The sequence below is a fragment of the Cynocephalus volans genome, chromosome 7 (genome assembly GCF_027409185.1).
Source record: "Cynocephalus volans isolate mCynVol1 chromosome 7, mCynVol1.pri, whole genome shotgun sequence".
Lineage (NCBI taxonomy): Eukaryota > Metazoa > Chordata > Mammalia > Dermoptera > Cynocephalidae > Cynocephalus > Cynocephalus volans.
Genome location: NC_084466.1, coordinates 119,774,260 through 119,827,078, shown reverse-complemented (window position 1 = coordinate 119,827,078; position 52,819 = coordinate 119,774,260). Strand labels below are relative to the sequence as shown.

At 41.3% G+C, this 52,819-nt stretch overlaps 2 protein-coding genes and 1 pseudogene across 2 annotated transcripts; all 3 read right to left on the bottom strand.

Annotated features, from left to right (window-relative positions):
* Positions 1 to 1,185: 1,185 nt before the first annotated feature.
* On the bottom strand, positions 1,186 to 6,802 carry LOC134381748 (interferon-induced protein with tetratricopeptide repeats 1B-like; annotated as a pseudogene).
* A 6,969-nt stretch (positions 6,803 to 13,771) lies between these two features.
* Positions 13,772 to 24,605, bottom strand: LOC134382507 (interferon-induced protein with tetratricopeptide repeats 1-like). Its single transcript, XM_063103103.1, has 2 exons — positions 24,480 to 24,605; positions 13,772 to 16,187 (listed from the first exon to the last, which is right to left on the bottom strand). The coding sequence occupies exons 1-2, from the start codon at positions 24,482 to 24,484 to the stop codon at positions 14,831 to 14,833; spliced, it is 1,362 nt and encodes a 453-aa protein (XP_062959173.1). The 5' UTR covers positions 24,485 to 24,605; the 3' UTR covers positions 13,772 to 14,830.
* Positions 24,606 to 37,304: 12,699 nt separating this feature from the next.
* On the bottom strand, positions 37,305 to 38,567 carry LOC134381747 (interferon-induced protein with tetratricopeptide repeats 1-like). The gene has a single exon (XM_063101587.1). It carries the CDS (start codon positions 38,550 to 38,552, stop codon positions 37,305 to 37,307), a length of 1,248 nt encoding a protein of 415 aa, XP_062957657.1. The 5' UTR covers positions 38,553 to 38,567.
* Positions 38,568 to 52,819: the final 14,252 nt, after the last annotated feature.

The window sequence follows — 52,819 nt, the reverse complement described above, 5'->3', positions numbered from 1 at the left end:
GGGCATGGTTCTGAGGGCTTTGAAAGAGGAGGAGAGTCTGTTGCTCTTTCTACTTCCACCATGTTCCAATGTGAGACCCCTGGGTTGCTGTCACCACCACGAGACAGACTTTGGACGGCCCAGCCTCAGAAAGTGTCAGCAATACATTTTGTTTTCTTATACATCACCCACTTCCAAGTATTTTGTTAGAAGCAACAGAAACAGACTAATCCAGTAGGTTTATATTCCCACAGTTTCCTCTGCTTTAGGCCATCTAGTGCTGCATAAATTGTTCTGCATTTTTCAATTTCCACCCAAACATAAAAGATACATCTCTTTTTATTTACATCTCCAATGAAATACACTCAAAGAATTTGTCATCTTAGCAGATGTTACTGAATATTTTGGGGTAGGGAGCAAAAGGGGATTAAATCACACACCACCCAGTAAGGACTTAAAAACTGCACTAGAGTATTTATTTCATTTTCACCTTGTGTATCCCTACGAGATTTTTTCTCTTACTTTGTCTTTCCCCAACACATTTTAAGTTTCCTGAGGTGTGAATTAACGTCCAGCAATGTGTTTGGAGCACACAGATCTCTTGAGATTGCCAGAAGATGAACAAATGCAAACAAAAGGTTGGATTTATTATAAGGAGGTCATTGGCTTGACTCACTGACCAGCCCATCTTGGCTGCGGAAGGGCCTTGGGAAATGGAAACTCGGGCTGGAATGCTGTAATAAACTCCTGAAATCTCGTCCTTCTTTCTAACGCACATCTTTGCTCATTTGCTTTGCTCTTAGATCTTGTAGCAGGTCAGTGCCCCTGGGCACATGAAAAAGAAGCCTTCCTTGTTTGTCTCTTCTGCTTGGGACTTCTAGACCGAGAATGGAAGCCATTCATTTCATTTTCAAGATCACACGGAAAACAATTCTTGTTGGTCTAGCAGGTGAGAGATGCCCCAAACAGCATTAATCAACCTTGGCCTATGAGTGCAGGGATGTGTTGTTGAAAAAAGGATGCTCCTGTCATAGACACATGGATAGAAGGGGAAAGAAAGAGGGGAGTCAGTCAGGCAGCAGAGTATGTGTTGTGTCAAACTATTGTGTATTTCCCCATGTTACAGATTTTTGAAGGCAACAATTGGGAAAGATTGATGACCTATTTAGTTATGAATATGTTAAATGAGTAATGGTGACCTCTGTTTCAAAACATAGAATTGAGGTCAGCAGCCAGAGTCAGATCCCTCTCATAGCACGTGAAGGCTTCACTCACTTCGCCTTTCAATTTGTGGACAAGCCCAAGGAGGCTGAGACTTTCCACAACACGTACATTCCAGTGAACACGTCTTATAGCCAATTTTTCTAAAGCATTGAGAAGTTTCTCCCTGTAATAGGGCATTTTTTCTATTTTTAGACCTTTTAAGTAAAAGGTGAATGCTGTATCTTCAGACTTTATGTGAAATTGTTGGAAACGGCCGTATCAGTAATGAATCACTTGTTGCAGGTGATCCTCAGTGATCTTCATGCATAACAATTTCTGAAAAGTGTCCTCAGCGTCTCTGTGGTGGCCTATTTGTGCATACATTTCAGCAAGGTCAGCATCAGCCGATTCAGATGAGGCTTTTAGTTTCAAAGTATTTTGAAATTCATTTATAGCTAATCGAACCAATCTGTCCACTTCTTCTCTATCCTGCCCTCTAGACTACCTGTTTGCAGCTTTCTTTATTTGGATCATCTTGTCCTTGTAGCAAAGCCCCATCTGGTGATGCACAAAAGTAGAGGTGGGTGTTGCCCACAAGGCCGTATTTAAAAACTGAAGAGCTGTATCTAGAGAGCCTTTTCTTCAGTAAAACGTGGATGCATATTGAAAGACATAAGTCTGTGAGGACTTGTCGGTCAGAGCTTCTTTAATGAACTCTTCTCCTTCAGCTTCTTGTCCTACTTCCTGAGGCTTCAGTGCAAGGAGAACCTCAATATAGGCATCTTCTGGATTTAGCCTGCCGGCCTGTCTTAGAAGGTGCAGAGTTGATGTGTTAAAACCATCCGATCGATGAGCAGTAATTGCATACCCAGTGCTGAATTCAGCATTTTTAGGGTCTGCTTCCAGAGCCTTTTCAAAGCAGTCCTTGGCCTGTTCGCAATTCCTTTTACCCCACTTCAGCAAAGCCCATCCTTCCTCATGGTCCATCTCAGGACACTCTATTCAATAGCAGAAGTGACTTGCCAACGTCTCGCAAGTGCTCTCCACCTTGCCCAGTTAAGTCTGGTCTTGCCAGTCTTCCCAGGTGGTAGCACACCCAGGCATAGTTGCCCCAGGTCACCAGACTTCTCATGTCTGATTGGTTGTCATGATCTCACTGGATTAAGTCTTCGGCTTCTTTCAAGCTCTCCAAGGCTTTCTGATTATGGCCTTTCTGGTGCTTCTTACAGGCCAGCAGGTTGTGTATTCCCACACTGTACTTGGTGTCTAGGAAGAATCTCATCCAAGACCCTGTTTTCTAAATCAGGCGTTGCTGTGATTTCAATTAACAACTTCCATGTAAAGTGACATCTCAACTGAGCCAGGCTATCTTCAGTGAGATTTCCATCAGATTCCTCACAGTAAAAGAAGACAGCAATTATTTCTATTTTTAGTAGTATTCAGTCTACTGGAAATGAAGCCAGCACTTCAAATAGTCAAATATTCTCCGTCCCAATGTCCCTGCCTCTGTTAGCTCTTGCCTCTCTGGCTCCTGTGCTTATGCCATTAGGAGAGATTGCAGGTTGACACAAATACCCGGAGGAAATGCTGAACCCTTCATGGTGCCAGCAGGTAGGTATTGGAAGTCTACAAGTCAACTCAAAAGAGATTTTGTCTGCTAATGTCAAAATAATTTCAGCACCACCTTCAACACTGCAAAACCCTTCTGTCCTGCTCCCTCCCAGCTTTGTAATACACCACTAATGCTGTCTGAACAAATGCGGAACAGAGGGTTCACAGAAGGGTGAATTCCTTACTCATCTTTCCCTTATTCCCAACACGTAAACACATTTTCGTTTTCTCTCCTCCCAGACAGGGTTCTGAGTGAAATTTGAGAGCCAAATATGGTTTCAAATGATGAATTTCATGAATGCTTGAGCTAGGTTGGAAAATGTGGTAGGGCATCCTACCTCCTTCACCTCTATGAAATTACTGAGCCAATCCCAAACAGAGAGGTTGAAAAATGGGTGGAACCACCTCGCAATGGCAGACTTACTGCATGGGGACAGAAGTAGGGGGATGAGTGAACATTGCATGGGGCTAGATGTGTCTATGTGAGGAAGTGGCAAGTCTCACTTTTGTAATTCACTGAACCTAATGTCACGTAATGTTGCAGCCTAGTGGCGGGCAGTTACTCTAAATCTCAAAAAGTGAAGTGATCACTCAGCTACGCATGGAGAAGACAGAATAGTAAGTTTGAAGGGGACCAGAAGTTTTCTTTCCAATATTTTACTGTTTTATAAAGTGCAGCTGAAGTTCTAGTCTTCCTCTAAGAACATAAGGGGGCCAAAAGAAATTTGTCTCTAATAGTGAAAAAAAAGTGGCCCTCACATCCTATGTAAGTATATTTGCCTCTGCGTTCTCAACTAATTGTCTTACATTTTATACCTGACATGTTTTCTACCCTTTAGTCCCAAGAAAGACTCCGGAGGGGACCTTTATAAATTTCCTTTGATGCTATATTTGACAACGTATAGCACAAAGCAAGTTTCATATAAATCCCATTATCCTGACTCAAAATATTTAACCATAACCTCATCACAAAAAAGACTATAGAACATTCCCTTTTGAAAATAAAGGGAAAGGGAAAATTCGCAAAAGATGAATAACTGTCAAGTGAGGTAGAGGATACTCAGGCTTACCGAGTATCTTACTATTTATTGAATCTGAGAATACAGCTCCTGGCTCCATAGAGTCCTCTCATTTCCGTCAACATCTCCACCTCATAAACTCCCCATAGATCTTGGATTTTTCTTGAGTGCATCCCTGCATACACTCCCAAGCCATCCTCTGCAGGCCTGAGTCTATGGAAGATGCCATCCTGACACTGAGTTTGTTCTTGCTTTACGGCAGGACTGCTTGGTTGACTGCTGAGGTCAGGAGCTCCAGAAACCTTTCTTTTTACCACCCAACCGTGGTCCGGAAATATTGTCTAATGAAACTTGTGCACGTGCCTGTGTGGATGTGGGTGCGGGTTTGAATGTGATGGTTGTGAACATGGGGTGAGATCAGGAGTGAATAAAATCAGTATTCCTCACTGAAAATAGCCTCCACTTCTAAAGGAGATGGAATCAGGAAGAGCTTCTGACCCAAATGCTCCACTTTGCCTACTGCAGTCCGTGGTATGATGAGAGCAGACACTGCCCAGGGAAAATCATCCGCACAGACTGCCATTGCTCTAGAGCTGCTAGAATATTTGTGGATGATCCATTCCAGGCTTTCTAACTTTGTAGCATAATCTCAGGCACCTCAGCTGCTGATCCAGCCGTCAGTAGAAAGAGTCCCTCCTTCTGAGTGATCTAATCAGGGCCAGGGTGACCTGCATTGATAGGTGCATCGATAGGTGATATTCCAGATTTGAGCCCTCACCAAGATTGCAAAACTTCCAGCGCACACTTGGAACAGCCTTACAGGGCTGTCCTGCCAACTTGCCAGAGGAGAATTATTGTTCTTTCTTATAGGTAGTTGTTCATCAACATGCGTCATCTTTTCTTTCCTCTTGGTCCTGGGAAGAGTATGAGATAGAATGCCATCAGAGAGGTGTCCTTACTCTCTAAAAGAGGAATGCTAAGAACCTAAAGTCCTCCTGTTACCTAGTAAGCACACAGAGAGTGCTGTCATTAGCAGTGTATGTATTATTATCCAATTACGAGTATGTGTATGTGTGTGGTGACTTAACCCCTCTGTGCATATGGCAGGTGGGCAATTGTAACCACAAGTAGCCTTCCCTGTGTGTAGATCCTCTTCCCTTCAGCTGCTTGTATTTTTGATCAACGCGCATAAATGGAAAGAAGAGCTCACCCTGCTCCTCTGTCTCTGTACCACTGGGATCAGGAGTATCTCAACATGGGTTTTCTTCATTCTGGAATAGTCCAGAGCCCCCTTAGGCCACCCCGACCAGGGGACTCTAGAAACACAGGCACAGGCCATTGCAAAACCTCTCGGGTAGCCTAGCTGCCAAGGCTGGGGAGAGGGTGAGCCTGCTTTCTGTCAGCTCCACAGCTGTGGACAAAGCTCACATCATTGTATGGCCACGGGCCCATTATATTAAAAAGAGAGACTGGATCCTCTTGGGGTAAACTCCTTTGTAATCCCTCACTTACAATTTCTTCTCAAGACAGGTATAGGTGTTTACTGGAGGAGAGATCCTAGAAGCGGGGCCCCTTTTACTGAAAACTCTTCCTCTCCCACTCAATGGGACATCCAGTGGGAGAACTGTATCATGTCAGAATGCTTTTCAGTAGAAAATATTTTCTGTATTTCACCAGTTCTAACCAAACCAGCAAGAAAGGAATACCTATTTTTTAGAACCAACACTTCACAACCGCAATAAGATTTCCCATCTTCTAACATCTAGTATAGTGGTTTTTCAAACTTTAGCATGCAACGTGATCACCTGGAAGACTTACAACACACAGATGGATGGGCCCCACTCTGATGTTTCTGAGTAGGCAGGTCTAAGGTGGGGCCTGTGCATGTGCATTGCTAACACGTTTTCGGATGATGCTGATGCTGCGGGTCAGGGTACCACACTTTGAGAACAGTTGATTCGGTGAAAAGCAAATTTTTTAGTAGTCACCATTTCAGTTTCACAGTAATCCCAAAACTTTGACTTGGTATCAGTAAGAACAGAAAAAAAGACTTTTAGAACATAGCTTCTTCTCCTTCCCATTTTAAAGCCTGAAAATATCTAAATGCTCTTTCCCTGACTGCTCCCCATGTCAGCCTCCCCTCTAGGCGCAAGCCTCTGTCGTGAACACTCAATAAGTACCCTTTGGATAATTCTCACTGCATTAGAAAGTGCTACTGAAATGACATCTCCTTTGGAATTAAGATCCCTTTCTTCTTCCTTCGCTTAAGAGCACTGCTGCTCTTATAAAGCAAACTCAGTAAGAAGACAGTTAGAAAACTCACCTCTGTGCATATATTTTCATCTTGCTTATTTGGATCAACTTTCCTGCCTTCTTCACTATGCTCTGTGCTCGGGGAAGCTGAGTTTATGGACTTCATTACCTGGACCTCTCTGAGTTTTCACTTTCTTTTGGGTTTAGCCCACCGGAAGGCAACAGTCAGAAATCAGAGTGCAGGAGGAGGTGAGGCTGGTGGTGTTAATGCCTAAGCTCCCACCGTGCTCACTTGGCAGTGGTTGAGTTTTTCACCAAAAGCCTTTAGAGAAGCCCCTCCCCTACAGCCACAGGTAGAGGTCTCTGCAGGTCTGGGGACCACTCTCTCCTCTTGCCCCGGTAGGCCTAGGGGTGTCATGTTACCACCATTGTTAGCCCTCCCCCAGCTCCTATTTAGTATCATCTGCTGTTGATTTTCCTGAACTTAGCCCACAGCCTCTTAAATAGCCCCTCTAGTACACTCTCCTCCATTACCTGCTTGAGGGTGCCTATCAGAGTCAGAACCGTGAGTGAGACAGCTCCCCTAGGAGAAGGAAATGGTCCATAAGGACAGGTTTGGAATTTCAAAGTGCACAGAAATAAGGTTGGGAAAGCAGAGAAAGCCTTTACCTCATGGTGCTTTGAGGCAGCAGGTGCTCTGTTGTGGTTTGGTCCAGGCTGGGAGGCTCCTCTGGCATTTGTCCGCAGAGTTCTAGGGCTTTTCAGAAAAGCATATGCTTATATAGTAGAGGTATCGCCAGGCAATTTTCATTCCTTTCAGGCCCAGTGAAATTGGCTGTGTTCCATCTTGGTGAAAATGAAACTTGGAGAGAGGGAGAACTGTTTCTGCTTTGATAATGAATATGTGCTCCGTTTTGGCAGCTAACATGATGTTTGTGAGAAGCAGTTTTGATATGCATGTTTACTGTTGGGGTCAATGCGGCCTAAGAGATAGATGATAACGGGACCTTCTGACGACATTCAGATGTTGTGGAAAGACCAGTGGAGAACAGGGATGTATATTTTTGTGGAAAAATTCAGACACTGTTGTCAAACTGGTTACTGTCAAACGCACCCAGCCAGGTGGTTCCACGGACATCTGCAATGGAAGCTCCTAGGACCAGGGTCAGTGGTTGATGCCCAAAGGAACCCCATAGAGAGCCACTGACAATCTGTGGAAGAATAAGGTTGCAGGTGAGGCTGCAGTTGGCTAGGTCTTCCTCTGTGGGGTTGCGGTAGGCAGAATGGTTCCCTCCGGAGTTTGAGGCATTGGTGTGTAAGGATAAGTGCATGTTGTTTACATCCTCTGGCAGCATTTGTATTACTGCCAAGCAAGACCATAGTGGAGCCTACACAGATGTACTGACAATTTGATGATTATTACTGTTCACCATCAGGGGTTCAGACAATGGTGTTTGAACTGGTCAGTAGAGGAATGTGTGCACCTAGTCAGAGAATGTGATGGGGCCACTGGGGTCTCTAGTACTCTATGATGTGTGGCTGTCAAAGTGTAAATCGAGGGCTGGCAGGTTAGCTCAGGTGGTTAGAGTGTGGTGATATAACACGTAGGCCAAGTGTTCGGATCCCCATATCAGTCAGCTGCCAAAAAATAAGATAAAATCCAATCAAAATGCACATAATTCGTCTGAATTGTTCTCATGTTCCTGCTGTTCCTACTATTTTTTAGACCACCTATACGAAGCCAAAACCAGGAGAGAGTCAGTCAAATCACATTGACATGTTTAATGACTTTCTGTGAGATCCAGGCTGGTGTAACTCTCCACACGACTAGCAGGAGAAAAGGACCATTTGGAAAACTCTGATATCCTCTTGTGAAGTGTCACAGAGTCATCATGTAAGTGTCTTTATCTTGGTTATGCAGGGAGTAGTGCAGCGAGAGAAGCTAAAGGACAAAGAACAATTTCCCTTTCAGTGAGTGTTCCATGGCAGGGTTATTAACTTCATTGTTGTCTATTCATAATTATCTGGTGAAACTGTAGCCCAGCTGTGCTCTTTCTTCCTTCTCCTGGGCCCTTAACTAGACTATCTTTCCCAAAATCCCTTGTGTTAAGATGTGGTCATATACCTGAGTTGTGGCTAATGGAAAATGGGCAAACATCGTGTGTGCCATTTCGAGGCTTAGGCCATGAAACGCCCATGCATGGTCTTCCATGGTCTATCTTCTTTTGTGTGAACACCTGGAAGCAACATATGAAATATGGTATAGTCAAAAGATGGAGGGAGTCTTAGTCCCTGGATCACTGGATGAAAGACAGCCACTTGCCAATCAGGAAAATGAGAAGTAAATCTCTATGTTGCTTGCCAAGTGATATTGCAGGTTTTTTGTATGATAACAGTTTGCATTACCATAACTAATAGAGATGACAAGAAAAAATTAAAATTGTATATACTTTCCCAAATCTCAGATTAGCATCATCTGTTCCAATTCAGACTCTTTACTTTTGTTGAAGTAGACAATACTTTAGTTCTTTAATTATAAAGAGGGAGAATTGCTAAGACACTAAGAGAAAGAGACTTGTCAGAAATATTTTCTACGAGCTTTTAATCCCTGTGGGCCAAAACGCTCGTATAGTTTAGATATTAGATATTCCTTTGACTGATCCAGTGTTCTTTCTGATGGAGATAAGTGGCTCACTTTGTCTTGAACCACTGGCTGGTCTTGCTTCACTGTAATTGGTGATGGATGATAGAGTGACTACAGCTCGAGCTGGGCATCCTCAGTGACAATCCCTTTCAGCCAAAGACCACCAGGTATACACCTGTAGTTGAGCAAGATGGGTCCATCAATCATTGCAGTGAAAGAGAACATACACCATGGGGAACGGTGGGGTGTCTCAGTAAGAGGGCGATGGAAAGGATTTATCAGATTTGAGCTTGTGCTAGGTGATTATGGGGAGGGTTTAAGAAGGAGGGCTTTGCTTGGGATTGGATGCTGCCAGGAAGCAGGAATGATTCTATGATTGCATATCTTGAATTGTATCTGGAAAGGGGGAAGACTAGAGGGAGACTAAAGGTGTAATTTGTAAAGAAGCAGCAGTCACTCACAGGAGCCAAGCGAAGAGTCTGTTTGTTTATTTTGGGACCCAATTGGACAGTATTCATATTTTTGTCTGTGCTCAGACATGATTACAGAGTGGCCTTGAATTTGGTCTTGATCCATCCTGAACACAGGATGGCACTGTGTGATGTTGATGTTCTGCAAAATTGTTTGTGTGCCACAGAACAGCAGGCCAACTCCCAGATGTCGCGACTGCTCTTCACTTTCTTGTCAGGGAACTACCGTATTACCATTCCAGCAGACAGAGGGGTGTCCTGGCCTTTGTAAGGCCAAAGATTACAGACAAGACGGATTACCCAGAAAAGGAACATCAGACAGCCTTCTGCACATTCACAGATCATGTATGCAGTATCTCTTAGGAAACGGGTAGGCTTGAGAAGAGGTATAGTAAAAAATCGCCCTTTGTGGAAATTAAAAACCTCTTTCCACATCTCATTCAGGGTGGATTTTAGGCATCTTGAGATAAACCACACTGGCCCGTTAGCATGAGAGAAGTTCCTAGAAGCCTGTGCTGGCTCTCTTGACATCTCATCAGCACAGGATATTGTTTAAATCCATGTGTTCTTCCCCAAAGCCACCAAATCTCAAGATTACCTAAATAAAGAGAATGCCAATCCCATTCCCTAAGTATACTCTATGGATAGAGGTAGGTAGTAAGATTCCTTAAGGATAATAAGAGCACAGGAATGAAGGGTGGAACCAGCCAGGGTAAGAAAGAAAAGGGAACTAGGCCCAGGCAGTCCTGCTGTGGAAGCCCACGTCTGCCTGCAGGGAAGAGAGGCTGTTAGGCAAACATCTGGGGATGAACAAAGCCAGGCCATTAGAAAGAAACTCCTAGACGTGTGGGTGACATGACCATCTGATGGTGGAAACTCGCTCACACACGTATACCACCTCACCTATTTTAGAGCTGTGTGCTCTGAGTACAAGTTGGTAAGCTCCATGACAGAACAACAAGGGGACATTTACCCTTTAGTTTTCCTTCCCTCCTTCCCATCTTGGACAAAGCGAGAGCTACTAAGACATTCTACTTTCACTTGCCTTTGTGCACAAAAGATAGTGTTGCTCAGTGGCCACCTGGTGGCAGACTGCCTGGGGTCATGACTGGGCTTTGCTGTTTATGTGATGTGTGATCCTGGGCTAGTTGGTTCATATGTCTAAGCTACCTGTAAAATCGGGATAGGAATAAGAGATGGAACAGGACATTGCAAGGAAAGCATGTCTCATTTAAGAGCATTCAGTAGTTGTGAGTGTTGCTTTCACAGTGTGGGACAAGTCCATCCGTGTGGGCAGTCTGTGCTGACCATGAGCTGAGCCATTCCCCATTTCAGGTTTTTCCAGTGGGCACTGAGAGGGAGGGGCCTCATGTCACATCTGACTGTGCAGCAGCTGAGATAAGGGTGTTCTCTTCTGAGCTTCAGGCCCGGGCATTCTTGATATTCCCCCACCTTTGGGCTCAGGTCAGGGAGCCCTGTATACCCTAAGCACAGAGCCTGGCAGCCTCTCTTGGGCAGCAGGCATCCATCCCCTCCCTAGCAGGGATAAACCTGTGCAGGGGGAGGAGAGATGTTGGAAAGGGAATCACTTGCTCTCAGCTCTTTGTATCAGATGGTGGACTCCTAGCAGGCTGATTCAGTTTGCAAGTGCCGATATTTTCTTCAAGGCACTAGCCCTAACCCAGCTCTGAAAGAGAGGGATAGAAACATAAGCAAACACTGAAATGAACATTAGAAGACCTGCTTACACTGATACCAGTATGATTCTAGAATTTTCATGGACAGAATTATTGCTTTGTAACAGAGTGTCAGAGAAACAGAGGAAGCATTTATCACGTGGTCACTATGGATTTGGCAGCCGTCCTGGTTCTGTGGGCATCTGGCTCAGCTGATTAGCCATGCAGAATCTTGCCCAGTGTGTCCTTGGCATAAACAGACACATGAACCACACAGGACAGAGCAGCATTAAGGAGAAGAAACAGCCATCACAGCATATAAGAGTGTGTGCGTGTGTGTGTATGTTTATGTGTGTGATTACAAATAGAAAAAAAGCAATGGAAACTAGAAAGTGAAACTCATTTCTAATGGGCAGATTCCTACTTACAGAAATGAAACTTCAGCTCTGCATTATGAGTCTACTATCAGGATTCTAGGACCAGTTCTGTGTTTGATTGACTCAGTAAATGAACTTGATTTCACTTAAACTCTCGGTTGCCTCATGAGTTTTATAATAAGGTTGGCCCCAAACTCTAGCTGCAAACTAGAAAGTTCCCTGGGAATCTTCAAAAAATACTGATGCCTGAGCCAATCTCCAGTCGAATAAATTAGAATCTCTGGAAGTGAGGCCCAGGCATCATTATGAGGAGTTGTGTTTTTAAAAATAAATCCCAAAGTGATTTTTGTACATGGTTTAAAACCACTGAGCTAGATCTCTGCTATTCAGAGTATGGTCTGTGGAGCAGCATCATCATCAATTCATATTTAGAAATGCAGAATCTCAGGCCATTCCACAGACACACTGAATTAGAATCTGCCTTTCAACATGTCCAGGTGATCTGCTGGTACACTAAAGTTGGAGAGATACTTTCCCAGATGATCCTTGTATCACTTTCAGGTCTAAATGCTATGGATCATAGACTCATTCCCAGTCACTGTGCATCTTTCTATGAGGCTGTCATTCAGAATCTTCACTGTTCTGTGTCTTGGGTTTCCCATGTGCATCTTAATAATCCACACAGTTCCAAAAAGGAATGTAGATCAAATGGTATTGATCACTACAGACAGTGTCTGATGTTTTATTCTGAGACTACTCATATTTGCAAACATGTGCCAATCACATCCACAGGGAAAATACTCAGCTACCAAGAACTTCTCTTCTCTGAAAGGCCCAGTAATTTTCACTGCTCTGAAAGGCCCAGTAATTTTCTTGACAGCTATCTTTGGCCCATCATGATTTCCTTTCCTAGCTGACTCCTATGTATTCCAGTTCTAACTGCATTTTCATGGTCTCATTTTACATTTCAAGCATTCATTCACCTGGAATTGTCTATGTAACTCTTTGAGAACATTTACACAATTGAACTAGGCTCAAGATAATACGTAGATCTGTAATGTCTATGGGAAATATCCTCAGGTTTCTTGGGGACAAATTGTTTTTAGATTTGTCTGAAATATCCTGGGACTTGGAGAGTCCATGTCTATAAGGGAATGAGAAGAGGAGAAGGTATTTTCTAGTTGTAATTGCAATTTTGGATCCTAAATTGGGCCAGAAAAACAAGTTGCAGTACCTATATCCTTCCCATGGATCTGGGAGCCCATAGATGTTTAAGGAAGTGGTGGTCCAAACACATTGTGGGCACACCCAAGGCTGTCTTTGTTGCAGTGAGTTCCATATCCATTTCAAAAATCAGAAGACTTTGTGTGATCATTAGTAACATGCCCTGTTCTCTGTTGAGACTCTTCTCAAGTGACTTGCCATCTAGCAGGAGAGACAGATTCATCAGCACTTAGTCTGATTTCAACAAAAGCAGTACCCAGTGATTGCTTTGCAAACACAGAGAAAGGGATATTTACCTCTTTCTGAGGTTCATAAAAAACTTCTTGGACTAACTCTTGTTCTTTAACGTGAAATGTTGGCAGAATCATAGTCCTGTTAGTTCCTCTACTCAGAGAATATTCCCAGGACTGTCTACTCTGAGAGCAGGCGTAGCCCGGGAGGGGCTCTGTGGCCACTCCTGCAGTGTACAATAGTGCTGGCTGCACACCCTATGGGGAAGGCTCAGGCGCAGGACCACCAAACTGTTCTTATATATCAAGTCATGATAATTCTGCAAAAGCCAATGAGAGGGAATGTTTGACTATGAAATTGCCAGCTGACTACAAAATTGGTACTCTGGAAACCAGACGTTTTATGCGATAGGGGCCCCAGAATGTGCTATGCATCTTTACTGTCTTATCAAGAATGAATTTGTTTTAGGTGTCTTGTCAGTTGCATCTGTGAAGGTCGTCAGTTATTGACTGCCCTGTAGGTGAGATCTAGCCCCTTACTTTTCCAGGGACCACCTGAGGACAGATTAGACTCAGAGAGCCTGAGGTATGGAGCTTGATTATACCCTTTTCCTGTGTATGAGTTGGCTGATCAGGTACCTGTGCTGGTGCATATATATGTGTTTAAAGAGCCTCTACACCTACCACTATAAAATATTGTACAGTAGCACCATACTCTCCCAGCATACGCATTTGTCCAAACATGTTGGAAGGTTCAAGAAATTCCCTTGAGCTACAACGGTTCCTTTGGACGTAGAAAAGCCTTGTGTCGAGTTCCTAATTCAGTTGCTTAGCAGGTGAGATTAGGTGCTGCCTTTACTCTCTCGTTTAGCAAACATCCTTAGTCCCAGTTCATCCAGAATCTCCCTCAGGCATCCTTAGTGGTGCCCCCCAGTGGGCCTCACCTGCCCTTCTAGAATTGGGCAATAAGGGGCAACATTGCGTTAGTTTCAATATATGTCCTTTAGTAATACAGACCCATGACACACAGGATAAAGCAGCCTTCAGGAAGAAAAAAACAGCTGACCAAATGTGTATAAGTTTATTAGTACGAAAAAACAATGGAAACTGGACAAGGAAATGTATTCTCGCTGAACAGGTTCCTACTTGAACCAGATTCCAGGATAAGTTCTGTAACTGACATACTAACCGGGTGATGTTAATAAGACCATTGATGTACATGAGCCTCAGTTCTTCAAGGGTTAAATAAGAGGCTTTGTCTAGACTGATGATTCTCAATCCAATGATTCTCAGTTTATTTTTTCAAATAAAGTTTTAATTCACCTGGAAGCATCTGTATACATTTTAGAGAGAATTTCCTCGCCCACGCTAGGTGTAAGATAATGCATAGCCTGATGTCTCAAAGCATATGGGTATTTTTCAGATTTCTCCCAAGCACATGGGACTTCAGGAGGAGTTGTCCACCAAAGGGAGTTCAGAGGGTTGCAACTGCAGCTAGCATCCTAACTTAGATGGGCTAAAAAGAACACGGCTCAGCACACATATTATTCTCATAAGGCTGAGCTCTTATCAGCTCAGAGTCTGGTGCCAGTTGGTCTAGGAAAATCTGTGAGCAAACTTTACTCTTCTCATGTAACGTATTTTGCCCCATTTTCCTGCCTTTTGGAAGCCCAAAACTCCTGTGTGTGTGTGTTTAGTGTCACTTCTAAGAGCTATGGCTGTTTGTTAATACTAAGACAGAGTTCCAAGCCACTGGCACGAGAGAGAGAGACTTTTGAACTGAGCCTCTCCTGCCTTATGGTTAAAACATGCATTAAAATTAAAAATTCTTCTTTTCTCTTGTTAGAAATCTGTTTTGTTAGAGAGGTGTCCCAGCTAAGAATTTATGAAGGTTGAGAAAAGAAATTATTTGTGTTTTTCTCCCCTTCAGAAGGATGCTGTACATTAGCCAAAAAGGGGAGTTGAGGCGACTGTGCTATGTGCCACCCAACTCTTTTGTGATCTATCCTGTCATACCTTCTTGAAGACACTAATGAGGAAAGATCTGTATGATGGTAGATTTAGATATGTTAACATTTAATATTTCTAAAGACAGGCCTCAGGCCAGCATCCAGGTGCAGGGTCTCTCCTAGGACATCAGAGCTTCACTCTCTTCCCTCTTTCAATCTGTGCACGAGCGCAAGGAGATTTAAACTCTCCACATCAGATTTATTCTGATGAACTCTGTTAACTGACTTCTCTAAAGCACGGAGAATTTTTTGTCTAGCATTTGACTGTGGTTCTATGTATAGTGCTTTTAAATAGTAGGTAATTGCCTCATTGTCAGATTGCTTGTGACATTGCAGAAAGTAGCCGTAACGATAATGGACCTCCTGCAATAGGCTCTTATTACCATCATGCAGGGTGAGTGCTTTCCGGTACGTGTCCTCAACCTTTTGCTGTTCACCCTGCTCTGTATACATGTTGGCTAAATCCATATACGCTATTGTAAATGTGGGCTTTTTCTGTATAGCATGTTCAAAATGAAATATGGCTAATCTCATCATTCTGTCTGCATTTTCTTCATCCTCTCTGCTACGTGGCAACTTTGTAGCTTCCTTCATTTCGATCATTTGTTGTCTGTAGCAACACCCTATCTGGTGATGCAGGTAGACGGAGTCGGGTGTTGCCTGCAAGGCTGTTTTTAAGAGCTGAAGAGCTTTATCCAGAGAGCCTTTTTTTCGGTAAAACTTGGCTGCATATCGAAAGACATAAGTCTGTGAGGACTTGTTGGTCAGAGCTTCTTCAATGTACTTTTCTCCTTCAGCTTCTTGTCCTACTTCCTGAAGCTTCAGTGCAAGGAGAACCTTAATATATGCATCTTCTGGACTTAGCCTGATGGCCTGCCTTAGGGGGTGCAAAGAACACCCCTCCGTGCCTTTTATTGCTGCATTAAAGCCATCTAGGCGATAAGTGGCAATTGCATACCCGGTGCTGAATTCAGCGTTTTCAGGGTCTGCTTCCAGAGCTTTTTCAAAGCAGGCCTTGGCCCGTTCGTAATTCTGTCCTCCACACTTCAGCAAGGCCCATCCTTCCTCACAGTCCATCTCAGGACACTCCATTCTATAGCGGAAAGGACTTGCCAACTTCTCGCAAGTGCTCTCCACCTTATCCAGGTAAGTCTGGGCTCCTGCCAGTCTTCCCAGGTGGTAGCACACCCAGGCATAGTTGGCCCAGGTCACCAGACTTCTCATTTCCGATTGGTTGGCATGATCTCGCTGGATTAATTCTTCGGCTTCTTTCAAGCTCTCCAAGGCTTTCTCATTCTGGCCTTTCAGGTGCTTCACATAGGCCAGCATGTTGTGTATTCCCACATTGTACTTGGTGTCTAGGAACTCAATCTCTTCCAAGACCCTGTTTTCTAAATCAGGTATTGCACTCTCTTCAATTAGCAGCCCCCAGGTAAAGTGACATCTCAGTTCCTTCAGCCTATCTTCGACCTGATGATCATCAGCATTCTTACTGTAAATGCAAAAGCAGTTTTTATTTGTTAGATGAAGGACAGCCAAAAGAAAAAGCCAGATAAAACCCCTTGTACTTTCGTTTTTATTCTTGAAAGGAACACACTTTGTTTTAGTTTCTTTACATTACCTGGATGTTAAGATACGCACGGACTGTGATTGCAGTTTGCTTGGCCCCATTCTCTGACTGGCACTTTCTAGTCAAATCACCATGCTGTGCTTCAGAGTCCCATTTATAAAATGGAGATGACAATAGTACTTATCACACTGGGCTTGGAGAGGATTAATTAACCCATATAGATAAAGCAGTTAGAGCATGTTATGTGCTACATAAGAGTTTTCTATTTTACTATTTATATAAATAGGCTGAGACCAGTTAAAAATGCAGAGCCTTAGGAAGCATTGTTGACTTGAAGACCCTCTTCTGCTTATATGCAATAAATTAAGACCACCTAAGAAAGATTTGAACAAAGTTTTTTTTTCTCACTTGTTATTTGGAAATAATTATAGATTCATAGAAATTTGCAAAGACAATACAAAGATCCAGTGTATCCTTCATCCATTTTCTCCCTATGATTATATCTTACATAACTATAGTACAATATCAAAATTAGGAAATTGACATTGGTACAACAATGTGTATATAATTCTATGTAATTTGTTCACATGAGTGTACCTATGGAACCATCACCTCCATCGATATAGAGAACTACTCTACCACCACCACATCTTCCTCATGCTATTCCTTTATAATTATACCTGTCACCTCCTCACCGGCACCCCGCAAACATCCCTAGTCCTTGGAAAACACTAATTCGTTTTTCATCTCGGTAATTTTGTCATTTCAAGAATGTCATATAAATGGAGAATGTCAAACAAAAGGAGAGTTCAATACATGAAAGTCCACTAATGTAATATACCACATGAACAGAAAGAAGGGAGAAAAATCTCATGATCATTTCAATTGATACAGAAAAAATATCTGACCAAATTCAATACTTTTTATTTATAAAACAATCAGCAGACTAGCAATAGAAGGAAACTACCTCTACACAATGCGGGTCATATACAAATAACACACATATGTTAACATTTAGCTAGCATCACACTCATTGTGAAAGACTGAAAGCTTTTCTTCAAAGATTAAGAACAAGGTAAGTATGCCCACTCTCACCACTGGAAATCCTAGTCAGAACAATTAGATAAGAAAGAGAAATAAAAGATATCCACACTGAAAGGAATAAGTTAAATGATCTCCATTCACAAATGACATGATCTTATTATGTGTAGAAAACCCTAAAGATTCCACACAAAAACTGTTAGAATTTTGATAAGTAAATTCAGCAAAGTTGCATGACTCAAAATTAACATGTAACAATTAGTTGTGTTTCTATACACTAATGATAAACAATCCAAAAAGGAAACTAAGAAAACAATACCATTTACAATAGCATCAAAAAGAATAAAATATTTAGGAATAAATCTAACCAAAGAGGCAAAAGACTTGTACATGAAATAGTACAAAACATTGCTGAAAGAAATTAAAGAAGACACAAATAAATGGAAAGACATCCTGTGTTCATGGTTTGGAAGACTTAATATTGTTAAGATGTCAGTACTACCCAAGGTGATCTATAGATTTAATCCAATCCTTATCAAAATTACTTTTGTGCAGAAATAAAAAAATTCATCCTAAAATTCACGTAGAATCTAAGGATTCCCAAATAGCTGAAACATCTTGGAAAAGAAGAACAAAGTTGGATGTCTCACATGTCTTTATTCCAAAACTTCGATGAAGCTACACTAATGAAAACACTGTGGTACTGGCACAAAGACAGACACAGAGACCAATGCAATAGAATAGAAGAGCCCAGAAATAAACCCTCACACATATGGTTGTATTAGTGAGCTCAGGCTGCCGTAAAATACCGTAGACTTAAGCAACAGAAATTAATTTTCTCACAGTTCTGGAAGATAGAGGTCCCAGATCAAGGTGATGGCCAATTTGATTCCTGGTGAGGACCCTCTCCCTGGCTTGCAGGTGGCCACCTTCTTGCAGCATCGTCACATGGCCTTTCCTTGTCCTTTTGTGGCTGGCTTATTTCACCTAGCGTAATGACGTCAAGGTTTATCCATGTTGTAGCATGTGTCAGAATGTCCTTTCTTTTTAAGGCTGAATAATATGCATACGTACACACATGCACACACACACACACAAACACATATAATATCTTATACAACTATAGTATAATATCAAAATTGGGAAATATATATCACATTTTCATTTTGTTTTTTTTATCCATTGATGGACACTTAAGTTGCTTCTATCTTTTGGCTATTGTGAATAATGCTAATATGAACATAGGTATATAAGTCTCTGTTTGAGACATGGAGAGATCTCTGGTGTCTCTTTTTATTCTTACAAGGACACCAGCCCGATAGGCTCCACCTCTTAAGGCTCCACCCATTAAGGTTCCACCCTTATGACTTCACTTGGCCTTTATTATCTTCTTTTAGGCCCTCTCTCCAAATACAATCATGTTGGGAGTTAAGGCTTCAACATCTGAATTTGGGGTCAGGGAGACATAATTTAGTTCATAACAATGGTGAAATGATTTTTGACAAGAGTGCCAAGACTATTTAATGGAGAAAGGACAGTCTTTTCAACAAATGGTGTGAGGAACCTGGATATCCAGATGCACAAAGATGAAGTTAGACCATTACCTTACACTGTACACAATCATGAACACAAAATGGATCAAAGGCCTAAATGTAAGACTGAAAACTATAAATTTATAGAAGAAAACATAAGAGAAAATCTTTATGACATTGGATTTGGCAATGTTTTCTTGCATACCATACCAAAATCACAGGCAACAACTGTGAAAATAGATAAGTTGGACCTCAACAAAATTAAAAACTTTGGTGCGTCAAAGGAGATTATCAACAGAATGATAAGACAATTCACAGAAAGAGAGAAAATATTTGCAAATCATGTATCTGATAAGGGATTAATATCCAGAATATATAAAGAATTCCTACAACTCAGCAACAAAAATCCAAACATCTGATTTAAAAATGGGCCAAGGACTTGAATAGATACACAAATGACCAATAAGCACATCAAAGAATGCTGAACATCACTAATCATTAGGGAAATACAATTCTAGACAACAGTGTTATGCCACTTCATGCCCATTAGGATGGCTATTAAAAAAATGACAGAAACTAAGTATTGGTGAGGATGTGGAGAAATTGGCATTGTTGTGCACTGTGGGTTTGAATGTAAAATGGGACAGCTGCTGTAGAAAATGCTATGAAAATTCCTCAACAAATTAACCTTAGAATTACCACGTGATCTAGCAATTCTACTTTTGGGAGTTAGTACATACCCTAAAGAAGTGAAAGCAGGAACTCAAACAGACACTTATATATCCATGTTCATATCAGCATTATTCAGAAGAGCCAAAAGATGGAAGCAACCCAAATGTTCATCAATGGATGAATGGATAAACAAAATGTGGTATATATATACAATCGAATATTATTCAGCCTTAAAAATAAAGGATATTTTGACACATGCTACAACATGGACAAAGCTCAAAGACAATATGCTAAGGGAAATAAGCCAGTCACAAAAGGACTGATACTGTATGATTCCATTGATAAGAGGTACCTAGAGTAGTCAAAGTCATAGAGACAGAAAGTGGAAAGGTGATTACTAGGGGCTGTCGGGGAGATGGGAATCAGGTGTTAGTGTTCAGTGGGTACAGAGTTTCTATTTGAGAAAATGAAAAAGTTGTGGAGGTATATGGTGATGATCATTACACGATAAAGTGAGTGTTCTGAATGTGATAGAATTGCACAAAAAAAAGGTTAATATGATAAATTTATATTATGCATATTTTACCTTAATAAAACATTTTGAAACATATTTATGTGAAGGGTGCTCTAAATAAGGTGAATAGAAAAATAAAAAGAATGTGGGAAATATGTGTAATAGAGATGGAGAAGGTTCTGATTCTGAAAATTTTGCAGATCAGTAATGGTTCAACAGAACAACAGAAATCTATATGAATAGGTAATTTGTGGGAGAGCAAATACAAATAGCCAGTAAATATGAAAAAAGATGCTCTAAGTCCCTAGCCACTCGGGAAATGCAATTTAAAGAAACAGTGGTTTATGACTTTATTCCACTCAGATTGGCAACTGTTTAAATGGATGAGGATACAAATTCTGCAACCATGAATCGTTATGGCTTTTATGAAGATCAATCTGATAATAGTCATTAAAGTACACGTTTTATTCAACAAAGTAATTCCACTTCTTAGAATCTGTGAGGGATCTTCAAAAATTTCATAGAAAAATTTGTGTTATCTTTTAATTTTATTTTTCCAAAAGCTTTTTGAAGTACCTTTGTATTTCCCAGATTAAAAACACCAGGACTTAAGGATGTATGTTCAAGAATGTTCATTACAACATTGTATTCATTAGCAACAAAATGGAAATATCAATAGGGAATAGTTAAACAAATTTTGCTATATCAGCACCACAGAATTCTATGCAGCTAGTGGACTGCATGAATTAGATCCAAACCAGTAAGAGTTTGAAGGACTTTCATAATATATACTTAATTGAGAAAAGTGAGCTGCAGAGACACATCCAAAACATTATTTTTTATTGCGGAAAGACCCGAGCCCTTAGGTCTATGTTTGTTTGTGATATACAAGTATTGAGAAAGGTATGTAAGCACCTTATAGCTCAACAACAAAAAGACAAGCAACCCAGTTAAAAAAATGGGCAAACAAATTGAGTATTCCTTTCTCCAAAGAAGAAGAGTCAGGGAGGACCAACAAACACATAAAAATAAGTTCAACATCATTAGTGGTCAGAAGAATGCAAATCAAACCATGATGAGGTACCATTTCTCTCCCACTAAGTCGGCTATAGCAACAATTAAAAAAAGGAAAAGAACAAGTGAACAAGTGTCGGCAAGGGTATGGAGAAATTGGAATCCTAATACATTGCTGGTGGGAATGTAAAACGGTGCAACTGCTGTGGAAAACAGTTTGGAGGTCCCTTTGCAAGTTAAATGGAAAACTACCATATGACCCGCTGCTGGGTATATATTTCTGGGTGTACCGCACAGCTGGGTATATACTCAAAATAATTTAAAACAGCTGTTTAAACAAAAACTTGTACACAGATGTTCATTGTTGCACTATTCACAATAGCCAAAAGGTGGAAACAACTCCAATTTTCATCAACTGATGAAGGACAAACAACATGTCGTATATTCATAAGACAGCATATTCTTCAGCCATGAAACGTATGGAGTTCTGATACATGCTACAACATGGATTAATCTTGACAGCATTATGCTAAATGAAAGAAACCAGACACAAAAGGCCACTGTCATAGTTCTCTCTCTCTCTCTGTTTTTTTTTTTCATTTTTCCTAATTTGGTCTAAAGATCTCTGTCATGAAATTTGCTACAAACTCTAGCCCTGCTCTCGTGGGGCTCCAGGGGAGGTGATCATGGATGTTTACATTGTGCCTTCCATAGGATACTTCTTTTTCCTGGTGGATGGCTAATGCCTAAGGGTCTGTTTGACCCATTACCAGGTGTGTCTCTCTTAGGAAACTTTTTTGTACTGGTGAATGCCCTTGTGGCTCTTGTCTGCCCTGTGTTTAGTTTATTCCTACCAAGATAGCCACTTTCTAGGAGAGCCCTGACCTGGAAAGAAGTTAGATTTGGGTGTGTACTGGTCAGATGAGACACAGAGGAAGCAACTGAAAACACACATGAAATAACACGGGCAGTTTGTGACTTATAGACCCCAAAGAGCAGAGGGCAGCATCCCTTCCAGGGCCAATGGGAAAGAGAAAGCTGTTGGGGAAACACATGCTGATGGAGTTTGGATGTGTTGTCCCCTCCAAAACTCATGTGGAAATTTGATCCCCCATGTGGCAGTGCTGGAAACTGATGGAGTCATGGGGGCGGATCCCTCATGAATGGATTAATGCTCTCCCTAGGGGAGGGGGGATTAATGAGTGAGTTCTCGCTCTATCAGTTCCTGCGAGAGCTCGTTCCTTAAAAAGACCCTGGCACCTCCTCTCTCTCTCTCTCTCTCTTGCTTCCTCTCACCATGTGATCTGCTTGTTCCCGCCAGCTGCCTGCCACTCTCCGCCATGAGCAGAAGTAGCCTGAGGCCCGTGCCAGATGCAGCTGTCCCAGAATCGTTAGCTAAATAAACCTCTTTTCCTTATAAATCACACAGTCTCAGGTGTTTCTGTTATAGCAAAACAAACACAACACATGCCCAATCAGCAGGTGGGGAACAAGAGAAAAAGAGGAAGCTGTGGGACCAAGCCTGTATTGGGGTCCAGGGCACTACATTAGTGGGTTTTCTGTGAAGAGTTCTAGTTGGTGGGTTTATAGCAAGTGGGTCACTGCAGCATATCTGCCCAGTCCATGCAGGGTGTGGGGGTCAGTGGGGCAAGTCACGTAGTCATATCTAGCTATCTCCTAGGAAGGTGGTCAACCAGGAGATGGTGGTATCTGGATCAACTACATTGAGGAACTGGGAGGAGGGGGAAGAGAACTAGACACTGTGTCATGGTTGACTAAGCCTTGCTTCTGGTGTGACAATGTTAAACCTAGATTCAAAATAGATGCTGAGGCAACATAAAATCATTAGAATTCACTAAGCCACATACTGTATGTTTCCAGTGACATGAAATCTCCAAAACAGGTAAATCCGTAGAGGCAGAAAGCAGATGAATGTTTGATGAGAAGGGAGAGTAGGGAGTCACTGCTTGATGGGTGTGGGGTTTCTCTTCATAGTGGTAAAAATATTCTTGAACTAGATAGTGGTGATGGTTGAACAACATTGTGAAAATCCTAAATCCCACTAAACTGCCTACTTTAAGATAGTTAAAATGGTAAATTTTATCACGATAAAAAATCATATCCCTAACCTGAATAGAATATTGTTCCTAGTGCATGTTGAAATAAACATAGAAGCTAATTAGTATGCCATCTGAAATGATCTCATAAACCCCTCTGCCACCCTTTGGGAAACGTTGGTTTAAGGTTTCATAAACTATCATTGAATTTAGACACTCTGGTTCATATCTCAGCTCTACCACTTATTGTCTGTAGGATCTTAACATTTTTTAATCTAAGACTCCTTATTGCAAAATCAGGATAATACAAGATTCCCTGTTCCATAGGTTTCTTTTGAGAATTAAATGTAATAATTTACATACTAGTTCTAGAAGCCAGGCTGGCATTTAGTAAGTATCCCGGAAGTGATAGCTACTTCTATAACATTTGTTGTTGTTGTTATTACTTTAATTATCAGTGATAACTCTACCTGTTTCTAGAGGAGGGTTGATTACAGGCCTGTAATTGTGTAGTGTCTAGAACTTTTGCCCCTTCAAAATTTTGCCCACTGGAGCACTGAGGAAAAATTTTCAAGTCAATATTAATTAATAGTTTTTATAATTTGCTGATATTAGGGATTATTTGAAGGAAGTTTCAGAGAGAACAATATAGAAATTCCCACATTAAGCCCCTTAAGTAAGGAAAATGTGGATGTTCCCAAGCATAGAACTCCAGCCAAGACCCAGGGGAAGGCGGAGGTCAAGGATCTGCTGACAGCCTGGATTCCCCAGAGAAGGGGTCGTCTGCTAACTTCAAATCCAGTCAGACTGAGAAGGCCTGACACAGGAGCCCAGCAACACAGAAAGTGAGACCAGACACCTACAGAGGAAGGCTGTAAGCTTTTCCTACTACCGCCGCGCAATATTTCCCCCAGGACATCTGAGAAGCCCCTGACTGTGGCTTACACAGCCCTGTGGGACCTGCTTAGTCTCCCTGGTGAGGAGTCAACAGAAAGCCCTGTCTCTACCCAGACAAGCTGTTCATTGTTTCCCCGGGTCATACAGAAGTGAATCTGGGGGTAAAGAATAACCAAGTTTGGGATCATTTTCTCCCTTCCTGCAAGACTCTTTTCCCATTTTCCTTCTCTTCTTTGGGCTGTAGCATGAGGTGAGCTTCCTCAGGCTGATGCTAACAAAAATTAAAAGGCCTGCATTTATAAAACAGTTTATGTGTGTTTGAATGTTCACGTGCGTGCACACACACACCTTCAGTCCATAAGCAGATACTCACATAGAAAACTTAGGAAATTTGACCTCACTGAGACCAAACCTGTTGCCATAGTATTTAATTAACATTTTTTCCAAAACTTTAGACATAATGGCAGAGAGGCAGAGAAACCCTTACCTCATAGTTGCTGTAAATTAGGCAGCAGTTCTGTAGTGTTTTGTTTAGCCAGATGGGCTCCTCTGAGATCTGGCCAGTCTGTCTTGTGGATTTTCAGATGAGTTTCAGCTCCAGAAGAGGTCTATGCAAGGGAGCTAAAGAGCAAGTGATGATGTTAGCTATGAGTGTGTCTTTCCAATTGGAATTTGGAAGCCAAAGTGGAAACTGAAATCGGAAAGTGAAACTAACTGGCAGAGTTCCTGCTTGAGGAAAAAGAAACTTAAAACAGTGATTGCTTTCCTTGTTTTGTTTTGGAAACTAGTTGAGAGGAGGCTGGTGAAATCGGTTTTCTTCTTGTGCTAATTTCTCTTTCCTGGCCTTGTAGAAACTTGGGAGCTAGGAGATGCTAGTTAGTACAGAGTCCCCTGAACCTAGAGTAGGGAGACCTGTAAAAATTGACTGTGTGAACTTGCAAATTTCATAGCCTCCTCCCCGCAGGGATTGTTCATTTGATGGTATAAAATTTTGAAGTCTCCGAATGGGATTCTTAATCTAAATTTGCTGCCATTCACTGCGAGGTCGTGTCTTACTAATTATTCTATGCCTTTGCATATCCTTCTCGAGAATGGGCAATGGCAGAAAGCGCCTTTAACGTCTTCCCAATTCATAGGAAGAGTGAAAATGTATGCGGTAGCATCTTGAGTTTTCAAAATGAAACATGTTAGGCCTAATGAAAAAAAATCTTTTTAATTTTCAACAGTCTCTATTCTAGCCATCTAAGGTGTACTGTTTCATCAGAAATGATTCTCGTAGCTGTGCAAGATTATCCTAGCTATGCTCATTCTTCTTGGTGCCATGTCAGCTTGGCTAAGCCTCCCTTAACCTGGCTCATGCAATGTTCTGTGTTTGCAGTAAGAGATTAAAAGTAAAGCTGTGCTGGGCTCATTTATCAGTGAAAACTAGATTCTACAACTAACGCTTTACATATTTCCTTTGTCATGTATCTATTCATCTATTCGTTCCGCTATCCATCCATCAATTTATCATATTATTTGTTGTTGCACAAAAAAAGCAATCAGCACAATTAATTGATAAAGCATTTCAGTATGCAGATGCAGATTGCTTTTTGGAATATGAATTTGGTTTTATAATTAGGTATAATATTTACATGGTTTCAAAAACAATACAGAGAAGTCTAGCTTCTATTGCTTTTTCATAGATTCCCATTACAGAATTTTATGATCTTTTCATTCTTTTCTTTTGACGATAAGCAGATAGATATGTCTTTTATATGCATTCCCATTTCCCTCTGTTCTTCCCTGGTCCATACTGAGTGTAGGAGCCAGTGACACGAGCAGCAACTACAAGATGCTCAGTCAACCATTCCATGATTGTTTATCGAGTACCTCCTCTGCTTGCAGGTCTGGGAGATTCGATGTTGTTTAAAATAGATTGTTTTAGGACTTGCCTTATGCTCACCCAAATACACAGGCCCACATCCCCTCCCCGCCCACCTCCAATTTTAGGTAGACTCAGTTGCTAGATAAACAAATTTTAGTAGTGGAAATGTTTCAGCGTTAATTAATGAGTGCAATGAAACCTAATTTCCTGACGACTTACCAACTAGGTGAGAATTATATTTGTGATGAATTTAGCCAAGATGATTATAAATCTCCCATTACTTCTTTTTGCCAAGACCTGCCAGTGGCTAAGGAGCAATAGTTGTTTAGAAACTACTACAGAACGGAGCCAAACCAAAAAGCTGGGAGTTATGTAGTGTGATAAGTACAGCAACATTGTCTGTGTGTTTTCTAATCAGTAGAGATGTGTCCTCAGATTTCTCATTTAGATTTATTCCAGGAGCAAACACAAATCTCCCCTACAAGTGGCTCTACAGCGATCACAGCTCAGGAATTCAAAGAGGGGCCAGATGAGCCCAAGAGTCCCATGTTTACAGGGAAAAGACAATATAAGTATTCCCATTTCAGTAGTTTCCTCTGGTTAAATTTGATGAATCTGTTTTTTTGTTTAGTATCAACAAAACTGAAAAGGTTGTGACTTGTGTGTTCCCTAAGTGTCATCTGAATGACCCATCCAGTCCCCGAGCCCAATCCCCCGGCATTGGCCAATCCTAATTTTCAGGGATCAAGGTAACAGAAGGCAACCTTCCAATTCCATAGCCTGCAGGAGTAAATTGTTCTCCAGTATCTTAAAAAATTCTTGGTAGTTGTAGTAGATTGGATTATGTCATCCCCAAAGTCCCTGAAGGTTGAATTGTGTCCTCCAAGTTTTATGTATGAGAAACTTAGCCACCACTGTGACTGTGTAGAGGGTGGGGAATCCTATTATGGTAATTGAAAGGTGGAGCCTTGAAAAGATGATTGGACTGTAGGACCGTGCAGTCGTGAATGGATTAAAAATGATGATCAGGGGCATGGTTCTGAGGGCTTTGAAAGAGGAGGAGAGTCTGTTGCTCTTTCTACTTCCACCATGTTCCAATGTGAGACCCCTGGGTTGCTGTCACCACCACGAGACAGACTTTGGACGGCCCAGCCTCAGAAAGTGTCAGCAATACATTTTGTTTTCTTATACATCACCCACTTCCAAGTATTTTGTTAGAAGCAACAGAAACAGACTAATCCAGTAGGTTTATATTCCCACAGTTTCCTCTGCTTTAGGCCATCTAGTGCTGCATAAATTGTTCTGCATTTTTCAATTTCCACCCAAACATAAAAGATACATCTCTTTTTATTTACATCTCCAATGAAATACACTCAAAGAATTTGTCATCTTAGCAGATGTTACTGAATATTTTGGGGTAGGGAGCAAAAGGGGATTAAATCACACACCACCCAGTAAGGACTTAAAAACTGCACTAGAGTATTTATTTCATTTTCACCTTGTGTATCCCTACGAGATTTTTTCTCTTACTTTGTCTTTCCCCAACACATTTTAAGTTTCCTGAGGTGTGAATTAACGTCCAGCAATGTGTTTGGAGCACACAGATCTCTTGAGATTGCCAGAAGATGAACAAATGCAAACAAAAGGTTGGATTTATTATAAGGAGGTCATTGGCTTGACTCACTGACCAGCCCATCTTGGCTGCGGAAGGGCCTTGGGAAATGGAAACTCGGGCTGGAATGCTGTAATAAACTCCTGAAATCTCGTCCTTCTTTCTAACGCACATCTTTGCTCATTTGCTTTGCTCTTAGATCTTGTAGCAGGTCAGTGCCCCTGGGCACATGAAAAAGAAGCCTTCCTTGTTTGTCTCTTCTGCTTGGGACTTCTAGACCGAGAATGGAAGCCATTCATTTCATTTTCAAGATCACACGGAAAACAATTCTTGTTGGTCTAGCAGGTGAGAGATGCCCCAAACAGCATTAATCAACCTTGGCCTATGAGTGCAGGGATGTGTTGTTGAAAAAAGGATGCTCCTGTCATAGACACATGGATAGAAGGGGAAAGAAAGAGGGGAGTCAGTCAGGCAGCAGAGTATGTGTTGTGTCAAACTATTGTGTATTTCCCCATGTTACAGATTTTTGAAGGCAACAATTGGGAAAGATTGATGACCTATTTAGTTATGAATATGTTAAATGAGTAATGGTGACCTCTGTTTCAAAACATAGAATTGAGGTCAGCAGCCAGAGTCAGATCCCTCTCATAGCACGTGAAGGCTTCACTCACTTCGCCTTTCAATTTGTGGACAAGCCCAAGGAGGCTGAGACTTTCCACAACACGTACATTCCAGTGAACACGTCTTATAGCCAATTTTTCTAAAGCATTGAGAAGTTTCTCCCTGTAATAGGGCATTTTTTCTATTTTTAGACCTTTTAAGTAAAAGGTGAATGCTGTATCTTCAGACTTTATGTGAAATTGTTGGAAACGGCCGTATCAGTAATGAATCACTTGTTGCAGGTGATCCTCAGTGATCTTCATGCATAACAATTTCTGAAAAGTGTCCTCAGCGTCTCTGTGGTGGCCTATTTGTGCATACATTTCAGCAAGGTCAGCATCAGCCGATTCAGATGAGGCTTTTAGTTTCAAAGTATTTTGAAATTCATTTATAGCTAATCGAACCAATCTGTCCACTTCTTCTCTATCCTGCCCTCTAGACTACCTGTTTGCAGCTTTCTTTATTTGGATCATCTTGTCCTTGTAGCAAAGCCCCATCTGGTGATGCACAAAAGTAGAGGTGGGTGTTGCCCACAAGGCCGTATTTAAAAACTGAAGAGCTGTATCTAGAGAGCCTTTTCTTCAGTAAAACGTGGATGCATATTGAAAGACATAAGTCTGTGAGGACTTGTCGGTCAGAGCTTCTTTAATGAACTCTTCTCCTTCAGCTTCTTGTCCTACTTCCTGAGGCTTCAGTGCAAGGAGAACCTCAATATAGGCATCTTCTGGATTTAGCCTGCCGGCCTGTCTTAGAAGGTGCAGGGTTGACGTGTTAAAACCATCCGATCGATGAGCAGTAATTGCATACCCAGTGCTGAATTCAGCATTCTTAGGGTCTGCTTCCAGAGCCTTTTCAAAGCAGTCCTTGGCCTGTTCGCAATTCCTTTTACCCCACTTCAGCAAAGCCCATCCTTCCTCATGGTCCATCTCAGGACACTCTATTCAATAGCAGAAGTGACTTGCCAACGTCTCGCAAGTGCTCTCCACCTTGCCCAGTTAAGTCTGGTCTTGCCAGTCTTCCCAGGTGGTAGCACACCCAGGCATAGTTGCCCCAGGTCACCAGACTTCTCATGTCTGATTGGTTGTCATGATCTCACTGGATTAAGTCTTCGGCTTCTTTCAAGCTCTCCAAGCTTTCTCATTCTGGCCTTTCTGGTGCTTCTTACAGGCCAGCAGGTTGTGTATTCCCACACTGTACTTGTTGTCTAGGGACAATCTCATCCAAGACCCTGTTTTCTAAATCAGGCGTTGCAGTGATTTCAATTAACAACTTCATGTAAAGTGACATCTCAACTGAGCCAGGCTATCTTCAGTGAGATTTCCATCAGATTCCTCACAGTAAAAGAAGACAGCAATTATTTCTATTTTTAGTAGTATTCAGTCTACTGGAAATGAAGCCAGCACTTCAAATAGTCAAATATTCTCCGTCCCAATGTCCCTGCCTCTGTTAGCTCTTGCCTCTCTGGCTCCTGTGCTTATGCCATTAGGACAGATCTCAGGTTGACACAAATACCCGGAGGAAATGCTGAACCCTTCATGGTGCCAGCAGGTAGGTATTGGAAGTCTACAAGTCAACTCAAAAGAGATTTTGTCTGCTAATGTCAAAATAATTTCAGCACCACCTTCAACACTGCAAAACCCTTCTCTCCTGCTCCCTCCCAGCTTTGTAATACACCACTAATGCTGTCTGAACAAATGCGGAACAGAGGGTTCACAGAAGGGTGAATTCCTTACTCATCTTTCCCTTATTCCCAACACGTAAACACATTTTCGTTTTCTCTCCTCCCAGACAGGGTTCTGAGTGAAATTTGAGAGCCAAATATGGTTTCAAATGATGAATTTCATGAATGCTTGAGCTAGGTTGGAAAATGTGGTAGGGCATCCTACCTCCTTCACCTCTATGAATTTACTGAGCCAATCCCAAACAGAGAGGTTGAAAAATGGGTGGAACCACCTCGCAATGGCAGACTTACTGCATGGGGACAGAAGTAGGGGGATGAGTGAACATTGCATGGGGCTAGATGTGTCTATGTGAGGAAGTGGCAAGTCTCACTTTTGTAATTCACTGAACCTAATGTCACGTAATGTTGCAGCCTAGTGGCGGGCAGTTACTCTAAATCTCAAAAAGTGAAGTGATCACTCAGCTACGCATGGAGAAGACAGAATAGTAAGTTTGAAGGGGACCAGAAGTTTTCTTTCCAATATTTTACTGTTTTATAAAGTGCAGCTGAAGTTCTAGTCTTCCTCTAAGAACATAAGGGGGCCAAAAGAAATTTGTCTCTAATAGTGAAAAAAAAGTGGCCCTCACATCCTATGTAAGTATATTTGCCTCTGCGTTCTCAACTAATTGTCTTACATTTTATACCTGACATGTTTTCTACCCTTTAGTCCCAAGAAAGACTCCGGAGGGGACCTTTATAAATTTCCTTTGATGCTATATTTGACAATGTATAGCAGAAAGCAAGTTTCATATAATTCCCATCATCCTGACTCAAAATATTTAACCATAACCTCATCACAAAAAAGACTATAGAACATTCCCTTTTGAAAATAAAGGGAAAGGGAAAATTCGCAAAAGGTGAATAACTGTCAAGTGAGGTAGAGGATACTTAGGCTTACAGAGTATCTTACTATTTATTGCCTCTGAGAATACAGCTCCTGGCTCCATAGAGTCCTCCCATTTCCGTCAACATCTCCACCTCATAAACTCCCCATAGATCTTGGATTTTTCTTGAGTGCATCCCTGCATGCACTCCCAAGCCATCCTCCGCAGGCCTGAGTCTATGGAAGATGCCATCCTGACACTGAGTTTGTTCTTGCTTTACGGCAGGACTGCTTGGTTGACTGCTGAGGTCAGGAGCTCCAGAAACCTTTCTTTTTACCACCCAACCGTGGTCCGGAAATATTGTCTAATGAAACTTGTGCACGTGCCTGTGTGGATGTGGGTGCGGGTTTGAATGTGATGGTTGTGAACATGGGGTGAGATCAGGAGTGAATAAAATCAGTATTCCTCACTGAAAATACCCTCCACTTCTAAAGGAGATGGAATCAGGAAGAGCTTCTGACCCAAATGCTCCACTTTGCCTACTGTAGTCCGTGGTATGATGAGAGCAGACACTGCCCGGGGAAAATCATCCGCACAGACTGCCATTGCTCTAGAGCTGCTAGAATATTTGTGGATGATCCATTCCAGGCTTTCTAACTTTGTAGCATAATCTCAGGCACCTCAGCTGCTGATCCAGCCATCAGTAGAAAGAGTCCCTCCTTCTGAGTGATCTAATCAGGGCCAGGGTGACCTGCATTGATAGGTGCATCGATAGGTGATATTCCAGATTTGAGCCCTCACCAAGATTGCAAAACTTCCAGCGCACACTTGGAACAGCCTTACAGGGCTGCCCTGCCAACCTGCCAGAGGAGAATTATTGTTCTTTCTTATAGGTAGTTGTTCATCAACATGCGTCATCTTTTCTTTCCTCTTGGTCCTGGGAAGACGATGAGGTGTAATGCCATCAGAGAGGTGTCCTTACTCTCTAAAAGAGGAATGCTAAGAACCTAAAGTCCTGTTACCTAGTAAGCACACAGAGAGTACTGTCATTAGCAGTGTACATATTATTATCCAATTACGAGTATGTGTATGTGTGTGGTGACTTAACCCCTCTGTGCATATGGCAGGTGGGCAATTGTAACCACAAGTAGCCTTCCCTGTGTGTAGATCCTCTTCCCTTCAGCTGCTTGTATTTTTGATCAACGCGCATAAATGGAAAGAAGAGCTCACCCTGCTCCTCTGTCTCTGTATCACTGGGATCAGGAGTATCTCGACATGGGTTTTCTTCATTCTGGAATAGTCCAGAGCCCCCTTAGGCCATCCCGACCAGGGGACTCTAGAAACACAGGCACAGGCCATTGCAAAACCTCTCGGGTAGCCTAGCTGCCAAGGCTGGGGAGAGGGTGAGCCTGCTTTCTGTCAGCTCCACAGCTGTGGACAAAGCTCACATCATTGTATGGCCACGGGCCCATTACATTAAAAAGAGAGACTGGATACTCTTGTGGCAAACTCCTTTGCAATCCCTCACTTACAATTTCTTCTCAAGACAGGTATAGGTGTTTACTGGAGGAGAGATCCTAGAAGCGGGGCCCCTTTTACTGAAAACTCTTCCTCTCCCACTCAATGGGACATCCAGTGGGAGAACTGTATCATGTCAGAATGCTTTTCAGTAGAAAATATTTTCTGTATTTCACCAGTTCTAACCAAACCAGCAAAGAAAGGAATACCTATATTTTAGAACCAACACTTCAAAACCGCAATAAGATTTCCCATCTTCTAACATCTAGTATAGTGGTTTTTCAAACTTTAGCATGCAACGTGATCACCTGGAAGACTTACAACACACAGATGGATGGGCCCCACTCTGATGTTTCTGAGTAGGCAGGTCTAAGGTGGGGCCTGTGCATGTGTATTGCTAACACGTTCTCAGCTGATGCTGATGCTGCGGGTTAGGGTACCACACTTTGGTGAAAGGCAAATTGTTTAGTAGTCACAATTTCAGTTTCACAGTAATCCCAAAACTTTAACTTGGTATCAGTAAGACCAGAAAAAAGACGGTTTTTGAACATAGCTTCTTCTCCTTCCCATGTAAAAGCCTGAAAGGATCTAAATGCTCTTTCCCTGACTGGTCCCCATGTCAGCCTCCCGTCTAGGCCCAGGCCTCTGTTCCCGTGAACACTCAATAAGTATCCTTTGGATAATTCTCACTGCATTAGAAAGTGCTACACAAATGATATCTCCTTTGGAATTAAGATCGCTTACTTCTTCCTTCCCTTAAGAGTACTGCTGCTCTTATTAAGCAAACTCAGTAACAAGACAGTTAGAAAACTCACCTCTGTGCATATATTTTCATCTTGCCCATTTGGATCAACTTTCCTGCCTTCTTCACTATGCTCTGTGCTCGGGGAAGCTGAGTTTATGGACTTCATTAACTGGACCTCTCTGATTTTTGAATTTCTTTTGGGTTTAGCCCACCAGAAGGCAACAGTCAGAAATCAGAGTGCAGGAGGAGGTGAAGCTGGTGGTGTTAATGCCTAAGCTCCCACCGTGCTCACTTGGCAGTGGTTGAGTTTTTCACCAAAAGCCTTTAGAGAAGCCCCTCCCCTACAGCCACAGGTAGAGGTCTCTGCAGGTCTGGGGACCGCTCTCTCCTCTTGCCCTGTAGGCCTAGGGGTGTCATGTTACCACCATTGTTAGTCCTCGGCCTGCTCCTATTTAGGAACATCTGCTGTTGATTTTCCTGAACTTTGCCCACAGCCTCTTAAATAGCCCCTCTAGTACACTCTCCTCCATTACCTGCTTGAGGGTGCCTATTAGAGTCGGAACCGTGAGTGAGACAGCTCCCCTAGGAGAAGGAAATGGTCCATAAGGACAGGTTTGGAATTTCAAAGTGCACAGAAATAAGGTTGGGAAAGCAGAGAAAGCCTTTACCTCATGGTGCTTTGAGGCAGCAGGTGCTCTGTTGTGGTTTGGTCCATGCTGGGAGGCTCCTCTGGCATTTGTCCGCAGAGTTCTAGGGCTTTTCAGAAAAGCATATGCTTATACAGAAGAGGTATCCCCAGGCAATTTTTCATTCCTTTCAGGCCCAGTGAAATTGGCAGTGTTCCATCTTGGTGAAAATGAAACTTGGAGAGAGGGAGAACTGTTTCTGCTTTGATTATGAATATGTGCTCAGTTTTGGCAGCTAACACGATGTTTGTGAGAAGCAGTTTTGATATGCACGTTTACTGTTGGGGTCAATGTGGCCTAGGAGATAGAGGATAACGGGATCTTCTGATGACATTCAGACGTTGTGGAAAGACCAGTGGAGAACAGGGATCTATATTTCTGTGGAACAAGTCAGACTCTTTTGTCAAACTGGTTACTGTCACACGTTCCCAGCCAGGTGGTTCCACGGACATCTGCAATGGAAGCTCCTAGGACCAGGGTCAGTGGTTGATGCCCAAAGGAACCCCGTAGAGAGCCACTGACAATCTGTGGAAGAATAAGGTTGCAGGTGAGGCTGCAGTTGGCTAGGTCTTCCTCTGTGGGGTTGCGGTAGGCAGAATGGTTCCCTCCGGAGTTTGAGGCATTGGTGTGTAAGGATAAGTGCATGTTGTTTACATCCTCTGGCAGCATTTGTATTACTGCCAAGCGAGACCATAGTGGAGCCTACTCAAATGTACTGACAATTTGATGATCATTACTGTTCACCATCAGGGGTTCAGACAATGGTGTTTGAACTGGTCAGTAGAGGAACGTGTGCACGTAGTCAGAGAATGTGATGGGGCCACTGGGGTCTCTAGTACTTTATGATGTGTGGCTGTTAAAGTCAAAATCGAGGGCTGGCTGGTGAGCTCAGGTGGTTAGAGTGTGGAGTTATAACACGTAGGCCAAGGGTTCGGATCCCCATATCAGTCAGCTGCCAAAAAATAAGATAAAATCGAATCAAAGTTCACATAATTCTTCTGAATTGTTCTCATGTTCCTGCTCTTCCTACTATTTTTTAGACCACCTATACGAAGCCAAAACCAGCAGAGAGTCAGTCAAAACCCATTGACATGTTTAATGACTTTCTGTGAGATCCAGGCTGGTGTAACTCTCCACACGACTAGCAGGAGAAAAGGACCATTTGGAAAACTCTGATATCCTCTTGTGAAGTGTTACAGAGTCATCCTGTAAGTGTCTTTTTCCTGGTTATGCAGGGAGTAGTGCAGCGAGATAAGCTAAAGGACATAGAACAATTTCCCTTTCAGTGAGTGTTCCATGGCAGGGTTATTAACTTCATTGTCTATTCATAATTATCTGGAAAAACTGTAGCCCAGCTGTGCTGTTTCTTCCTTCTCCCGGGCCCTTAACTAGACTATCTTTCCCAAAATCCCTTGTGTTAAGATGTGGTCATATACCTGAGTTGTGGCTAATGGAAAATGGGCAAACATCGTGTGTGCCATTTCCAGGCATAGGCCATGAAACGCCCATGCATGGTCTTCCATGGTCTATCTTCTTTTGTGTGAACACCTGGAAGCAACATATGAAATATGGTATAGTCAAAAGATGGAGGGAGTCTTAGTCCTTGGATCACTGGATGAAAGACAGCCACTTGCCAATCAGGAAAATGAGAAGTAAATCTCTATGTTGCTTGCCAAGTGATATTGCAGGTTTTTTGTATGATAACAGTTTGCATTACCATAACTAATAGAGATGACAAGAAAAAATTAAAATTGTATATACTTTCCCAAATCTCAGATTAGCATCATCTGTTCCAATTCAGACTCTTTACTTTTGTTGAAGTAGACAATACTTTAGTTCTTTAATTATAAAGAGGGAGAATTGCTAAGACACTAAGAGAAAGAGACTTGTCCGAAATATTTTCCATGAGCTTTTAATCCCTGTGGGCCAAAATGCTCATATAGTTTAGATATTAGATATTCCTTTGACTGATCCAGTGTTCTTTCTGATATAGATAAGTGGCTCACTTTGTCTTGAACCACTGGCTGGTCTTGCTTCACTGTAATTGGTGATGGATGATAGAGTGACTACAGCTCGAGCTGGGCATCCTCAGTGACAATCCCTTTCAGCCAAAGACCACCAGGAATACACCTGTAGTTGAGCAAGATGGGTCCATCCCTCATTGCAGTGAAAGAGAACATACACCATGGGGAACGGTGGGGTGTCTCAGTAAGAGGGCGATGGAAAGGATTTATCAGATTTGAGCTTGTGCTAGGTGATTATGGGGAGGGTTTAAGAAGCAGGGCTTTGCTTGGGATTGAATGCTGCCAGGAAGCAGGAATGATTCTATGATTGCATATCTTGAATTGTATCTGGAAAGGGGGAAGACTAGACGGAGACTAAAGGTGTAATTTGTAAAGAAGCAGCAGTCACTCACAGGAGCCAAGCGAAGGGGCTGTTTGTTTATTTTGGGACCCAATTGGACAGTATTCATATTTTTGTCTGTGCTCAGACATGATTACAGAGTGGCCTTGTATTTGGTCTTGATCCATCCTGAACACAGGATGGCACTGTGTGATGTTGATGTTCTGCAAAATTGTTTGTGTGCCACAGAACAGCAGGCCAACTCCCAGATGTCGCGACTGCTCTTCACTTTCTTGTCAGGGAACTACCGTATTACCATTCCAGCAGACAGAGGGGTGTCCTGGCCTTTGTAAGGCCAAAGATTACAGACAAGGCGGATTACCCAGAAAAGGAACATCAGACAGCCTTTTGCACATTCACAGATCATGTATGCAGTATCTCTTAGGAAAAGGGTAGGCTTGAGAAAAGGTATAGTATAAAATCGCCCTTTGTGGAAATTAAAAACCTCTTCCACAACTCATTCAGGGTGGATTTTAGGCATCTTGAGATAAACCACACTGGGCCGTTACCAAGAGAGAAGTTCCTAGAAGCCTGTGCTGGCTCTCTTGACATCTCATCAGCACAGGATATTGTTTAAATCCATGTGTTCTTCCCCAAAGCCACCAAATCTCAAGATTACCTAAATAAAGAGAATGCCAATCCCATTCCCTATGTATACTCTACAGATAGAGGTAGGTAGTAAGATTCCTTAAGGATAATAAGAGCACAGGAATGAAGGGTGGAACCAGCCAGGGTAAGAAAGAAAAGGGAACTAGGCCCAGGCAGGCCTGCTGTGGAAGCCCACATCTGCCTGCAGGGAAGAGAGACTGTTAGGCAACCATCTGGGGATGAGCAAAGCCAGGCCATTAGAAACAACCTCCTAGACATGTGGGTGACAGGACCACCTGATGGTGGGAACTCCCTCACACACGTACACCACCTCACCTATTTTAGAGCTGTGTGCTCTGAGTACAAGATGGTAAAGCTCCATAACAGAACAACAATCCTTATTCTGTCTATGGGTTCAAGGGGACATTTTCCCTTGAGTTTTCCTTCCCTCCTTCCCATCTTGGACAAAGCGAGAGCTAGTAAGACATTCTCCTTTCACTTGCCTTTGTGCACAAAAGATAGTGTTGCTCAGTGGCCACCTGGTGGTAGACTGCCTGGGGTCAAGACTGGGCTTTGCTGTTTATGTGATGTGTGATCCTGGGCTAGTTGGTTCATATGTCTAAGCTACCTGTAAAATCGGGATAGGAATAAGAGATGGAACAGGACATTGCAAGGAAAGCATTTCTCATTTAAGAGCATTCAGTAGTTGTGAGTGTTGCTTTCACAGTGTGGGACAAGTCCCTCCGCGTGGGCAGTCTGTGCTGACCATGAGTGAGAATTTTTTGTCTAGCATTTGACTGTGGTTCTATGTATAGTGCTTTTAAATAGTAGGTAATTGCCTCATTGTCAGATTGCTTGTGACATTGCAGAAAGTAGCCGTAACGATAATGGACCTCCTGCAATAGGCTCTTATTACCATCATGCAGGGTGAGTGCTTTCCTGTACGTGTCCTCAACCTTTTGCTGTTCACCTTGCTCTGTATACATGTTGGCTAAATCCATATACGCTATTGTAAATGTGGGCTTTTTCTGTATAGCAAGTTCAAAATGAAATATGGCTAATCTCATAATTCTGTCTGCATTTTCTTCATCCTCTCTGCTACGTGGCAACTTTGTAGCTTCCTTCATTTCGATCATTTGTTGTCTGTAGCAACACCCTATCTGGTGATGTAGGAAGACGGAGTCGGGTGTTGCCTGCAAGGCTGTTTTTAAGAGCTGAAGAGCTTTATCCAGAGAGCCTTTTTTTCGGTAAAACTTGGCTGCATATCGAAAGACATAAGTCTGTGAGGACTTGTTGGTCAGAGCTTCCTCAATGTACTTTTCTCCTTCAGCTTCTTGTCCTACTTCCTGAAGCTTCAGTGCAAGGAGAACCTTAATATATGCATCTTCTGGACTTAGCCTGATCGCCTGCCTTAGGGGGTGCAAAGAAAACTCCTCCGTGCCTTTTATTGCTGCATTAAAGCCATCCAGGCGATAGGTGGCAATTGCATACCCGGTGCTGAATTCAGCGTTTTCAGGGTCTGCTTCCAGAGCTTTTTCAAAGCAGGCCTTGGCCCGTTCATAATACTGTCCTCCACACTTCAGCAAGGCCCATCCTTCCTCACAGTCCATCTCAGGACACTCCATTCTATAGCGGAAGGGACTTGCCAACCTCTCGCAAGTGCTCTCCACCTTATCCAGGTAAGTCTGGGCTCCTGCCAGTCTTCCCAGGTGGTAGCACACCCAGGCATAGTTGCCCCAGGTCACCAGACTTCTCATGTCCGATTGGTTGGCATGATCTCGCTGGATTAAGTCTTCAGCTTCTTTCAAGCTCTCCAAGGCTTTCTCATTCTGGCCTTTCAGGTGCTTCACATAGGCCAGCATGTTGTGTATTCCCACATTGTACTTGGTGTCTAGGAACTCAATCTCTTCCAAGACCCTGTTTTCTAAATCAGTCATTGCACCGTCTTCAATTAGCAGCCCCCAGGTAAAGTGACATCTCAATTCCTTCAGCCTGTCTTCGACCTGATGATCATCAGCGTTCTTACTGTAAACGTAAAAGCAGTTTTTATTTGTTAGATGAAGAACAGCCAAAAGAAAAACCCAGATAAAACCCCTTGTACTTTCGTTTTTATTCTTGAAGGAACACACTTCCTTTTATTTTCTTTACATTACCTGGATTTTTAAGATACGCATGGACTGTGATTGCAGTTTGCTTGGCCCCATTCTCTGACTCTGGCACTTTCTAGCCAAATCACCATGCTGTGCTTCAGAGTCCCATTTATAAAATGGAGATGACAATATTACTTATCACACTGGGCTTGGAGAGGATTAATAAGCCCATATATATAAAGCCGTTAGAGCATGTTGTGTGCTACATAAGAGTTTTCTATTTTACTATAAATATAAATAGGCTGAGATCAGTTAAAAATGCAGAGCCTTCGGAAGCACTGTTGACTTGAAGACCCTCGTCTGCATATATGCAATAAATTAAGACCACCTAAGAAAGATAATATTTGAACAAAGTTTTTTTTTCTCACTTGTTATTTGGAAATAATTATAGATTCACAGAAATTTGCAAAGACAATGCAGAGATCCAGTGTATCCTTCATCCATTTTCCCCCTATGATCATATTTTACATAGCTATAGTACAATATCAAAATTAGGAAATTGACATTGGTACAACAATGTGTATATAATTCTATGTAATTTGTTCACATGAGTATACCTATGGAACCATCACCTCCATCGATATAGAGAACTACTCTACCACCACATGTTCCTCATGCTATTCCTTTATAATTATACCTGTCACCTCCTCACTGGCACCCCGCAAATATTCCTAGTCCTTGGAAAACTCTATTTCGTTTTCCATCTCTGTAATTTTGTCATTTCAAGAATGTCATATAAATGGAGAATGTCAAACAAAAGGAGAATTCAATACATGAAAATCAACTAATGTAATATACCACGTGAACAGAATGAAGGGAGAAAAATCTCACGATTATTTCAATTGATACAGAAAATATATCTGACCAAATTCAATACTTTAATTATAAAACAATCAACAGACTAGCAATAGAACAAAACTACCTCTACACAATGCATGTCATATATAAAAAACACACATATGAAAGTACAGCTAGCATCACACAAATTGTGAAAGACTGAAACTTTTCTTCAAAGATTAAGAACAAGGTAAGTATGCCCACTCTCACCACTGGAAGTCCTAGTCAGAACAATTAGATAAGAAAGAGAAATAGAAGATGTCCACACTGAAAGGAGTAAGTTAAATGATCTCCATTCACAAATGACATGATCTTATTATGTGCAGAAAAACCTAAAGATTCCACACAAAAACTGTTAGAATTTTGATAAGTAAGTTCAGCAAAGTTGCATGACTCAAAATTAACATGTAACAATTAGTTGTGTTTCTGTACACTAATGAAAACAATCCAAAAAGGAAACTAAGAAAACAATACCATTTACAATAGCATCAAAAAGAATAAAATATTTAGGAATAAATCTAACCAAAGAGGCAAAAGACTTGTACATGAAATAGTACAAAACATTGCTGAAAGAAATTAAAGAAGACACAAATAAATGGAAAGACATCCTGTGTCCATGGTTTGGAAGACTTAATATTGTTAAGATGTCAGTACTACCCAAGGTGATCTATAGATTTAATCCAATCCTTATCAAAATTACTTTTGTGCAGAAATAAAAAAATTCATCCTAAAATTCACATAGAATCTAAGGATTCCCAAATAGCTGAAACATCTTGGAAAAGAAGAACAAAGTTGGATGTCTCACATGTCTTTATTCCAAAACTTCGACGAAGCTACAGTAATGACAACACTGTGGTACTGGCACAAAGACAGACACAGAGACCAATGCAATAGAATAGAAGAGCCCAGAAATAAACCATCACACATATGGTTGTATCAGTCAGCTCAGGCTGCCATAAAATACCGTAGACTTAAGCAACAGAAATTAATTTTCTCACAGTTCTGGAAGATAGAGGTCCCAGATCAAGGAGATGGCCAATTTGATTCCTGGTGAGGACCCTCTCCCTGGCTTGCAGGTGGCCACCTTCTTGCAGCATCCTCACATGGCCTTTCCTTGTCCTTTTGTGGCTGGCTTATTTCACCTAGCATAATGTCTTCAAGGTTTATCCATGTTGTGGCATGTGTCAGAATGTCCTTTCTTTTTAAGGCTGAATAATATGCATACGTACACACACAAACACATATAATATCTTATACATCTATAGTATAATATCAAAATTGGGAAATGTATATTACATTTTCATTTTGTTTCTTTATGCATTGATGGACACTTAAGTTGCTTCTATCTTTTGGCTATTGTGAATAATGTTGATATGAACTTACGCATATGTAAGTCTCTGTTTGAGACATGGAAAGATATCTGGTGTCTCTCTTTTTTTTTTTTTTTTAATTTTATTTTGTCGATATACATTGTGGCTGATTATTGCTCCCCATCACCAAAACCTCCCTCCCTTCCCCCCTCTCCCCCCCAACAATGTCCTTTCTGTTTGCTTGTCGTATCAACTTCAAATAATTGTAGTTATTATATCTTCTTCACCCCCCCCCGGTTTGTGTGTGTGTGTGTGTGTGTGTGTGTGTGTGTGTGTGTGTGTGTGTGTGTGTGTGTGTGTGTGAATTTATATATTAATTTTTAGCTCCCACCAATAAGTGAGAACATGTGGTATTTCTCTTTCTGTGCCTGACTTGTTTCACTTAATATAATTCTCTCAAGGTCCATCCATGTTGTTGCAAATGGCAGTATTTCATTCTTTTTTATAGCTGAGTAGTATTCCATTGTGTAGATGTACCACATTTTCCGTATCCACTCATCCGATGATGGGCATTTGGGCTGGTTCCAACTCTTGGCTATTGTAAAGAGTGCTGCGATAAACATTGGGAAACAGGTATACCTTCGACTTGATGATTTCCATTCCTCTGGGTATATTCCCAACAGTGGGATAGCTGGGTCGTATGGTAGATCTATCCGCAATTGTTTGAGGAACCTCCATACCATTTTCCATAGAGGCTGCACCATTTTGCAGTCCCACCAACAATGTATGAGAGTTCCTTTTTCTCCGCAGCCTCACCAGCATTTATCGTTCATAGTCTTTTGGATTTTAGCCATCCTAACTGGGGTTAGATGGTATCTCAATGTGGTTTTGATTTCCATTTCCCGGATGCTGAGTGATGTTGAGCACTTTTTCATATGTCTGTTAGCCATTTGTATATCTTCCTTAGAGAAATGCCTACTTAGCTCTTTTGCCCATTTTTTAATTGGGTTGCTTGTTTTCTTCTTGTACAGTTGTTTGAGTTCCTTATATATTCTGGATATTAATCCTTTGTCAGATATATATTTTGCAAATATTTTCTCCCACTCTGTTGGTTGTCTTTTAACTCTTTTAATTGTTTCTTTTGCTGTGCAGAAGCTTTTTAGTTTGATATAATCCCATTTGTTTCTTTTTCCTTTGGTTGCCCGTGCTTTTGGGGTCGTATTCATGAAGTCTGTGCCCAGTCCTATTTCCTGAAGTGTTTCTCCTATGTTTTCTTTAAGAAGTTTTATTGTTTCAGGGTGTATATTTAAATCCTTAATCCATTTTGAGTTGATTTTAGTATATGGCGAGAGGTATGGATCTAGTTTCATTCTCCTGCATATGGATATCCAGTTATCCCAGCAGTCTGGTGTCTCTTTTTATTCTAACAAGGACACCAGCCCAATGGGCTTCACTTCTTAAGGCTCGACCCATTAAGGTTCCACCCTTATGACTTCACTTGGCCTTTATTACATTCTTTTAGGCTCTCTCTCCAAATACAATCTCCAAATACAATGTTGGGAGTTAAGGCTTCAACATCTGAATTTGGGGTCAGGGAGACAAAATTTAGTTTAAAACAATGGTGAATGATTTTTGACAAGAGTGCCAAGACTATTTAATGGAGAAAGAGCAGTCTTTTAAACAAATGGTGTGAGGAACCTGGATATCCAGATGCACAAAGATGAAGTTAAACCATTACCTTACACTGCACACAATCATTAACACAAAATGGATCAAAGGCCTAAATGTAAGACCGAAAACTATAAATTTTTAGAAGAAAACATAAGAGAAAATCTTTATGACATTGGTTTTGGCAATGTTTTCTTGCATATCATACCCAAATCACAGGCAACAACTGTAAAAATAGACAAGTTGGACCTCAACAAAATTAAAAACTTTTGTGCGTCATAGGAGATTATCAGCAGAATGATAAGACAACTCACAGAATGAGAGAAAATATTTGCAAATCATGTATCTGATAAGGGATTAATATCTAGAATATATAAAGAATTCCTACAACTCAGCAACAAAAAACCAAACATCTGATCTAAAAATGGGCCAAGCACTTGAATAGATACACAAATGGCCACTAAGCACATCAAAAGATGCTTAACATCACTAATCATTAGGGAAACACAATCCTAGACTACAATGTTATGCCACTTCATGCCCATTAGGATGGCTATTAAAAAAAGTGACAGAAACTAAGTATTGGCGAGGATGTGGAGAAATTGGAATCCTTGTGCACTGTGGGTGTGAATGTAAAATGGGACAGCTGCTGTAGAAAATGCTATGAATCCTCAACAATTAACCTTAGAATTACCACATGATCTAGCAATTCTACTTTAGGAAACCAGTATGTACCCAAAAGAAGTGAAAGCAGGAACTCAAACAGACACTTATATATCCATGTTCATATCAGCATTATTCACAAGAGCCAAAAGATGGAAGCAACCCAAAGGTTCATCAACGGATGAATGGATAAACAAAATATGGTATATACATACAATCGAATATTATTCAGCCTTAAAAATAAAGGATGTTTTGACACATGCTACAACATGGACAAAGTTCAAAGACATTATGCTAAGGGAAATAAGCCAGTGACAAAAGGACTGATACTGTATGATTCCCTTGAGAAGAGGTACCTAGAGTAGTCAAAGTCATAGAGACAGAAAGTGGAATGGTGATTATTAGGGGCTGTCGGGGAGATGGGAATCAGGTGTTAGTGTTCAGTGGGTACAGAGTTTCTATTTGAGAAAATGAAAAAGTTGTGGAGGTATATGGTGATGATCGTTACACGATAAAGTGAGTGTTCTGAATGTCATAGAACTGCACACATAAAAATGGTTAATATGATAAATTTATATTATGCATATTTTACCTTAATAAAACATTTTAAAGCTTATTTATGTGAAGGGTGCTCTAAAAAAGGTGAATAGAAAAATAAAAAGAATGTGGGAATATGTGTAATAGAGATGGAGAAGGTTCTGATTCTGTAACTTTTGCAGATCAGTAATAGTTCAAAAGAACAACAGAAATCTATATGAATAGGTAATTTGTGGAAGAGCAAATAGAAATAGCCAGTAAATATGAAAAAAGATGCTCTAAGTCCCTAGCCAGTAGGGAAATGCAAATTAAAGAAACAGTGGTTTAGTTTTGCCAAACAGATTGGCAAATGTTTAAACGGATGAGGATACAAATTCTGCAACCATGAATCGTTATGGCTTTTATGAAGATCAATCTGATAATAGTCATTAAAATACACGTTTTATTCAACAAAGTAATTCCACTTTTTAGAATCTATGAGGGATCTTCAAAAATTTCATAGAAAAATTTGTGTTATCTTTTAATTTTATTTTTCCAAAAGCTTTTTGAAGTACGTTTGTATTTCCCAGATTAAAAACACCAGTACTTAAGGATATAAGTTCAAGAATGTTCATTACAACATTGTTTTCATTAGCAACAAAATGGAAATGTCAATAGGGAATAGTTAAATAAATTTTGGTATATCAGCACCACAGAATACTATGCAGCTAGGGGACTGCATGAATTAGATCCAAACCAGTAAGAGTTTGAAGGACTTTCATAATATATACTTAATTGAGAAAAGAGAGCTGCAGAGACACATCCAAAACATTATTTTTTATTGCGGAAAGACCCGAGCCCTTAGGTCTATGTTTGTTTGTGATATACAAGTATTGAGAAATGTATGTAAGCACCTTATAGGTCAACAACAAAAAGACAAGCAACCCAGTTTAAAAAATGGGCAAACAACTTGAGTATACCTTTCTCCAAAGAAAAAGAGTCAGGGAGGACCAACAAACACATAAAAATAAATTCAACATCATTAGTGGTCAGAAAAATGCAATTCAAACCATGATGAGGTACCATTTCTCTGCCACTAAGTCGGCTATAGCAACAATTAAAAAAAGGAAAAGAACAAGTGAACAAGTGTCAGCAAGGGTATGGAGAAATTGGAATCCTAATACATTGCTGGTGGGAATGTAAAACGGTGCAACTGCTGTGGAAAACAGTTTGGAGGTCCCTTTGCAAGTTAAATGGAAAAGTACCATATGACCCACTGCTTGGTATATATTTCTGGGTGTACTGCACAGCTGGGTATATACTCAAAATAATTTAAAACAGCTGTTTAAACAAAAACTTGTACACAGATGTTCATTGTTGCACTATTCACAATAGCCAAAAGGTGGAAACAACTCCAATTTTCATCAACTGATGAAGGACAAACAACATGTCGTATATTCATAAGATAGCATATTCTTCAGCCATGAAACGTATGGAGTTCTGATACATGCTACAACATGGATTAATCTTGACAGCATTATGCTAAATGAAAGAAACCAGACCCAAAAGGCCACTGTCATAGTTCTCTCTCTCTCTCTCTCTCTCTGTTTTGTTTTTGTTTTTCTTCATTTGGTCTAAAGATCACTGTCATGAAAGTGCCTACAAACTCTAGCCCTGCTCTCGTGGGGCTCCAGGGGAGGTGATCATGGATATTTACATTGTGCCTTCCATAGGATACTTCTTTATCCTGGTGGATGGCTAATGCCTAAGGGTCTGTCTGACCCATTACCAGGTGTGTCTCTCTTAGGAAACTTATTTATACTGGTGAATGCCCTTGTGGCTCTTGTCTGCCCTGTGTTTAGTTTATTCCTACCAAGATAGCCACTTTCTACGAGAGCCCTGACCTGGAAAGAAGTTAGATTTGGGTGTGTACTGGTCAGATGAGACACAGAGGAAGCAACTGAAAACACACATGAAATAACATGGGCAGTTTATGACTTATAGACCCCAAAGAGAAGAGGGCAGCATCCCTTCCAGGGCCAATGGAAAAGAGAAAGCTGTTGGGGAAACACATGCTGATGGAGTTTGGATGTGTTGTCCCCTCCAAAACTCATGTGGAAATTTGATCCCCCATGTGGCAGTGCTGGAAACTGATGGAGTCATGGGGGCGGATCCCTCATGAATGGATTAATGCTCTCCCTGGGGGAGAGGGGATTAATGAGTGAGTTCTCGCTCTATCAGTTCCTGCGAGAGCTCGTTCCTTAAAAAGACCCTGGCACCTCCTCTCTCTCTCTCTCTCTTGCTTCCTCTCACCATGTGATCTGCTTGTTCCCGCCAGCTGCCTGCTACTTTCCGCCATGAAGAGAAGCAGCCTGAGGCCCGTGCCAGATGCAGCTGTCCCAGAATCGTTAGCCAAATAAATCTCTTTTCCTTATGAATCACGCAGTCTCAGGTGTTTCTGTTATAGCTACCCAAAGGGACTAAACGACATGCTCAATCAACAAGTGGGGAGCAAGGGAAAAAGAGGAAGCTGTGGGACCAAGCCTGTATTGGGGTCCGGGGCACTACATTAGTGGGTTTTCTGTGAAGAGTTTTAGTTGGTGGGTTTATAGCAAGTGGGTCACTGCAGCATATCTGCCCAGTCCATGCAGGGTGCGGGGGTCAGTGGGGCAAGTCACGTAGTCATATCTAGCTATCTCATAAGAAGGTGGTCAACCAGGAGATGGTGGTATCTGGATCAACTACATTGAGGAACTGGGAGGAGGGGGAAGAGAACTAGACACTGTGTCATGGTTGACTAAGCCTTGCTTCTGGTGTGACAATGTTAAAACTAGATTCAAAATAGATGCTGAGGCAACATAAAATCATTAGAATTCACTAAGCCACATACTTTATATGTCCAGTTACATGAAATCTCCAAAACAGGTAAATCCATAGAGGCAGAAAGCAGATGAATGGTTGCTGGGGCCCGGGGAGAAGAGAGAGTAGGGAGTCACTGCTTGATGGGTGTGGGGTTTCTCTTCATAGTGGTAAAAATATTCTTGAACTAGATAGTGGTGATGGTTGAACAACATTGTGAAAATCCTAAATCCCACTAAACTGCCTACTTTAAGATAGTTAAAATGGTAAATTTTATCACGATAAAAAATCATATTCCTAACCTGGATAGAATATTTTTCCTAGTGCATGTTGAAATAAACATAGAAGCTAATTAGTATGCCATCTGAAATGATCTCATAAACCCCCTCTGCCACCCTTTGAGAAACATTGGTTTAAGGTTTCATAAACTATCATTGAATTTAGACACTCTGGTTCATATCTCAGCTCTACCACTTATTGTCTGTGTGATCTTAACATTTTTCAATCTAAGACTCCTTATTGCAAAATCAGGATAATACAAGAGTCCCTGTTCCATAGGTTTCTTTTGAGAATTAAATGTAATAATTTACATACTACTTCTAGAAGCCAGGCTGGCACTTAGCAAGTATTCCGGAAGTGATAGCTACTTCTATAACATTTGTTGTTGTTGTTATTACTTTAATTATCAGTGACAACTCTCCCTGTTTCTAGAGGAGGGTTGATTACAGGCCTGTAATTGTGTAGTGTCTAGAACTTTTGCCCCTTCAAATTTTTGCCCACTGGAGCACTGAGGAAAAATTTTCAAGTCAATATTAATTAATAGTTTTTATAATTTGCTGATATTAGGGATTATTTGAAGGAAGTTTCAGAGAGAACAATATAGAAATTCCCACATTAAGCCCCTTAAGTAAGGTAAATGTGGATGTTCCCAAGCACAGAACTCCAGGCAAGACCCACGGGAAGGAGGAGGTCAGGGATCTGCTGACAGCCTGGATTCCCCAGAGAAGGGGTCGTCTGCTAACTTCAAATCCAGTCAGACTGAGAAGGCCTGACACAGGAGCCCAGCAACACAGAAAGTGAGACCAGAGGCCTACAGAGGAAGGCTGTGAGCTTCTCCTACCACAGCCCCGCAATATTTCCCCCAGGACATCTGAGAAGCCCCTGACTGTGGCTTACACGGCCCTGTGGGACCTGCCTAGTCCCCCTGGTGAGGAGTCAACAGAAAGCCCTGTCTCTACCCAGACAAGCTGTCCATTGATTCCCCGGATCAAACAGAATTGAATCCGGGGGTAAAGAATAACCAAGTTTGGGATCATTTTCTCCCTTCCTGCAAGACTCTTTTCCCATTTTCCTTCTCTTCTTTGGGCTGTAGCATGAGGTGAGCTTCCTCAAGGTGATGCTAACAAAAATAAAAATGCCTGCATTTATAAAACAGTTTATGTGTGTTTGAATGTGCACGCGCATGCACACACACACATTCAGTCCATAAGCAGATACTCATATAGAAAAGTTAGGAAATTTGACCTCACTGAGACCAAACCTGTTGCGATAGTATTTAATTAGCATTTTTTCCAAAACTTTAGACATAATGGCAGAGATGCAGAGAAATCCTTCCCTCCTAGTTGCTGTAAATTAGGCAGCAGTTCTGTAGTGTTTTGTTTAGCCAGATGGGCTCCTCTGAGATCTGGCCAGTCCGTCTCGTGGATTTTCAGATGAGCCCTCCAGAACAGGGCTATGCAAGGGAGCTAAAGAGCAAGTGATGATGTTAGCTATGGGTGTGTCTGTCCAATTAGAAGTTGGAAGCCAAAGTGGAAACTGAAATCGGAAAGTGAAACTAACTGGCAGAGTTCCTGCTCGAGGAAAAAGAAACTTAAAACCGTGATTGCTTTCCTTGTTTTGTTTTGGAAACTAGTTGAGAGGAGGCTGATGAAATTAGTTTTCTTCATGTGCTAATACCTCTTTCCTGGCCATTTAGAAACTTGGGAGCTAGGAGATGCTAGTTAGTGCAGAGTCCCCTGAACCTAGAGTAGGGAGACCTGTAAAAATGACTGTGTGAACTTGCAAATTTCATAGCCTTCTCCCCGCAGGGATTGTTCATTTAATGGTATAAAAAAATTTTTTTTTTTAGATGAATCTTTTCAATTTATTTCTTAGTTATATATCTTGAAAATGTATTTTTTTTTAAAATTTTATTTTGTCGATATACATTGTGGCTGATTATTGCTCCCCATCACCAAAACCTCCCTCCCTTCTCCCTCCCCCCCTACCCCCCAACGATGTCCTTTCTGTTTGCTTGTCGTATAACAACCACAATGGTATAAAATTTTAAGTCTCCAAATGGGATTCTTAACCTAAATTTGCTGCCATTCACTGTGAGGTCGTGTCTTACTAATTATTCTATGCCTTTGCATACCCTTCTGGAGAATGGGCAATGGTAGAAAGGGGCCTGTAACCTCTTCCCTATTCATAGGAACAGAGAAAATGTATGTGGTAGCATCTTGAGTTTTCAAAATGAAACATGTTAGGCCTAATGATAAAAATTTTTTTTTTTATTTTCAACAGTCTGTATTCTAGCCATCTAAGGTGTTCTCTTTCATCAGAAATGATTCTCGTAGCTGTGCAAGATTATCCTAGCTATGCTCATTCTTCTTGGTGCCATGTCAGCCTGGCTAAGCCTTCCTTAAGCTGGCTCATGCAATGTTCTATGTTTGCAGTAAGAGATTAAAAGTAAAGCTGTGCTGGGCTCCTAAGTGTAGGTTTGGTTCTTATTACTGGTGCCTGCTGAGCTTCTAATTGTCCGTAGTTTTTGCTGCAAATAGCCTCAGTCTCCTGGTACATGTGGTGATGATTCTCCAGCAGCTTACACAAAGCAAACTTACCCCCAGCCACAGTTAATTTAATCATGGGAAAGCCCCTATTGGGAGGAGGTAATCAGACTTGCTTGTCTGGAAATCTAAATCTGGGAAGTATATATATTTGTATACCATTGTTAACCATATTTTGCTGTGTGTCCCGAAAATAATTAAAATAGGGAGAAAGCTTATTCACAAACAGAGAAGAATATCAAGCATTTAGGCTGAGAGAAATAGGGAATTAGAGATAAGAGTTGAAAAGCTGTGGAGTTACCTTTTGTCCACAGCTCTACTTGCAAGGGCCAAGGGGCAAAGACCACGACTTAGGTGTCTCATGGGGTTTCCTGGTAAGTACCGAGTGGTATAAAACTAGATTACCAATGACTGTGGCGCTGAAACCAAAAGTATTTGTAGTGTTCCTGAAACCCAATGTCTGGCCAGCATTTGGAACCAGATCTGCCTCATAGCCTTAAAAGAGCATTAGCCCATTGTTGCCAATCATGGAGGTTGTAGTCTGGATTCTGGATGACTGCATAAAAATGGGAGAATTCAGAGAGGTAGGTCTAATTTCAGTTAGCTTCCTGCATAGAGAAGGAATTGACTATAAAATATAAATACCTAGTCCTGATTAAGTCATGGAGATTCTGCTCCTTACTTATGGTTTCAGCTTGACAGAAATAAACAAGTCAACCTGGTTTAGGAAAGAAGAAAAGAGGCCAAATACCAAGAAAGGCTTGTAACTTCTGATCACTTTCTCGGGAGGTAAAAGCAAGGGGCTATGGTTTGGAATAGAGCACCCTCTATTGCTCCAGCATGGACATCCACATTCTGATCACATGTCAACTCAATCTCAACTATAGTTCAAAGAATTTGAGATTAAATACTTAGCAACTACCTGGCACAGGGAAGCATGCAAAGAAGAGGCGGCTGTTTTTGGTGTTATTGTCATTACTATTTTCAGTCATCAAGTTAAAAATAATGAATACTTTAAAACAAGCTACCTACTTTGTCTTTTAAACTATGAAGCCAGAAGAAGAGCAGCTATAATAATGTGTTGGTCTTAGAAACACCTAATTGGACACACTGCAAATCCAAACAGTTTCTGCTCAACTCCCCCTGCCTAGCTCATTGTCTATCTTAGCCCTCACCTATTGAAATAAGCTTCCACAGAGATATCCTGAAGTAGACAGAATGTTCTACACAAATAAGAATTTCTGAATTAATAAGAGAAGTTTCATCATGTATTCAGATAAATGTTCAGTCTGTAAGCAAATTCTGAAATAAACAAATTAGAAAAACTCTGTTTTTTGGAAGCCAGGTGGTCTTTGAAATTCTTATGGAGGACTGACTGGTTAGCTCAGGTGGTGAGAGCACAGTGTTATAACACCGTGGTCAAGGGTTCAGACCCCTGGAACAACCAGCTGTCCAAAAAAAAGAAAAGAAAAAAAGATTTCTATGGAATAAAACAATTGGGTTCTCAATTTTCCAATTCATTAGATAGCATGCAGAGAATCGAAGTGTTTATCTCGTCATTGCTGTGAATTTGGCAGTGGTTCTGGTTCTGTGGGGCTCTGGCCCAGGCTGAATAGTTATTTGGAATCTTGCCCAGTGTCTCTCTGGGATAAACAGACTCATGAGCAACTCAGGACAGAGCAGCATTAAGAAGAGAGAAAACAGCCAACAAAGTGTTGTGTGTGTGTATGTGTTTACAGTTCGAAAGAAAATAGGAATTGGAGAGAGTGAAACTTTTAGAAAATGAAATTTCAGCACTAGGCTATGAATCCATTCCCAGGAGTCTAACAACAGCTCTGCAATTGACTGACCAATTATGATGTCAGTTTACTTCTGTGACCTTCAGCTCCCTCAGCGATAAACAAGGGATTTGGAATAGATAATCATCACTGCACATAAAAATCATCTAGGGACATTTAAAAAATAATGCTAATTGGGCCTTATCCAAGAGCAATTAATATATCTCTAGGAATGGGCCCCTGACCTCAATAATGAAAAGAAATCTCAGGTGCTTTGGCAGTATGTCTGGACTGAGAACCATCCCTGGTGTCTATTGCATGTCTGAAATCCTCTGGCGGAGTGATTTGGGACTCAATCCCTGGACCCGCTTCCCTTTCTTGGAGTTTCACATTCAGAATCTTTATTCTTTTGTTACTCTCCCTACATCGTGGGCAATAAACTCAATCTCTTCTTGATCTATAGGATGGCATGGATAAAGAATGTGATTTTGAGTATTTTTGGTGTTGATAATAAGAGCATCGACAGATGCTGAGCTATTTCTGCTGAACTGTCTTCAATATCCCATGACAACTTATTAAGGAATGTGCATCCACAAAGAGTTCCCTATCTATCACTCGTAGTCTCAATTTTTTTTATCAGCTTGCTAAAGACTGTAGAATAGGACGTAGTGACCTGGTTGCATATTGGAAAGCTGGTTTCTCATTAGAAACAAATTCAACTGTAGGTGGTGCTACATTCCACAGTTGGGCTTCCCTGTCTTCTCAGGCATCTTTTCCAGTAGCATGTCCTGCAGTAGTCGCTACTGTACGTGTTTCAGTAATCACAGTTCAATGAAAGCATCGTAGTGATCATGAGAGATGTACAGGATGCTATCATGCTAGGACCATAAAAAACAAAGGCTTAACTGAAGCCATCAATCCATTTACACTTTCCTGAATCTTTGAATTCCCTTAGTCTTTTCAGTTTGTCATAAAACTCAGGTTTACAGATATGTCTCTTCATAATTTATAATTGAGCATTGAACAGTTCAAGTATCTCTGCTAATTACATATTATATACTCTCCTCAATTTATTCGATCACAAAGATACTCTTAGTTACTGCCTGTTTTTTAAAAAACGTAATTGTCACTGTTTTGACCACTGTATGAAATCCAAGCTCTTGGCTTTTGAGATTATTCATAAAGTACTTCCTATCAAAACCATGAAGAGAAGGACCCAGACACCAAACTCCTTTGTTGTGAATGGTCCAATGATTTTCATATCTGCTCATGGGTGTTCGAGGGACCACACAGCCCACTTTAACTAACCCACAATGTGACTTACTGCAATATATTCAAGTACTAATGGAATTTTCATCATTTCACTGTTTCCATTTCAGGCTTATTTTGAAACAATTATAGACTCACAAGAAGTTGGAGGAAGGGTCGGTCCTGTGTTCCTTTCACCCAACTTCCCCCAAAAGTGACATATATCTGTAGTGCAATACTGAAACCAGGAAAATGACATTGGGCCTATGTGTGTATTTTAAAGATGTAATATGAAATATACTTAGTGAATCTTGCAGCTGTGTATCTTTCCTCCCAAACTGAACATTCCT

Coding starts and splice junctions, on each gene's coding strand:
- LOC134381747 (XM_063101587.1), bottom strand. CDS start 38,552: ATGACTGATTTAGAAAACAGGGTCTTGGAAGAGATTGAGTTCCTAGAC.